The sequence below is a fragment of the Xyrauchen texanus genome, chromosome 24 (genome assembly GCF_025860055.1).
Source record: "Xyrauchen texanus isolate HMW12.3.18 chromosome 24, RBS_HiC_50CHRs, whole genome shotgun sequence".
In the NCBI taxonomy this organism is placed as follows: Eukaryota; Metazoa; Chordata; class Actinopteri; order Cypriniformes; family Catostomidae; genus Xyrauchen; species Xyrauchen texanus.
The window spans coordinates 32198985-32271073 of NC_068299.1; the positions used below are offsets into that span (position 1 = coordinate 32198985).

The following is a 72089-nucleotide window of genomic DNA, read 5'->3' on the forward strand; positions in this document are numbered from 1 at the left end:
TATACTTTGGATGAAGATATCCACTACGAGCCAGAGTTCCTCAACATGGCCGCTGCTGAGCCAGAGTTTCACGTCATGGCCACCAAGCCAGCTTCCCACTTCATTGCCAATGAGCCCATGCCTGCCATGGCCAACGAGTCAACGGCCATGTCTGCCACAGCCAACAAGCCAACGTTGCCAGCCTCGTCTGTCCCAGAGCCTGCACCACCAACTTCGGCCTCACGGAGGAGGAGGAGGGGAAGGGATTGTGTCTCTGAGTCTCAGTCCTTGCCCCCGACCACAGAGGTAAATCCAGTGTCTCTGTCTACACCAGAGTCAGCTCCAGGCCATGTCACATACACACCAGAGTCAGCTCCAGGCCATGTCACATACACACCAGAGTCAGCTCCAGGCCATGTCACATACACACCAGAGTCAGCTCCAGGCCATGTCATAGCCATGCTGAAGCCGCCCCTTAGAGGAAAGGATATGTCATGTTTATTCTGTTGGTTCCTGTTTTTCATGTCTTTTATTTTAAAAAGTTAGTCCTGTTCATGTCTTCAGATCCTTCATTTTGAAATTTGTTCACTTCCTTGTCTAGTCATGTGATTATCCTGTTTATCAACAGGGCCCTGATCCAACTGATTCTAGCGGCTCGAATGGAGGTCTCTGGAGGCCCGCGAGGACTACTGAGAGGTCCCTGGAGGGAAACAGGCTTGGCCAGGAGGGATTTAACCTCAGGCGTCTTTTAGGAATCTGATAATTATCAAATAATTTTTTTCTCATTGGTTCCTTTGTTTAATAGTCTTGTCTTGTTATTGGTTCATGTTTCATTGTCTTGATATATTGTTTTCAATCTTGTATTTTCATTGGTGGTCTTGTAACTTGTTACCCATGTCAATGTATTTTAGCCCTCATGTTTGCCATTGTCCTTTGTGGAATATTGTTAATGTAACTTTATTGTTGTTTTGTTTGAGCCAAGCCAAGCCAAGCCAAGATTTAGTCAAGTCATGTTTTGTTTGTGTCAAGTCTAGTTTAGTCATGTTTATGTTTCATGTTTCTAGTTAGGTTTTTGGATCTCACTTTTGTTTAATAAACTGCACTTGGGTTTGTTACTCCATCGTCATCGTCTTCATCCTTGCCAGCAACGTTACACCATTGCCTACTTGAATGAATTATTTATTTGTGGTGGTTCTTGTAAATTGAAACATGATTGTAAGTAACTTAATGATAAAAAAGTAAATTGATAACACAATATAACCGTTTACTTAATTAATGAAAATGTTTGCAACACTTAATTTAATGTAAATAAAGCATTTTCAAGATATTTGTAACTTTATAATTTTGAAAGCATTATCATTTATTTACACAGCAATAATAATAATAATAATGTCAACAATAATAATAGTACCAATAATACTAGGATGGTTAAAGCAACATTTTTCCCCCACCCCCAAAATAAAACCCAACAAATTTGATATTTAATAACCCAAAAAACTTGCTACTAATGCTTTGGGTTAAAATAACCCAACAATGGGTCAGTACTATATCAACCCACCATTGGTCTATGTGCTGGGTTATTTTTAACCCAACTGATTTTGATGAATAGGCTTCGCGTCATTATACACAGCAATAAAATATGTTTTTGATTTGTTTTTGTTTTGGATTTTTTTCCAATAAAAATATCTAAAACTAATTTAAAACAATGTACATTTATTTTAGGAACTATAATGCAGAAGAAAAAACTGTTATCTTAGAATGTAGAATATAATATTAAAAATACAAATATTTTAAAATATCTAAAATTCCCTTAAAAAAAGATGCATTCACCTGAGAAGCAGCATATAAGATACTTAGACTTGCTTTTAGAGAATAGATCTCAAATATAAGTATATTTTGTCTTTACTGCACTCACAGAAGTATAACCAAGTGAAAAATATCATGTATATACAAAATACACTTGTATTTATGATAAATCCTCTTAAAGCAAGTTTAAATATCTTATTAGTTGCTTTTCAAGTAAATGTATCTTGTTTTAAGTATTTTTAGATAATACATGGAAAACAAGACAAAAATACTTGATAGCAATAGGATTTTTTGCAGGGAATTTCTTTACTGAATTATACTTACTAAAAATTATATTTTCCCTTTAATACAGTGAATGTCATTTAGAGGTATTTTTAAAAGATGATGTTTTTTCCTCTTTATTGTTGGTAAGCACGTTTAATACAACCTTTTAATTTTAATCGTTGCAATAATCGTTGAAAAATCGTTCTAATAATTGTTAGATTAATCGATTATCAAAATAGTCTCTGAGGTTTCTCACACAAAACGCTATCAGTAGCACAAGAGGAAGAGGTAATCACATGTGAACAGATGCAAATCCTGTCTAATGGGGGATGACGCTTGCCAGTATTTGGCCAGAATGGGATTGATTTCAGGGCACAAGTGCTTTTGAAAGCATCATGTTGATTGTGCATGTGAACAAGTTGTATTAGTTGCATATTAAGGAAAATGCTGTTGTAGGCTTTGAGAAGGTACAATATGCCTTTCAAATGCATTTTAAAACGTTCATATCATGCTTTAGATTAAGAGAAATCTTTGCAAGGATGTTCTCTTGAAAAAACACATCCCAATTGCTGGGTGCCCTGAATGTCCATAAATCAAACACAGCACCTCCAATGACCACGTTTTATTCATGACATGTATCAAGTTGAGCACTTGGTCTAGAGCAGTGGTTCTCAACCGGTGGGGCGCGGACACTCTCCCGGGGGGGGTGCGAGTAGGCTACGATGGAAGGGAAAATAAACTGAAAAAAAAAAACATTTTTTGGGCACATTTTTTTTTATCACTAAACTACTGTCATAAAAAGTTATAGTTTTGTATATACATAACTCCTGAATAAAAATTTTAAAGTGTTTGGACTGATTTAAAAAAAAAAAGTTTTGAACAAATTTGATTGGTGTATTACGGAAGAGGATTAGGGCCAAGCAATAATAAAAAAAATAAAGCCATCTCGAGATTAAAGTCATTATAATGCGAGATTAAACTCATTATATTTCGAGATTAAACTCATTATAATGCGAGATTAAACTCGTTAAATTTCGAGAAAAAAGTCGAAATACAATCTTGAGAATAAACTCATTAAATATCGAGAATAAAGTCGTTGTGTTTCGAGAAAAAACTCGTTAAGTTTAATCTCGCATTATAATGACTTTATTCTCGATATTTAATGAGTTTATTCTCAAGATTGTATTTCGACTTTTTTCTCGAAATTTAACGAGTTTAATCTCGCATTATAATGACTTTATTCTCGATATTTAATGAGTTTATTCTCAAGATTGTATTTCTCGAACTTTTTTCTCGATAAATTTAATCTCGAAGTTTAATCTCAGATCGATTATAATGACTTTAATCTCGAGATGGTTTTATTTTTTTATTATTGCTTGGCCCTAATCCTCTTCCGTAGTTTGTCGATAGTGAGCGCAAATGCAGGTGATAAGCATAAGCGGTTTCATTAAGCGAGTCATTGAGTCGTTCATTCAAACGATTCGTTCAAACGGCCGATTCATCAAGAATGAGACAGATGTTTGTGAATGGGTCATTGAATCTTTGACTCAACCGATTCGTTCACAACACTGAATCATTCAAAACACGATTGAGTATTGCTGTGAGATGCGCTATGGCTATCTGTGATCTTTGTTTGGATTCATCGGATCTATTTTCGCTGCTAAAATAGACCAAAACAGTCATTATTTCGTCTAAAATGTAAGTGACTTAATATTATTAACTTGTTTGTTGAACTGTCATATGAAATCAGTGTCACATTTTCAATCGTGAGGTGATGGTAAATTAAGTGATGGTCAATTGTCAGCTCTCTTGGTCGTCAGGTCGTGTGATGTATGTTGCTGAACTGTATTCAAATGTTATAAATATAAAAACACCACATTTTGAAATTTAACTGCAGTATGTCAATTTAGTTTATTTGTGTGTGCTGCGCTCATAGACTTTAGAAAACGGCGCTCATTTGTTTGATTTCAACCTGTCTTTGCAAGGCCACGAAACTCATATTTTGCTCCTTGCAGACAAAGTGCACGCCTTCACACAAAAACTAGACCTCTGGCATGGCCGCATCAGTCGAGGGAACTGCGACATGTTCCCCAGCCTTGCAGACTTTATCACTGATGCAGGCACGTCACACGATTTCTCCGCCCTATTTCAATCAGCGTCTGAGCACCTGTCAGCAATGAGAAAACAATTTGCGACGTACTTTAAAGAGGATTATCGCTCTTTTGCGTGGGTTCGAGATCCGTTTGTGTGCACAGCAAACGAGCTATCAATTGATATGCAGGAACAGCTTATTGAGCTGAAGAGTGACAGTAGACTGAAGGAACTCTTTAGCTCCTGCCCTCTTTCGTCATTCTGGGCAGCATTGATGCAGGAATACCCTGAACTCTGTGACGTCGCCTTGAAGATTCTCCTTCCTTTCGCGTCGACATATTTGTGTGAGGCAGGATTCTCAAAAATGACTGCATTCAAAACGAAATACCACAATCGTGCACAAATCGAGGATGATTTGAGGCTATGTTTATCAAACATTGAGCCAAGAATTGAGGATCTTTGCAAGGCAAAGCAGGCTCAGGTCTCACATTAACATCACCTACCAGCAAGCTTCTGTAAAAAATGCAGTTGATGCCTACTATTAGGCCTAGCAATAATAACAATAATAAAGCATAAATTAATATCAGAGGTCTGGTGCCAATTCCCAATTATAGCAATAGCCTAGTAATGAAAATAGGCCTACTGATGATGATAATAATAATAATAATAATAATAATAACAACAATAAAGCATGTAACCTCATATAATTATATAGCAATAGCCTAGTAATGATGATAGGCCTACTACTACACATAATAATAATAATAATAATGCCTGCAAGCTCACATTAGAAGTCTGGTGCTACTGCCAATTATAATAATAATAATAATAATAATAACAACAATAAATCATGGGGCGGGGCGGGGGGCACTGGGGCCCCAACTGCAATGAACCAGCTTTGGGGGGGCCCAGCTTGCAAAAGGTTGAGAACCCCTGGTCTAGTGGATGTGGTCAGGAGGCTTTTGTTTATATGCTGGCTCTGGATGGGGTAGAGAGAGGAAGGAGGACACAAGGAAATTGCACAATACATTTTTATCGGTAAAGGGCCTCAGTGTACACAAGTATTAGCAAGTCATAAACATTCCACGTGACTTTTAGACAAAAAACAGCATATGAGGAATTTTCAGACAGAATGACCATGAATTTCAAATGACTTAAACACAGAAGCTAGGCTACAGGAATATAAATATTAGCAGTACATATCAGGAATGCCAAAGAGGCTATCTTTGTGACGGCTCAGTAAAGGCATTTGTGATCATTTATTTTTCTACTGTAAGAGTGCTCTGAATATCATCTAAACTTGGGGGAGTGTGAATGAGTTTCAGTTGGAGTTCTGTAAATCTCATCATTCTGTGAAGGAAATTAGTTCTTCTAAAATGTCAAATTCTGATGTAGTGTAGTAGTTTTTTTATTTATTTTTTCAGTTCCTCAGTAAAACGTCTAAGTTACGGATGTAACCTCCGTTCCCTGATGGAGGGAATGAGACGTTGTGTCAGAGAAGCGACACTAGGGGTCTCTCTTGAGCGCCGAATATGCCTCTGATCTATGAATAAAGGCCAATGAGAAGTTGGCAGATAGTATTTGCATACCCCGCCCCCAGACATATGGGTATAAAGGCGAGGAAATACTATGAGTTCATTCAGGATTTTTCTGAGGAGCCGGAAATGGTCCGGCCACTACAGTGGCTCGGCTCAGCGACGTGGCCGGGAGGACACAACGTCTCATTCCCTCCATCAGGGAACGGAGGTTACATCTGTAACCAAGACGTTCCCCATCTGTCGCTCTCTCGACGTTGTGTCGGAGAAGCGACACTAATGGTCCAATTTAAATCATGCCATGCGCTGAGCCGTGTACGTGTTCTGCTGACACAGGAGCGGGCAGGTATTTTACGTGCACAGGCGACCAGCTGTGTCAGACTGCACGTACCCTTCCCCAATGCCCCAAAGAAGTTGTCAGAATCCTTCTGGTTACCCTAGACAGGGGAACAAGGTGGCACTTGCCAATCTGGGAATGGGCCGAGCCTGGCTGGACCTCTTTTCTCTCTATGTTTCTTGCATAGAGCAATAAACAGCCGAGGCAATTACATGCATCAAGGGAAGAGGGTCTTACCCAGTTTTCTATTCTTTCAGGGGGAAAAGACCCTGCGGAGACCACACCTGCCCGGAAGGGGAGGTAAGAGTGGTGACTACGTTACATGGGTTTTTAGGCGGCATGTGGAAAGTGATGCGGTGGTAGATCCAGCCTCAAGGAGGGGGGAGTTGCTACAACACTGCAACCGGAGGGCAGCCGGGGACTGCCTAAGGAAAACACGGGTCCACTTTTGTAAGGGGACCGTACCGCGGATAATACTAACAGGGGGAGTCTGCGTAGGAGTCCTTAACCTGTGGAACACCTATTCCAGTATAGGGTAAATTAAGTACCTGCAGTGTATTGGGTCGGTGAGTTCCTCTGCTGAACTGTGGACCCACAAGGGCTAGGGAGGAATCATCCAGGGATCTGAGGAGGGGGATCTCCTGGGAGAAAAAAACACAATTTTACCTCAACCAAGGGAAAAGACGCAATATGCAAGCGATTCACCCGGCCAGCCCATCAGCGTGTTACCAAGTTCTACAGGCTTGGACCTGAGAAAACAAGGGATGATACTGACTCAACCCTGAGACTGTAAAATCTCGCAAAGGTATTGGGTGTTGCCCAACCCGCTGCTCTACATATGTCTGCCAGAGAGGTCCCCCTGGCCAGTCCCCACGTGGACACAACACTCCTTGTTGAGTGAGCTCGGACCCGCAAGGGGTGGGGGCACGGCCTGGGTGTGATAGGCCAATGAAATGGCGTCCACTACCCAGTGGGAAAGCCTCTGTTTGGAGACACCGTTCCCTTTCCGCTTTCCCCCAAAGCAGACAAATGCGTTGTGGTGGCCTGCGATAGCAGCAACATACACCTTCAAGGTGAAGGGGGACAGCCTCCCTTAAAACGCTCTCCTGCAGGAATGAAAGCCCTGCCCAAACTGCACATCTCTGCGGGTCTTCAAATCTGGAAGATTTGTGAACAGACGCCACTTGAGGGTGTAAAGCTGGTTTTTGAAAACATACTGAAAGCATAACATCACAACATACTGTAAACTACACATACATTGCTGCCTGTGGATATGTCTCTCTCTCTCCCTGGCGTCCCTGGCTCCACCTTTGTCTCTCTCGCTGATTGGGTAACTCAGCGCCGGGCATGCATCCTCATGGCCTGGCCATACCAGTTGGAACCACTGCCCATTCCCAAATGCCCTTGGTTGCACATTGCAATGTGTTTCCTCATGGACACCCCCTCTCAAGGTAACAGCTATTCTGGTGGTGGTGGATCGGTTTTCTCTAACGCTTGCCGCTTAATTCCCTTGACGAAACTGCCTTCCACCTTGGAGACTGATGAAACCATTTTTAATTATGCCCTTTGTTTGTGTGGATGACATTGTATCAGACTGAGGACCACAATTAATTTCCAGAGTGTGGAAAGCCTTTTGTTACCACCTAAACATTAATGTTAAATGTTAAAACCTTAGAGGTTACCAAAGCGCTTTACACTGTGTCCCATTCACCCATTCACACACACACACTCACATTTATACACCAATGGCACAAAGGTGCTAGCCTGCCATTGGGAGTAATTGGGGTTACAGTGCCTTTCATGTGGAGTTGTGTGGGCCAGGAATTGCTTGCTCTACCACCTGAGCCACAGCCACCTCGGCTATTCTAATGGGGCTTTTCCACTGCACGGTAAAACTCGACTTGACTCTGCTTGCTTTTTGGGGGTTTTCCACTGTGGATAGTACCTGGTAACTGGTACTTTTTTAGTACCACCTCAGTCGAGGTTCCAAGTGAGCTGAGCCAATACTAAATGTGATGTCAAAACCCTGCAGATCACTGATTGGTCAGAGAGAATCGTCACTACCAGTATCACTGGATTTTCGACACAAGACATCAACCCACTAGTTTTAAAGTTAGTAACAGCTATAGCAGTATTATTTGTCCATGCAAAAAGAAATGTCTGTGCACAAAACCACACCGTAGTCAATAAATCGTAGTCAATTTCTGTGCGATTTCTTCTTTTACTCAATATTCTACTGGTTGTGGATTATTTCTGCCTGTTGCCATGGAATTAGCTCTTGTCTCATGTATTGGATTTGTTTGCACTTCCTTTGGACTGTTGCTTGGTGTTATGACCATTTGCTCTGTATTTGGATTATGTCTCTGTCTTTAGATTTACTGTTTTGGTACTAAAATACTCTGCATATGGATCCAACCCCTTCACCTTCATTGTCTAACTTACACCTGACTAGCACCTTGTGTCTGAAGCATATCAAGTTTAAAGATTTCAAAAGATTTTCTGTTAGATAAGCAGTCGTTACAGTGAAATTGAGTTAAGAGATAAGGCAGTAAAGCCCTGCTCTGGAAAAGTTTGTATGCAGCTTAAATATACTTATATTTCAGCAGAACTTTCAAGTAACATTTGGTATTTTTAAAAACAATTATTTCTAATACACCCAAATCAACAGTGACTATCCAGAAGAAAATGAGTTGACCCGTGCATTCTTTTGGGAAATGTACATGTTCTGCAGTGTGACATGCAATACTCCATCTCAAACTATTTATTTTTTTTTTCTGTATATGATATATAGCAAACCAACAAAATCACAAGCAAAGAATACAAGGTGCCTTACTCTACAATTTATAATTGTAAAGCAGCAACTGTTCACCAAAAAAAAAAAAAGACCTGTTCAAACAGCCATGTTAGGCAGGTGTTTTACAAATGAAATTTGTGGTCAAAGAAAGAAAGCGTAAAACATTCCTGCCAATGTTTGGACAGTAAAGTGCATTGTGTTGATGACTGTGTCTTTGGCCTCTTCAATGTTCCTACAACTAGTTGGTATATGCTTCAACAGGACACACCGCAAGTGCAGCCAGAATAGGGTGATGACAGATTCTGCTGACTTTCCACTGACATGGGACTTGTATGGGCAAAGAACTGTTTTTTTTTTTGTTTGTTTTTTTTTAGAAATATGCCTGCAGTGCCTTACGTAGAGCTGTCTGTGTCTATTATCTAGATAACAGGGTAACAGGTTACTTATTGTCCTTGTTTGGTTTGATAGTCTAAAAAGAAGACACTGTACCCATCTGACAGTAAACATTCCAGAAATATTTGTAATAATGTAAATGTTGTATAAATGTGATATACATCTTAAAATTGTGTTAAAGGTGCACTAAGATATTAGCTGGCTCTTTCTCATCCCATCAGTCCCAATGATACTTGTGGTTTTGAACACTATACTGACACCCATCGTCCTGGGTACTGGAAGTTTGTTTACTAATTGCTGCCACTTTACACCAAATATGTTTGTTTATCTTCTTGTTTTGTTACTTTTTGTCTTTTTATCATCTCATAATACACAATCCATATAATGAAAATTATTGTATTAATTTAATCTGAATGAATATTTCTGGACTGTGACTGTGCCGCTTGTGAGTTCTCTGCTCCGGCTGAACAACTCCTTGTGCTCTTGCTTGCCGATTGATGTTGTGCCGCTGTGAGAACCGCAGGTAGTAGCCATTTGTTTTATGACCAGGGACCTCTTGTTTGGGCATTTTATCTTTAACTTTGCACTCATTCTGTTCGGACTGTCTGGTGGATCACATTCCTTTTAATCAATATCATACCATCACTCTGGACTATACTGTAGACTTGTGCTCTGTTGTTGTCTGAAGTAAGTACGTTTGTTGTCATATTGTTTGGTCTAATTGTTTTGTTTACATGTGCTTTTGTGTTTGAGAATTAGCTGAAAGTTGTTATTATTTGTCTGTATGTTATTATTAATGTCATTATTAGTGGTAGTAACTCTGTCAATTGCATGGAACAGGTTGTCATTTGCTGTCAACATGGCAGAGTCCATAAGGGGGCGACCCGCTCCATGTAAAATTAAACAGCTTTTATTAGGTTTCTGATATGACTGGATTCTTCAACTGTTGTGAGTGTACATCATTTTCAACATATTTAAAAAAATCTATTCATGTCTTCATGTGTAAAACCTTATTAAACAGCAAAAACGTATACATAAAGAATTACATATACTTAATACATAAACTTATTACATATTCTCATAATATTATTAGTATTGATAAGGGTTCTCACAACGTTAAAATTACTTTAAGAAACGTTAACTTTTTCAAAAACTTTTTTTCTCAAACACGATTTTTTTTAGACTGATCAAATAGTGGCTTTTGCTAGCACATCCACAATAGCCTTGTGTATGTTCACCATGCGTGACAGTTTAGCAATGGGTGCTTTGACATTGTTTATGTTTTTCATGAGGGCAGTATCCAAATATTAACACATTCATCAATGACAATAGTTGAAAAAACAGCAGAGGTGGCATATACATTGTTTGTTGCTGCTAGGGTTTACAACTGTCCCGTTTTGGTCAGTACGTTCCTTATTTGTGGCTGAAATTACGATATCCCATATGAGACGGCTACTGTATTGTCCTTGAAATGACCAAAATGTTCAAGCGTCCGGTATTCAAGTGAGGCATTCAATACATTATCGCGTTGTGGTGGCTCGTAGTCAGATTGTGTAACCGTACCATAGCATATCTCTTTGGGTGGGTAAAGCCAATGTCTGTATTTTTTAAAATACGTTTGCTCTGCTTTGGCTGCCCTATAACATGCATGACATATGTGTGCGTTACATTCAGAAGAAATCATCCTTAGGTCCTATTACCCTCTGAGACTTTACCTCCTATTGTGATCATGTTGGAGGGCAGAAAGGTGTAATAAAATTGTCATTTTTAATTCACTTTTTAAATAATTTTTATTGAAAAAAACTTTTAACAGACTGGCCATCATTTATGGGGCTGTTCAGCCATGACTTAAATTTGTTGGCAGACCCAGAAGACTAATTCTCCATGGGTTCACTCGAGAATTTCCTAGAGTTTTGGATTTATGAGTAAAATAAGGTCTGTGGTAAAAATTACATAAAGATACATAGACGTTTTGATTCACAACATAAATTACACACTTTCATACCTCATACTTATATTTTTAAGCCATCATGTGTTTTTGTAAAAAGTAGTATGCTTCAAAAAGTCTTCAAAATTCATGTTTGAGGTATGACTGTGTGTAATTTATGTTGTAGAACAAAACGTCCACATTCATAGACTGTATTTTACATACAGTATAAATCACAAACTGCCATTATAAAAACCAATTAACCAGGAAATTAGAGAGGGAACCCATGGCGAAAACTCTTCCGGGTTTGTGGACTACAACCAGAAAAGCACTATTGTCTTCCCTTCTAAGTGCCCTGCATAATTCATGCCAAAATGAGACATAACAACCCATCGTATACAAGGAATACTGGAGGAAAAACAAAAAAAATTAAAAATTAAAATAAAACATGAAATTCGATCTGACCGTTCAGACTAAGACACATTAACAAAAATCTGATTTTAATCATATTCCAAACCACCTACGAAAGTTGTTTAAATAAGACTTGTCAAAATCTGATTTTATGTGTTTTTGTCTTGTTCAGACTACAAACAACTCAACAGATTAGAGTCAGATTTTTTGAGCCCAAACAAATCAGATTTTTTTCTGCATGTGTTAACATAGCCTTAGATGAACATTGTTTAAACATCCTTTAAACATTTTATTTTTTAAGATGGTAGCAAAGAAGACTACTTACACTGGTCTGAGGGCTATGTTAAGGAAACATCATTGTAATTTTATTCTTCAAAATTTCCACAATAATCGTTCCTATTGTTCAAATAACGTGGATGTCATAGTCTAGAGCTGTGTCCCAAACGGCACACTATACACTATGCACTTACAAAATATACAGTGCACTCAGCCATGTAGTGTGTGCATTTTCAGTGTGGTATCATCCCAAATGGAACGCTTAACATTTTTTTAGTACATGGAAGCATTCACCATTTAACACGATGGAAGTTACGCTTCAAGCACACGTGATGTGTTGCCGCAAGCTCTAGCGCATTTGCCAAACTCAGTTCAACACACATCTTAAAAATGTACATATTCACACAGCTTGTGATGGTAAAGCATTCAACTCACATTTGTAAATTGCTGAATCCAGTGAAGTTTCACTAGCTGTTACATTCTCCATTATTTACAGCTCTTTTGTCAAACCAACAGTGCAGCCAGGTAACTCCGCCCCTTCCGCTATGTAAGCAAGTGTGCGTTGAGTACATGAAGGTTCCAACATTTCGCACTCCGTTTTGACAGCTGAAAAAGTGCATCATCCGGACAATTAAAGTATACTTCTTTTTGCTGCATTTTCAGTGTTAACATACTACTTGCACTACTTATACTACAAAATGGTGTAGAATAGTGCAGAGGTGTGCAGTTTGGGCAGGGACAGATTTTGACTTGGGGGGGGGGGGGGGGGTTGGGGGTTCGTTGTTCTTGCACAAAAGGGTTTTCATGCGGGGGGTCAGCAAACTTGATCATGCTGCCTTAAAGCCCAGGGCACCCCCTGGTAGTCAAGGCCCCCTGGGCACTGGCCCCATTGGCCCGGTCGGTAATCCGTCCCAGAGTCAGAGATGCACCTTAGGTATAGCAGTATACACATTTTAACCACACAATGAATATTAGAATATTAGAAATTAACGTTCCTAGACTGGTATGTTGTTAATCCAAATTACAGTCATTTAAGATGTTTCAATAATGTTCCACTTATACTAAGGCCATAGCCACGTTTGAAAATGCATTCATTTTGCTACATTTACACCTTTACAAAAATATCTAAACTAGACGCAAACTTGCCGCAAATTAGCTGCTCGTTATTGTCACATAAAAATTAGCTTGTGATTGCCAGACGTTTGCAGCTCTTCACCGGTAGTGGCGAACCTTCAGAAAACCTTTGATAATGATGGCCAATTTGCAGCAAGTTTGCAGTGAACTCTCAATTTTTCTAAGGGCCCTCATCCACACTAAAACAGCATTTTCCTCCACCGAAAACACTGTCCATTACCACGTACTTTGGAAAACAGAGTTTTCAAACAAAAAAAGGATTTGTGTGGATGTGGTCTAAGAAAACTGAACATTTACATGCACAACCAAAATGCAATGTTGGAGAAACATTTTTAGAACATAGGTTTGTTAGATGGGCAGTAATTCAACCTTTGATTTTCTGTGTTGCTTAAAATAAACTAGAACAGAAACTATTCTTTTATAATTGTTTATAATGGACATGAGTGTCATTAAGATCAAATGATCAGTGCTTTATTACATTAAATGTAACTTTTTCATGCCTAATAGCCTAAAAAAAATATATTTTATACAGTTGAATGACCTCTAATGAAGAACGATCTTTCTTCTGGTGTAAAAAAGTTCTGTTACAGCCCGTCCTGATAAACTGCAAAACTAAAATGCATGGAAAAAGCTCACCAGTGAATTGCATCCACTGCTCATTCCAGAGAGGGAGTTCATCACACTGACCAAGCTGTACGTCTCAATGTGATGTCTCCTCTGTGAAGCCAAAGTAATGCTGCTTTCCCTGTGTTGACCTTATTTTCAACTGATCTCATGCTAATTGTTTCTGGCCTCTAGCGCTGCTTAGTTGGCCACTAAAACAAAAGGAGGCTAAATCCCTCAATGTCATTAGGCATCAGCTCGGTTCTGTCCTTTCCAAGATAACAGTATGAATTATAGTAATTTCATTGTCATGATACCAAATCTGAGGTTGTGTGTGGGGAGTGTATATGTTTTCGCATGAGTGGGTGTGTGTTGATGGATGTGTGGCTGGGGGGAGTTAGTTAAAGAGAGGTTTATGGTCAACTGTCTGCGGCTGCCTCTCCAGACTAGATTTGCTGACTCATTCTCTCACGGGGGGTCTTATTTGATGCATATAGCAGGATCTCCTCTGAGCTGCACCTCAAGAAAGCTTGAGAGGCACTTACTCACTGGCACCAGTTGCGTTTGAATCTCATTATCTATTTCTCTAATCACAAATGCCCAAATCAGAGTTCAAATTGCATACCCAGTCAACTGAGTAAGAATCTTCCTACAGAAAGATGCTATTGCAACGTTGGTTCAACATTGCCTCTCTTAAGAAATCAGATCATATCTGGCTCAGAGCCCAGGTGTAGGCATTATGAATATGTTGTTGATTCTCTCCAACATAAATGTTATTGTCAGACCAAAGATCTTATCCATAATGTCAAGAACAAGTGTGGAATGAAGTAAATCTGACACATTTAACACCATTTGTCTTGACAACATCTTACCCAGAAAAGCCCCAGAGGGTAAAACAAAAATAAATAAATAAATAAATAGATTTGAGGGTAAATATTCTGATTCAGAGAAAAAAAAAAACTACCATGAAGTAAGGAATGAGGAAATGATAAACATTATTGGTCAAGTATTTAGACTTACAATGAAACTTGCAGTGTTTTCATGGTTAAAGTCACAGTTTCTCTAATGGTAAGAAAATATGATAAGATTTTTATAAAAAATGTAAATAATAAACTATCTGTAACTGATTTTGTGTTTGATAAGTCACAATGCATGTATGCATGGGAGTTCTTCATTTTCTGTTAACAGACTGCATATATAAATTGCCTAAAAACTTCAAGTTTTAAAATAATATGTAAACCAATATTCTTTAAAATGAAAAAAGGCAAAGAGTCCAAACATGCAATGACATGACTGATTTTAAATCACTGCTCTCAAATCTGATTTAGACTTTCAATACTGTAATTTACTTAAGTAAAATAATTAAAATAAATACACTTAAAAAAAAATATTTAATGACAGTTGGCTTATTATATGAAATCGTATTACAACATCCAGGAAAGCTAATGAGAGGGAAATTATGTTCATGTTCTAGCTGTATAACGCTGTAAAAAAAAAAAAAGGCCTTTAAGATTATCGTAGCGCGCCACCTGCTGTTAGTGGGAGGTACTGCAGTGAATTACACTGAACACCTAACATCACAATGCCTGTTTGGAAATCTATGGAAATGTTAGCAAATACGGAGGGGAACCCCGCACATACTACATAGTAAAAAGCCTTAATCTAGACTAGTTTATTCGTAATTTATTAAATTATAAGTATATAATATTATACAATTCTCATAAGCACAAGTGCAAATCATTTCACAATCATTAGACTCCCCACTTATTCATATTCCACTATATTACAGTACAAGTCAACAATAGTTGACCATTTTCACCTTGAAAATTGCCTTGACTCATTATTTTGCATCGGTTTGCAAAAACACTGCTCCAGGTGAGGCTCGAACTCACAACCTCGGCATTGCTCTGCATTGTACTGCTATATAAGTACCGCGCGCTAACCGATTGCGCCACTGGAGCTCCGCTCAGATTGGCTGCAGTTGGATATATCAACACAACACTTTATGTTAATGCATACACTAATATTAAATAGGTGTGTGCATTTTTATCTATAGAAATTATGTTTCAGAGCGATAACATCAGATCGTAACCTCGTCTCATGTATGCTGCGATCAGCTAGTGTCACTCAATCTACACCATGCTATTGTTTAGGCAGAACTATTCTTTTGACCACTAAAATAATAATAACAGATTTATCTCATATACTCAGAAAGCCTAAAAGTTTAGAAGAACTTGAAGTAATATCAGACAATATAAACACAATATTCTCTAGCACTCTTGATAGTGTCGCCACCCCTTCAATTAAAAAATAAAAAATAAAAAAAAAGCCCCGCACCATGGTACAATGATCACACTCATGCTCTCAAGAGAGCAGCTCGGAAAATGGAGTGCAATTGGAAGAATACGACATTAGAGGTATTTTGTGGCGCATGGAAGGATGGTGTCTGTAGCTACAAACAGGCACTCCTGCCGGGTCAGCATATTTTAGCAAATACATTAAAATAACCACAACAATATATCTTAATTCAGTACTGTGGCTAAATTGAATATGAATAAAGCCTCGACTGAACATGATATTTACTGATACCATTAAAATAATCAAAAATAAAATTGGATTTATTTTATTCAGCCTTTGTATTTGCTCAGTTATTGTAGAATATATATTTCTAATTATAATTATTAATGTAATTTCCTTATAGGTCCTTCTACTTCTGTGGTCATTGGGATCGATGTCCAATCTACCCCCTTAGCAACTTCCAGCCTACACCATGGATCAGCAGCTCCTCCAGTAGATCCAGCTGAGTGGTCATCTATCCTGTCCGACTCAGAAAGGACTGATCTGGTAAGCAGAGGACCACTGCCTATAAAGGAAAACTTCACATTCCCTGAAAAACCTGATGGCCGAAGGTTCCACTACCACTACATCTACAGAAAATAAATTAATGGGGAAATAATGTAAGTGGAGCTGGCTCACTTATTCAAAAAGAAATGATGCAGTCTACAGCTTCTGCTGCAAATTGTTCTCTAGGAAGTCCACAAAACTGGTTACAGAGGGATAACAAGATTGGGTAAATATAGGTGTGCTACTATTACAATTAAAACCGTAGAAGGGTAAAATCATGCCAGGCAGACATTGGTATGTTGTAAGCAACACAGCACAACTAATACAATTGATAAGGGGTGTGTTAGATTTATAGTGTGCGAATAATCAAGCATTGACAATATTCAATCATATTGGCGACACCGAGGGGCCCCCAAATCAAATTCTGCTTAGGCCCCATAAAGGCTTTGGCGGCCCTGATGTGGGGACACAATACTGTAAAAAAGGCACCGTCCTTCGGATTCGACATTAAACCGAGGTCCTGACTCTCTGTAGTCATTACAAATCCTAGAGCACTTTTCGTAATGAGAAGAGGTGTAACCCCGGTGTTAAAAAATAATTTAATATAAATTATCAAATTTGTATCTGTAATTAGCTACAATAGCAAGTTCTGTGGTTGTCGATGAACTAATACATTTTCACATTCATTAGAATTAAAATTTCGTGTCCTGGTGTTTATTATTAATATAACAGATTCATTTATTCATGGATTTTGATTCCAGTGGTGGCTGCATAGGATTGTTTCCAATTTGCAATAACTCCAGAGCGTTGTAAAGTCCAAAAGTCAACATGTTTTGAAAAAGGATAGATGTAATAATTTCCAAAATTCATAACATGTTTTTATCTAACGAAATATTCATCCAAGTTTGTTGGCGTTTAGACTTTCAAAACCATTTTCACTGTGGTGAAAAAACTTGCTGTACACAAAGCGAGGCACGCACCTTCCGGGGCAGTCTAGCAGCTAATATATAATATATATAGGCCAATGTATTTGTATAGTCTAGCACTATTATATATTACAAAAAAAGATCGAATTATGTTTAGCGCTCCATTTGATCCATATTATTCTATTTTATTCAATACATTTTTAGGGTGATGACGCCATAAAATATGACGACAGACATTAGAAGCTTCATTCTAAAACCTCAATAGAAGTTTCGAATGTAAATATGACATGACATTTGGTACAGTCTAGTATGAACGGTCAGAATGACCGCTATGGCCATTCTAGTAGTTATAGAATTCCGGTAGTTCTCGTGTTAAATGCAAGTACAAGTCTATTGCTTGATTAGTGTCCTTTGGAAGAACAAAGCGTGTCTCAGCCATGACAGTTTTACAAATGTCATAGACAGTAATGTCTTTGTATTGAAGGCCAAGTTTAAAATATATCTCTATAAATTCATGCACATCCATGCTCTCAGTATCTTTGAGTAAATGAATGATGGCAATGACGCAATCGGAAAAGAGCTATACACACACCGGAAACTGTAACGCGTGCGCACACGAAAGTATCTCGTGCGCACGCGATAGTTTCTTGTGCGCACGCGAAAGTCTCTTAGATTTAATTTTTTTTGCACAGGTCACTTCGGGGGCTCCATACTGATGTAACTACTGTGGGTCACTTTTAACAGACATTGACATATTCATATTATGTTAACCTGAATTGTTTCAAAAAACTTTTTTTATTAATGTCAAGAAATTACAGATTTAAAATTCTGAAGGGATTCTTGATATCTTAAATACTGTTGCCATGGCAATGCATTAAATGTCATCATTCCATTTTGTGCATATTCACATGTTTTGAGGTATTTGGCAAGCCTGGTTTTTAAAGTCTATTGTTAAAAAACATAAAAAAACACAAAGTCTTAATTTTTATATAAATAAAATCAACTGAAATGTAAAAATAATAGAAAACTATTTTATATTGTGTATATGTAATCAGTGGCAATTACAAGAAATGTCTAATAGAGGGTATCCAAGCTTCATGAATGATTCCCAAAATAAAAGATTTTTGGTGTCCTGTCTAAGGGATCCCTGTTTCGTACTGTATGTATAAACCCTTTTAGTGCCGATGTCACAATTACGTCACGGCATTAGCTGGAGGCACAACAAAGGTAAAACTGGAGGTGACCAATACAAACCAGCACAGTGTCGGCTACATTTGCAGCGCACACTTCATATCAGGTAAGGTTAAATAAACTATTGTCTTTTGTTGGTATGGATTATGGTTTGGATACGTGTCTAAAAACGTATCATGTAGGCCCACCTAATCAGAAATTGGGGAACAAGTTTTGTTTTCTCACGTAACGCTAACTGAAGTGTGTGTAACTACGTTCTTTAGATTATATTTCTTATTTCATGTGTTAAACATCCAGTTCTTGAGTTGGATTTTCGGTTTCTGATCTGTGTATGTTTTGATTACCGATCCGGTGCTGGAATGTGTTATTTTGAATGTATTTATTTTTAGCTGTTATCAATGTTGTTAAGTGTCAGCAGTTTTTTCTGCAGCTAGTACTCTTTTCCAGGAAATAGAAAAGAGAAATATGTCCCCATTGTGATTGCCTTCTCGGCTGTATTATTTGTGTATGTAGAGCGTGTGTTTTGTCTTTATCTCTCTCTCTCTCTTAACCCTCTGGGGTCGAGGGACGCGCCAGTGCATCCTGCTTTTTTCCTCATAACAGCGGAAACAGCTTAAAATACTCAGTCATTTTTGACATCATTAGAAACTATAAAGGGTCTACTTTTATTTGTATACACTCACAATAACAACAAAACCTTGTGCTTTTGTCAAATAAAGAAAATAAACAGGGTGGGCTTTAACCATCAAAAATGAACTGAAACTCAGCGAATACTTATCACACAAACATGAAACATATGTCTAAAGAAAGCTTAAAATATCTACTTTTTAAGCTAATTATCCCTAATGTGATCATATCTGCTATGCATACAGTAATTCTGCGATCAATGAAAATAATAAACACCAGAGGCAAGTTTTATATATATTAAAACACCATTTATTCCTGTGATGTAAAGCTGAATTTGTGAGTTGTGTACAATTTTTTTTCAGGATTCTTTGATGAATAGAAAATAACAGCATTTATGTGAAATAGAAAGCTTTTTGTGCTGAATACAGTATTATCAGACTTTAGCCATTAATATGTTTTTAAGCAACTGAAAAAAGCACAAATGTCAAGGCATGTCAAAACTTATCCATGTTAAAAAAATTGTAAATTACAGTTAAAAATCGATAGATAGATAGATAGATAGATAGATAGATAGATAGATAGATAGATAGATAGATAGATAGATAGATAGATAGATAGATAGATAGATAGATAGATAGATAGATAGACTGCATAGTGTGATTTAGATCAAAATAGAGTTGTATGTTTTTTCTTGGGGGTTAATCACATGGATGTGGCTATTGTGGGTCACTGTCATAGCACCACCAACTAGCAGCAGGAAGTGTGACACTTATAACAGACTGAAATAGTCTTTTTTTACTCAAATTGCTTCAAAATTGTTTAGACACTGCTAATGGAAACTTTTGAAGGGATGCTTGATAGCTTTAATAGTGTTGTCATGGCGGTGGATTAAATTACATTAAGTTGTAGTCAAACTGGAATGGTGGAATATATTGTATGTTTAGGGTCCAAGTTTACATTAATGTTGAGTTGTTGCTGTGTCCATCGTGTTTGTTTTCTGAAAGCCACCGAGTGGAAATGGACCCATGTTGCTTGGGCCCATTATCGCTGCTTGCAGCTATATTTCTATTTGTTTCCTTGTCTCAACATTTACATTTATGCATTTGGCAGACGCATTTATCCAAAGCGACTTACAGTGCACTTATTACAGGAACAATCCCCTTGGAGCAACCTGGAGTTAAGCGCCTTGCTCAATGACACAATGGTGGTGGCCGTGGGGATCGAACCAGCGACCTTCTGACGACATTGGGATTCATATACAAAATAACACTATCAAGCTTCAAAAGTTGGTGCCACTTCTTGTGGTTCTAGCAAATGTCTATCAGTTTTCATTTATGTGGTTTTAGGGCCTTTCTGCATGTACTTAGTTTTTAAAGTACCCCCATAGCCCCTTTGAGAGACTTAAGATCTAAGCATTGACATAGCTCTTCACAACTCTCCCTTTCTTGTTTAGGGATATTGTCTTCTTGTAAACTCCACTTGCATTTTTCTGTAAGTGACTGGCAAACTGAAAAGCCAATGTGTTCTCCTCAAGTGATCTTTGGTACAATCAGGAAATCACGTACCAGAGTGAAATGGGAACAACACACTTCCTTTTTGTATCTCATGTCATAACTTCACTTTTAGTCAGGTACGTTTTTTACATCACATATTATTTTGACACTGCTGTGCTAAGGAACATAATCTGTTAACACATTTATAATGTAATGTTTGCTTGTACTTATGAATATAAAATTGTGTATTTCAAGAATATAGTAAAAAGTAGGTAGCAACAAATCAAATTGTGTGATTGTATTTACAAAAGCTACTAAAATTCCTTTGTGTTTGCTTTGATTGTATTGAGTAAAATGTGTAATATTTAGTTTCTGTTTAAAATTTAAGTTTATTGTAAGGTAATGTTAGATTAGGGATGTTCTGGTGGTAAACATTAAGCTAAAATATTTCCTGCTCAGAGGTTTCACTTTCACCTTCATATGGTGGAATATGATCTTGCCTGATAACACGTGCATGTAAAATGGCTAGAAACAGCATTTTAGCTTAGCGTAACGCTGACAATTTTACAAGGTTTATTTCTATTTCTTCTGCTCCAGACTTACTTCAAACTTACTTATCTGCCTGCTTGTATGAATTTAAGACATAATAAGAAAGTGTTTCATCACTGTTCACATGCATTTTGGATCAATCTGACCATCTGCAAGTCAATGTTCTTTGTATTGAAATGCACGTTTTCTACTGCTGCGTAAACATGGATTTCAACCTCGTGTACACATACTTATGAGCGCCGCCCCATTGTTCATTAACTCACAGTCTGTCCCAAATTCAAGCACTAGTGGAAAAAAAACACAGAGCACAAAGTGGGTGCCAACACAGACAGATTATTTCATTAATTTTGCTGTATTCCTAGACTGAAACGAAAATGACCAACCAATCTCTTCATGTCAACATTGACAATTGGATTGAACAAAATGAAAGATCTTTTCTACCACCAGTGTGCAACAAATTAATGTAAGTGAGTTCAGGTTGTCTTTCATGATCAAAGAACAAAATATGCTGTCACATATTCACATTTACAACTCATAATTGACTTCATTACATGGTGTTGTTTAGGTTCTTTTATCAGTTGAATATTATGTATGTTGGTGGTCCAAACACGAGGAAGGATTATCACATTGAGGAGGGTGAAGAGGTGAGGAGCTATTCGTATGATTGAGAATAATGTACAAATTAATATGAGATACTTGCTAACTCCTTTTTTGATAAAGTGCACTTCTTTTGGGGAATCAGATTGTACCTAGCAGGCTAGCAGGTGATAAGACTGGAATTACCACTGAGCTTTACTAAAGGTCAATGGTTGAACTCTGAACAGCTGTGATAGTAGATTTCCCCAGGGAATGGAAATAAATGATTCACAGGTAATAACTAAAGATGATTTGACATTTACAGAACAATCTTGGCAGAGTTTTCAACAAATACTTCAGAACCCACCATTTGTTAATTATTACCAGTCGACATTTACAGTACACCACAGAACAAATTACTTTTATTGCATTACATACATTTGACCGCTTTAAACTGCAATAGTTTTACTAATACACTTTGTTATTTTTTTTTTCTGGTTAATTGGGACAAAGTTTCTGTGATGGTGCAATTGTCTAATGCTTACCTGGTGAATGTTTACATCAGATATATATTCAGTGCTCCTCACACTTTATTGACCTTCATGATTTTAGAATTATTTGCTATCATAACCAATAAGTTATTTATTTTGCCTAGATTCAAGACATCACAAGCATCATCATAAAGCTCAATCAAGTTTTAGAATGCCTTTACAGTGTAAATATACATTATGCATTATACATTATATACATTATCATCATGATTTGATAATTTGTCAATTAAAGTAAGTGTGACAACGTAAAGATAACGCCACCATAAATCCTAAACAAGTAAATGACAAATAATATCACAACACTAAGATCGTTTATCATCATTACAGTGTTGTAGTATGTCTCTGTGTAATAAAGTGACTATAACATTAAGGGGTGAATTCACTAAACAGGTATTTCAGTGCAAAAACTAGCATCTAATTCTGATCTCACCGGAAATTCGGCAAGAGTAGAGAAGGAGCTGAGTAGGTTGAAATTTCTTCATCTTAACTGGGTCTTAGGGATGGGCGGGTCGATCCTAAAAGTATTGATACTTCCGATACTGATGTTGTATCGAAAATATCGAACCTCACACAAAAATATCGATTCTAAATAATTTTGTATATATTTTGTTTTTAACTAGGGGTATTATTATTTGGTTACCACGAACAATTATCATAAGCATCAAAGTGAAATAAAATGGATTAGGCTATATTAGCAAATACTTGTGCAGGATAGGAACTGTTTCTTCTTCTGCTCATCTTAACATTCATAAATGCTGAAAGACACAAGCAGACAAGCGCTTGTGACGTCACAAGATTCGTTCAAACAAGAGGTATCAGCGCCTTGTAGAGGTAATGAAAGAAAATCAGAGAAACAGCTTCGGGTGTGTAGGCTAGGGCTTGTATGTCGTATGCCATTCTATCTGTTTTATTTTGCGTATGCCAACATTAAACAACTGATGACACGTGTGGCCGCCAGAACAACGAGCATTTGACCCGGAACGTTTTCAATCTAATAACGCAATGCCGCAGCACTGTTGAGTGAATTGTGTTTCATTATTATTTCGATTTTTTTTTTTTTCAGAGATTCTCTCGAAATGTGCAGGGGAAGCACTAGCAAGACAGACAGTTCGACTGAGCTGATCCACCAATCAGAACGTTTATTTCAGACGTGTTTGAATATTTGCCAACCAATCATATTTTCCGTTTCAGTAAGGGGCGGGACATTTCTAGGGTTTGACACGCAAGCATCCCTGGAAAAACTATAATTTGCGCTGCATATTTATTTCCATGCTAAACGTAAACATATGTATATAGCCTACATTTAAATGTAACTTATGCAATTAAACTTTGTGAAAATACTGCATGTTATTGCACCCATGACTTTTTTTTGCCCTTTGCTGCTGTCCGTGGTGCCTTTTTCTCGTGATATCAAATAATGTATATTTCTAAGTAGGAAAAAATTTTCACTCTACACAGAAAAGAACATCATATTACACAAATAATAATAATAAAAAAAACATAAATGTTTATGTAGGCTATATATGGTAATGCAAGATACGTTTTAACGTGAACATTACTAGGCCTACACTCATATTAATGCTTACCAGTTATTATGTATTATGAATTAGTTTATTAGTTCGAATAATAATCAAGTATTAACAATTTTCATAGTAGCATAATAAAAGGAACAATAATGACACCTATTAATTGAAATACATATTTAACATGAAGTTACTATACCATTGAACCCATTGATTTACTACAGTAATATTGTAGTAGTAACCATGGTTAATTGTGTGGTAACTATGGTTTAACTAAATACCAAGTATCGGTATTGGTATCGACGACATTGGACTTGAAAATATTGGTATCGGATTGAAAAGAAAATAAGTGGTCTCGCCACTGATCTATATCAGTGGGTATCACTCATCCCTACTAGGTCTGTGCTTCCGGAAATTCGAAGCACTGCCTCCAGTGGCCACAGAGAGAATTGTTTTTGACCAGAGGGGCACCTGTTTTGGTTGTAATGTCCACTCTGGAGCCCATAAAGCGAATTGTAAATTGCATTTAGTTGTAAATTATGTGATATGATACAGATACATTTGTTACAGCATGTCAACTTCCCATGCAATCATGTTGAACCACTTTCATTTTTGTTTAACCAGATGCTGTCTGCACTGAAATAGTGAGGCATCTTGGGTACTTAAAATTAGGGGGAGTATGACAACAAAGTGGTGATCCATAAAAATACAAATAAATCACTTAATAAAATTTCTGCATCAAACAATACTCAAACGATACTGAAAAAGTACTTCTTCCTCAGAGGTGCCTATTGTAGCAGCCTGTAAATCAGTCCCATCTCCTTAAAAGTTATTTGTCTTCATTGTAAAGTTTATTGTTTTACAAATATAACAAATGGGAGAGAGGGGGAAAAAAACAAATTTTAATTAAACCCATATCATAACAGATTTTATATAATTACATATCTTATTTATTTATTTATTAAATATTTATTTGACTTATTTAGCCAAAATGACAAATTTTCATCATTTTGGTTTGAGAATAACCAGACTTTAAAAAAAAAAATTTTTTTTTGAAGAAAAAACAATTATGAGTTTCTGAGACAAACGCTCACCACTCTCAAAGCTCATCATCTAGACGTCAAGCGTCCAGATACTCACAACCTTTCAGAGCAAAAATAATAATATCCCACATTTTATTGATCACCTCTCAGTTGCCCAATGCAATGCCCACCTTATCCCACCTGTAGACAGGGCCGTAGCTAGTGGGGTGAAAGTTGGTAATGATTTTAGGGGCCCACAGGTCCAGGGGGGCCCCATATCTAATTCTAAACTGAATTTTTTAATAGGAAAGGGGCCCAGAGCAAAATACAGTAATGGGGCCCTGAATACTTTGCTATTGCCCTGCCCATAGATACGGTCCTGTTTCCAAATAAAATGACAACAGCAAGTGCATAGAACTGAATCCGAGGAGCACATAATATTACAATGTTAAAAAAAAAAAAAAAAAAAAAAAGATGTAACATTCACCTCTTGTAAGTCAGTCAAAACTCTGTCAATATTTTCATTTTGGCCACTAGAGGTCAGTGCAAACCATACAGATGAATTAAGTTACGACTATTTGCTTGCTCTAGGTGTTCTACACAGTTGTTTTGAGTATGTTACGTAAGGTTGCTGTTGAGCGTAGTTGAAGTGTAAGCTTTGAATTTTTAACAGCAAAGGTATTACATCAGATAACGTTTATGGTTGGAAAGATTTTCTCAGCAGTCACAGATCACTCTGGCTATTGAAGTGAAGGTCCTGGTTTTTGCACACCATCTACCACAAAAGCCATTTCAAGGTCTGTAAAGTAAATCGCACTTGTAAAGTAAGAGCTTCTGTCACACTTGCACTACTTGTACTATATTTGTAATACAAGTCACAGACTGTTATTCAAAAACTAAACATTTCAAAGGTATAAAACAAAAGTTAAAAGACTTATTATCCATAGTTCACAAAACACGAGTTCTAACATTGTTCTCACTGACTTTCAAATGTCTTTGTGTTGCAGCTCTTTTACCAGGTCAGGGGTGACATGGTTCTGAAAGTGATAGAGAATGGCAAGCATAAAGATGTACATATCCGAGAAGGAGAGGTGAGAATCATGACAATGGTCTGGCTTAGCTGCCCTCTATTTGTGCTGTCATTAAAATGATGTGAATTGAAATTCACATTTGATCACAATATCTTTTTTCTAGCAGGACCTTTGAGATCAATTTGATTAATCTTGTTTTAGAAACAACCCAGCATATGATATTTAGGTATTCAGAGAATATATTTTTAACATGTGTATTTTTTCTTACTGTACTGGCAGAGTTTTTATAGTCAAAACAAGTGAAAAATCTACCAGTGCTGAAGAAGTAATCCAAAGTATTTAGAATATGTTACTGACCTTGAGTAATCTAACGGAATACATTACAAATGACATTTTACAGCATGTAATCTGTAGTGGAATTAATTTCAAAAGTAACCACCCAACCCTGCTAACCATATAGATATGTATACATAGGAGAGCAAAGTAAATAGGCTTATAACATTTTAAAGGTGCAATATGTAATACATTTACTGTTCTAAAGCATAACATTATCATAATATGTTATTAGAGATTTAGGAAACATTTCAAATTGAAAAATTGGCTTCTCTGAAAACATTTACATTTACATTTATTCATTTGGCAGACGCTTTTATCCAAAGCGACTTACAAAAGAGGAAGAACATCAGCAAATCATCTTAGGGAGACAGTGGTACAAAAAGTGCCATACTACAAAGTTTCACTATCATCATAATAGTATACAAAACAGATTTAAGTGCAACAAGAAATGTGTATATATATATATATATATATATATATATATATATATATATATATATATATATATATATATATATATATATATTTTTTTTTTTTTTTTTTTTTTTTTCTTTTTTTTTTGCTACAGCCAGTATATTCTACTTTGAAATGTCTGTTCCGGGCCAGAATTTCTGTTTATGTTTTGGCCTGTGTGATCTCACCCACTGCACATTTCACAATAGTATTTCGACACCCCGAGTTGCCTGAATTGAAACAAGCTGGCAAACACAGCATGCTACAGCCATTCAAGCCAGCAATACAGCTAGCTAACATTGACAGAGTTATAATAAAAATACTAATGAGATGGTTTTTAATTCGCAAACAATAAAAACATTGAAAACATATACATTAGCTGATCAACTTTCAGTGTAAGGCTCGTCACTTGCCATTGTGAGTTTATTCGTTCCTTTTGTGTGTCCTCAACCTGGTAACCTGCGTGATCTTCGAGTCTGGGGAGGAGGGGGCGGGGGAGACATCTAGGTTGCCACCCGTCACATTTTTTTTAAAAGCATATAGGAAAGGATACACAATTTTTATTAATAACACATATTAACTCAAAAAACTGTGGAGGATGTGGTTAGGGGCCATGATCAGAATATGACATTGAGTTCACCGGTTTGTTCTGTTTGTTTTTGTTTTTTCTCTCCCTCTTGTGTCTTGGTGCTGCCGGCATGCGTGATCTGTGTTTCCATGGGAACATTGATTGTTCCCATGGGAATGCTGATCATGCCACTAATTTGCATGTTGACAGCATATGTTCTCCATTGATTCTCTGCCTACTTAAACTCTTCGATGTGTCGTGATATTTGCTAGATTGTTGTTGTGTTTGAGGAACTCAACTCACTCTCTCTGCCCCGTCTCGTGTTTTCTGTGTTGGTTGCCAGTCTCTGCGTGTGTTTGGATACCATCCAGCCTGCATCTTCGCTCGCAATTTTCTCCACGGACTCTTCATGGAGGATCCCTCACGAATTTGCTCTCTACACTGCCATGACACATACACGGCTATGAATGCACTCTTCACGGAAGATTCCTCATGGATCTGCGCTCTACAATGCCACTACGCACACACTCCTATGAACACACCCATCGCATTCCTGCTTCAGTTTGCCAGCCCTGCTGTGCTTTTGAATTCCTGTTAATAAATTCTATAAACTGTTCCTATGCTCTTGGGTCTCTTGCTTGCCTTCAACAGAACAATCTAGCCAGGATGGACCCAGCAGAGGAATCCAGTCTTCTGGCCACCCTTTCTCAGTAGGGAGCTTTACTGGGACGTTAGCAGAATCAGATCTTCGCTTTTAACTGGGCTCTGATAATGATAATGGCAGGGAGACAGTGGTGGCAGTCATTAACCACATCTTTCGCATTCATGGCCTCCCTGTCGAGGCACCCAATTTGTGTCACGTTTTAGGGCACAATTCTGTCGACATGGGGGCTATTGTGAGTTTGTCCTCTGGGTTCCATCCCTAGACAAATGGGCAGGCGGAGCAGGCTAATCAAGAACTTGAGTAGACCCTGCGCTCTATGGGCTCCCGCAATCCGTCTTCTTGGAGCTCTCATTTAGTCTGGGTCGAGTATGCCCACAACTCTTTGCCGTCATCTTCTACAGGGTTATCACCCTTCCAGTGTAGCTTCAGTTACCAGCCCCCTTTGTTCTCCACCCAAGAGCCCGATGTTCATTCAAAAGTGCCGTCACACCTGGAAAACCGCCAGAGAAGCCCTCATATGTACTAGCGCCTGTGTTAAGAAGTTGGTGGACCGGCACCGGTCTAAGCCCCCAGCTTCCTCCAAGGATATTCCGCTCCGACTCTCCTCGCGTAAGCTGGGCCCCAAGTTATTGGGCCGTTTCTCATCATCAAGGTCATTACTCCTAACAAAGTTCCATCTCAAATTACGGGGGGATTCCTCATGGATCTGCGCTCTACACTGCCACGACTACAAACACACCCATCGCATTCTTGCTGCAGTCGGTGCCGGGTCCCTAACTTTTTGTCAGTTAATTCCTGATAATAAATTGTGTGAACTGTTTCTCTGCTCTTGGGCCTATTGCTTGCTTTCTGGAATGCTTTCTGCTAGAAAATAAGTTTTTCCTGTGCAAATTTGAAAAACTATAAATATAAAATATAATACTAAATATATAATATACTAAATATAAAATCTGGGTTCTGAATGAAAACCATTTGAGAACCATTGCAAAACATACTTAATTGTGTCAAATAGCCTCATATTTGCTTCCGTTTTCAGATGTTCCTGCTTCCAGCACGGATTCCACACTCCCCCCAGAGACAGGCGAACACAGTGGGGCTGGTGGTGGAGAGGAGGAGGCTTCACTCAGAGACGGATTGCCTGAGGTACTTGAGTTAACTCTCAGTCAAATACATCCTCCATTATTTCTACTGTTACCCAACCACACTCACAAGTCACTTCTCATCTCAAACACACATTGGAATCAATTTACTAGACTTGCCTGTATTTTATGACTTTAATAAGAGCCGTTTTGATTATAATCATAATTGTGACCTTTATCATCTGGTCCATGACACTATACCCTAAAATGTGTTGTTTATTTAGTGTCATATTGTTTCTCCCCAGTCTATATCATGAATGCCCCCGAATGCGTGATTCCAGCTGGATAGTTTGGTTTGTAGGGCTGTGTAGTTAATCAGTTAAAAGATGGTTTTTCCGTGTGGTTAAGATTTTAAGAATGTGGTTTTTGATAATGGACTGTGTGTATATAGGTTTGGGAAATTGGTATATATCTGATAAATGTGTGTATCCCCTTAAAATATGCTGCAGTTCTACCAAATGGAACACCGTTTGGAACACAAGATAAGAGAAATGCCTCTATGATATGTGGTTTTATTTTAAATGTAGGTACTTTGTGGATAATAGTACTGATGTCTTGTTTGAGCGTTGGTTCTACTGTGAGAATCTTGGAACCCAGCTTGTTCCCATCATCAAAGAGTAAGTCAATTGTGTTTTTGCTATTTACACAGTTCTATGTGCTTGCATTTGCATGTGTGCACAAGTAAATGGATTGCTTTTATGTGTGTCAGATTTATGGATTCCAAGCAGAAAAAAACAGGAAAACCAGACACAGGTATACGCATGCTCATGTTTGCTTTCCATTGTGCTCTTTGTAGTGAATCATGCATGATGAAACTAGGTGAAATACCTTTACATGTAACATGTCATCACTGTGTGGTATTTTGTATATCTCCTCTTCTTCCCTAACAGGAGTGTAAAATAACGAATTACAAATACTCACGTTACTGTAATAAACTACTTTTTTCCAAAACTTTACTTTGTTAAGTAGTTTAAAAATTGTATACATTTACTTTTACTTGAGTTTATTTTAAGTGTATACAATTGTGTACAATTTATTTTAAGTGTAACTACACTTATACTGCGCTATGTTCCCACCGTCTGTTTTCGCTACTTCCCTGTCCTGATTTTATTTTTATCTATCAACATGATTGGTTAGGGAGTCTCAAAGCACACTTAAAAAACTTGAATGGCAGCTACAGATCAGCACCAACTGTGGAGAATTCCTCAAGCATAGTTTACAGCTGAACATAACCGGCCACACCTGAAGTAGATTTTCGCAGTGAAAAAGGCCAATTGCTTGATCTTGTCATGTGACTTTAACTGCTCAAGATAAATAACTGCATTAATCCTGCCTCTAATTTGAAGAAACATATCGAGGTAACTGTCATATTTCTGCTTACTAGATTCTGTGTGTCTATAACGTAGCCTGTAATTTAACTATCACTGAGATTATTGGGCTGCTGTGAGAGATTAATGCAATGTTAGGGGTGGGCAATAAAATATATATATTTTTTATAAATGTTTATCGGAAAAAGTGAGATGTCCTTGATCAAACTTTTCAGTAGTTTTCTATATTTAGCCTATGATCTACATCTAGAACAGGGGTGTTGATTACATCACTCGAGATAGCAAGAGCACCACTGGTTGATTGATCTAGATGAAATATAAAAGATTGACTTTTTATTTCCTGACGTCTGTCCCTGCACGCTAGTTGATTGACAGGCGGCTAATGTTTGAGTGCTAATGCGGTTACACGCCTAAATGATCAAATACACTTTATAATTCTGCCAATGCCCATCTCGATGAGGCATTAATATAAACTCAGTCGTTTATGTCTAAAGTGAATTTAAACAGTGGGACAAAAAGTGTATTTGCATCAAAATGTGCAAATACATAGTGTACATGTAACAGAATTTAGCACTGTCTAGTATGCGGTGTCATATAAAGGCTATTAATTAAACAACAATAACAATGAAACGAGAAAACCACTCACTAATTTTGGCTGAATAACTTGATTAGCTTTAAAAATATTAATGTAATAGAATAAAACGTTTTTTTTTAAAATTTTTTATATTGTTTGGTTTTTATAATAATACTGACCCCTGATATAGAGAGTGTGTTGATTGGTATAATACATTTCCAGGAAATTAGAGATGATAAAATAATTTATAATTATGCTTAGCCTTTATAAATATATAAAAGTATCAACATTTGTAGAGCAATACTTCAGCAGAATATTCCACCAGTCACAAACTTCAGAAAATTGTGCATCATACATTAGAATGAGAACACAACTATGTTTGGGCTCAAAAGATACAATAACTTCTCATATCTCAAAATCTCAAAAGGAGGATAATGTGTCCCCCCACGTGCTACTTAAAGAAAACTTTTATTAAATTCTCTCATCATTTACTCACCCTCATGCAAATCTGTCTATGACTTACTTTCTTCAGAACACAAATAATTTTTTTTAAGAATATTATTGAAATGCAAAAAATGTTTAGTTTTTTTTTTTTAAGAAAATTAAGAATATTTCAGCTCTGTAGGTCCATTCAATGCAAGTGAAGGGGTGCCAAAATGTTGATGCTCCAAAAAGCACATAAAAGCAGCATACAAGTAATGCATACAACTCCAGTAGTTTAATCCATGACTTCAGAATTTATATGACAGGTGTGGATGAGAAACAGATCAATATTTAAGGAAATTTTTGCTAGAAATTCTTCTCTCTGCCCAGTAGGTGGCGATATGCATAAATAATGTGAATCGCCAAAAACACATGAAGAAAGTGAAAGTTAAAGAGATTGACTGGGCATGGAGGAGAATTAATTGCTAAAAAGGAATTATATATTGATCTGTTTCTCACTGTAAAGATCTCATCTTTGGGTTGCTGTTTCCCTCCTGACCAAAAGGGGATGCTTTCCTTGAGCCTTCTATGCCATGCTCCCTCAAGGCCTGCAGATGGCTCTTATACCTTGAGTTCTATCGGGAAGACACACAGACTTGAGTGAAGTTTAAGATGCCATTTATTTGATAAATGTAAAACAGAAAGTAATGTCTCTCTCTTTGGCGTAGGCCCCGTCCGGTGGTCCGAGGGAGTTGTACCCGGAACCGCTTCGTAAGAGTTTTGTTGTTGGCTGTAAAAGTGAACATGGGAGTCTCATGTACTCCCAGCATCAGAACCGCAGTGGACAGTTTTGTTTTTGAAGGAAATGTGCCCCAAAACATACAAAATGTGTGTATGTTTGTGCAAATCATTTTACACCGGATTGCTTTGTGAATGTGTGTCAATATAAATCTGGATCTTCAAAATGTGATTATCAAGCATGGATCAGTACCAACTGTTCGAGTCCCAGCTTTACGTCCTGAATATGCTAGTATCGCGCTTTAAATTTTGTGAATATTAGCAAATCTCCTTTCTGAATGTGCTTGATAGCTGATTCCACGGCTAATGCACTAAGGTTACCATTGTCTCTGACTGCATTCGTGGAGACCAGATATACATATATTTTTACATTTACATTCATATTTATGTATTTGGCAGACACTTTTATACAAAGCGAATTACAGAGCCCTTATTACAGGGACAATTCCCCCGGAGCAACCTGGAGTTAAGTGCCTTGCTCAAGGACACAATGGTGGTGGATGTGGGGATCAAACCAGCGAGCTTCTGATTACCAGATTACCAGTTATGTGCTTTAGACCACTACACCACCACCACTCCATATTCATACGTATATGGCTGAACTACGGTATTTACGCTGTCAATCATATTGGTTCTGATTTGTTGCTGCTGTAGTGTCTTATGCGGGGGCTGAAAAGGCACGGCCCTCTTCAGGAAAGGGGGCGGGGAGTGGCAGCTCATTTGCATTTAAAGAGACATGCACAAAATCAGCGTGTTTTGATTCCACCCTAAAGATACATTTATAACATGGTAAAGTAAATGATCCATGGGGTATTTTGAGCTGAGACTTTCCAGACGCATTCTGGAGACGTCTGGGACAGATTATATTAACGAGCTTGACTCGGCACAGGATTTATCCAGTGATTGACAGACCTACTTACCTGCTACTAAAATTGAATGTACCTGACCATGCGCATTAAAAGGGAACGGCTCATATCGAGATGCTTTTATGCTTAGAAGTAATTTAGTTGGGCTGACATGACTGTTAGACTCTGGGCTTTGAAATTTGGAACATGGATAAAGCCCCGAGTGCTTGAAGATCCCCGGTGTCAGAGGTTCGTTGTCGTACTTGCGATTAGAGCGCAGAAGCACGTATAGAGTAAGAAAATGCTGCGTTTTTGGAACAGCATTAATGTGCTCTTGGAGGCGCTCGGTGAACATCACTCGAAATGTTGTACCGAACGAAATAAGTGGTTTATTTCACCAAGGACCTTTACACAAGGCTTTGAACAAATGCGTATCAACAGGTTAATATAGCGTTCACCACACTCGGGAGTGACGTCACTCTGCTTACATTTAATATATAATTTACCATCTATACATGTAATTAATGTGAACCAATTATACATATTTTCAAAGGTCTGAGGGTTCAAACGTTGATATCGATCTCTGTTGCGTGTATGGAAATATTTCCATAGTATAAATTCATAGTTCTCCAACTTTAAAAAATAACAATATATATTAATTCTGAAACTTGGGAAATAGTGTCTTCTTTCAAATGATACTACAACTGTGTCCATCCTCCAAAGTATCCAGTAAATACAACCATTTAGGTTCAGGTATGTCATATTCATGGTTTGTACTGAAAAAGAGGGGGCGCACATCGACAGGTTAAACTGTGATGCCATGCTCCCTCGGAATGTCCACATCATGGGCTTGGTCTTTACTAGTAAGTAGGGCATAGGGATGATAAATTGTATTGGAAAGCACCCATTATGTGATTTGGGCAAAGGCGACCAGCAAAACGGGGATATCTTACTGAATGGAGTAATGGGACCCCGTACAATAAACACTGGCTGTACATGATGATGTGTATGCGCGGTTGACATGAAATACTGGCTTTTGATATTGATGCGGATGCGTTATGATGAACAGACAGCATTGCCACTTTATAATGAACAGGCAGCATGGCAATGGAAGGCCTAGACCATGAAAAAATCTGAATGCATTTGATGGATATGAAAATGACTTAGCTCATTTCTGATGGAAACCAGCTGCTGCCTGAGCCGATGAATTTGACGGACTTGGCGTGGAGCGCGCTCCTTCTGCGCCGGGTCGTGCAATCCGATTGAGAGAGATCTCCAAAATTAATGAGATATGGGTGAAGATAAGGTTTGCTGGTTGTTTACTCCCCATGGGTTTGTTGTTGGCAGAAGTTGAGATGAAGTGATGACGGCGTTGGAAAGGCTTCCAGAGATGTTCTGTGCACTGGATCTCCTGTGGCCTGGAGAGGTTGAAACGTGTCTATTTGTCGCGTTGGCACATTGAAACCGCAATGTGATAGATTGTGAGCAGACTTATAAAGCAATGGCTTACATGCGATTGGCTAGGAATTACCCTGCTAATGATGTGATTATGTACAGCTGCTAGTCTTCCCGCTTGAACTATGCTGCGCTTACATTTCTGTTCTCTCCACTCCTGAAGATGGCGCCAACGTCCCTAACCTTGTTCAGCACCCTGCTCGTTAACTCTCATTCCCTTCACCTGCGTCTAGACCTTTCTAAGTCTGTTTGACCTTTCCTTTGTGTTCAGTCTTGAGCCTATGTACTCTGTGAAAGTCATGTACATCCAGGATGGCATGAGGGTGAGTAAATGATGAGAGAATTAAAATTATTGGGTGAATTATTCCTTTTTATGCATGATATAGCCCCTGTACCAAACAACTTTTGCCATGCCTGCTCTACCTCCTCTATTGTGCAGGACATGACGTGCCAAATTATCCTGATTATTTAGCATTTTTTGCATTCTTTGCAAATGTTTAATGCTCACTAATAATGCTCTGTCGGAATTAAGGGAAATTTAGACCCAACACATAAACTGATTATAATGTAATTGTTTCATACATAATGATTTAAAATGGTGATCAGTGTATTGAAAATAACTTTTTAATATTTTCATTTCTGTTATCATGTCTTCCTTTTATTTTTTGGAATCAGATTCATGTTGTGTTTATCATAGATAACAATACTTCTACTTGAGTATGATTTTTCAGTACTCTTTCCATGTAATGTCAGTGGGATTTTTGACACATGGTGCCTTAGGCAAGATCAGATGTGAATGATATAAGAAAAAAGAAGTGTCATTTAGCGTATAGTGCCTAGAAAATTATAATGTGAAGGATAAGTAAATCTAGTTCAACTTACCATGGTTGAGGAGACACTACAAAGTCCTGTTACAGAATTATTTGTATTTTATAGCCTATTTTTAAGATTTATGCATTTCAATTTCAGTAACTGCAAGTTTAAATTTTTGCAGCTGAACCAATCACACCAGCTCCATACCCACTCAACACCATGAATGTGATGACACCATTCTGCTTCAGAGAGTGGGTGGAGAAGCAGAAGCCTGAGCTGTCTAATGGTCAGCCAATGGACATGTTTGGAGCACAGTTTGAGACTGAGGTGAGGAAGAGGCTTATAAACCAATAATTTCCTGTAGGAGTCAATCAGATGAGATCCTGGCCATAAATCACAGGTCTGGCTGTAAGCGAATCCCATCAGCAAAGTGTTGGCGTTGGCATGAGGTTGAGAGAAACAGCGCATGTTTGTCAAATACTGAGAGTTCATCGATCGTAACCCATTGTTGTATCCGTAAAGTAAAATACTTTTTTGCAAAGAAAAACTTATAAACTAGAGTCATTAGAGTTATAAAGAAAGTCAGACTGTGTGTAGACTCTTAGACTGTGATCTGTCCTGTGACTTATTCAGAAAAAAAAAATAGTGAGACTATTTTACAACCACAAGTTGCTGTACTGTTGTGTATTTTGGTGCCGATTGTTCAACAGATAAATCATACATCTTTCCAAATAATAATAACTTCAGAAAACACAGGTTTTGAACAACAGACATGCTAGAATCTTGAAATTGCACAACTTACTGTATGAAACAGACTGTATGTCTATCCTCCATCGCTATATTTTCATTCATATCAAATTAGATATGGTGTCTAGTATGACTGAGGGTCCATATCCGCCATATATTGAGAGTTGGTATTTCTTCCTTTCATTTATCAATACATGGCACGACTCCACTAATGCTGTCATTGAGGTATCATTTTGGAAATTACCCAAATAAAAAATGTGGATTTAGCAATAAAGGTAGTGAATTACAGGAAGTTGGTATCAATGTGATTCTGGCAATGGCAGTTATGCTTATGCTGATATTTATGTTCTGACTGTTAGACTGTGCTCTTTGGTCCTGGGACGTCTGAAACTTCAAGAAGACAGACCGATGGCTGGATCTGGCAGCTGGTAACTTTCTGACACATCACCAGGCACACACAAGATTTCCTCAGAATTGGAATCCCCCACCACTTTCAAGTGTTTTAGCAAATTTGATTTCAGTTGTAGGACTCTCAGCACCATTAAAAACAATTGGTCATTTTTAAATCCATTCAGCAGAATTACACTGGTCTGTACCCCAAATCTGTCCAGAAAACAAATCAGCAGATTTCATCAGGGCCTGTTCATCATTCATTATCAATCCAAACTTTACACCGTTAAACCTTTTCCTTATTCAGTTTTTTTTTTTTTTTTTTTTTTTTTAATGTTCTTAGTAACTAATACTTGTTTTTCCTTTCACTTTTTATTGGGTTTGATCTTCAGGAGGGTTCATCCAATGTATTCATGAATAACAAGGAATACAAACTCTCTGGAGGAGATTGTCTTCTGATTCTTGAAGAGACAGAGTGAGTGTGCTTTTAATCAGTGCTTGAATGCATGTTTGTGTTAATATTCTATGTCTTTGGACCAACAATTCAATGAATGGGAAATCACAGAATGGGAAATTGCAGTGACAAGAAACCTAATGCTGTTTTTACAAACAAGTATTCATGCCATTGTGAAAGATGACAGTTGTTTGGTTAACACCTCTGTATTTATCTGGCTTCTTTAGGTATCAGTGGAAACGATCACATGATTGTGTTGCTTTGTTTGTTGCTCAAGACCCAGAGCGGAAGAGACCTTTTTGAGACATATAAACACATTGTACAAAGTACAAACTTCTCAAAAAGTACAAAGTAACAATGTACAAATTCTTAAGTCTACACCAAAATATAATATTCATAATGACCTCATATTCACACATTGTTACTTAACAGGATAGAAGAGTAGTTAAGAAATGCTTTAAAAAATATTCACAATGTGCCAAGAAACTGTCCAGATTCATGCTTTTATCATTATAAGATGCTCTAAGCAGATAATAAACTCTCCACAAAGTGTATTTTCTTGTCAGATTATTTGTTCAGTCATAATTATAATCAGTAATTTTGTTTGACTGATCTCAGTCAAATCAGAAACAGTAGGTTGACTTTTTTAGCTAAAATTGGTCTGTGCTTGCCAAAATTCAAAACACTGCCACCAGTGGCCAAAGCGGTAAGTGTTGTTGGGGTATGGGCACATGTGAGTGCCATTTTCCAGGTGAAATGTCCACAGAAGGGCACCAAAAGAAAATAGTTTTATGTAATAGTGTGGAGGACACCAAACCTAAACCTAACCATTTGTGGAGAAAAATTTAAACTTAGAGGGAAAAATGGAATCTCCAAATCACTCTTGTCACTGATTATGCAAGTGCAATTACTTCCTGGTTTCAACACAGGATCTGATGCCAGCTCTCAAACACTGCTGATGCAATGCAATTCCAGTTGCATCACAGGGGAACATAAACCCACTGTAGCTGATGCACAAATGTCTGATAAAACATGGCGCTTGTTGGTGAGTCGGCATAACGTGGCTGATCTTTGGGTATTGGAACTCTCAGAAACAACATGCCTACATTCCAAAGTGTAAAATGTTAAATCCCTCTCGATCAATGTATAATATCTTTATTATTTCATCAATCCAATCTTAAAATCGTACATAAGAGCACTTGTAGTGTAAGGTTACGCAATATACCAATACGAAAAAGGTACAGGGATACATTACCATTTCACTAAATTCAGTACATGAGGACAATGTGTTCCATTTGAGCCCAGTGTTACATAAAGAGTAAAAGCCCAAGTAAAATTATTTAATAAGCACTATTTGGCATATTTCCCTGCAGCAAAGAGCAGATTTGACGAGCATGAATGTCCAGTCTGGTTTTTGTTGGTTTTATACTGCTCTAGCAGGTGGCATGATGCTTACAAATAGTTTTATATATAAATATATATATATATATATATATATATATATATATATATATATATATATATATATATATGAAATATGACATACTTTGCATAAAGAAGAAACAAAAAGATTTTCCTTTCACCACGGAGACTATTTATCTGTTTCCTGAAGGCAACAATACACTTCTACTGAAGAATGAACTGGTGTGATGCCATTTCAAACAAAATCCGCTGTTTTTGAGTATGTTGCGGTGGTTGTCTGCCCATTAACATCTGTCTGTACACCTTATGTGTATTTTTTTTCACAAAATGTATCTAGAAATATAATAATATAATATAATCGTGGGTAACCGGTGCATATTAATGCCATGCTTAACATGTTAGCATTAGCGGCTTTAATGCAGAATGTCATACTCTGCATATATCTTCTATATATCATCTAATGGTTAAAATATCTTCTTTTTCTGATCTCATGTGGATTGTTTTCAAAGAATGAGCCATGTAGTCACTGAAAACACATAAAAGTAAGATTTTTAATGTCACATTGATTTATATTTTACATGTCTGTTAACAGGACAGCATGCGTTTCATACTGTATTTAAATGCTTCTCTAAACACAGGCGGTGTCCAAATGTTCATAAATCGTATACCGTTGCTAGACTGTTTTGACCCTCTTTCTAGCACAGAGCGAAGAACGAAGAAAAACTTTGCAGTGAGTGTATCTGAGCCTTAAGATATCATTTTAGTGTCAATACAGAAGTACCAGAGCAGGTTTTAAAGCTAAATAGAGGTGATGTGGAACCTTGTGTAGTGTGTCCAGTGTTTCATATTTATAGTGTTAGTGGCAGTCTACATGCAAATTACACACACACACACATATATATATATATATATGTGTGTGTGTATATATATATATATATATATATATATATATTAGTAATTTGTTTAAGTTTAACATCCCAACTGAACAAATGTGCTTTCATCTACTATTGCAGCCTTTATCACATACCATAGCACATCTTATATAATTAAAACACAATCACAATACAAACACAAAATTATTATCATTTTTCAGTCCAATAGATGACTCTGTACATAGGCTGTGAGAGAATAGGTAATGTTATCTAACTATGTTCATAACTTATCTAGACGTATCTTCAAAGTGTTCCTGATAACATGTTTTTCAGCTATAAGTCCCGCCAGGGCCCAGGGAAGGGCATACTCAAGCGTTATCAGACCCATGAAGTTATACCTGAATTCTGAGTAGTCCCATGGACAGGCCCTGAACAGCCTCAATAGAAACCCCCAGCTAAACTCCCATAGGTAAATGAAGAGGGCATATACAATCAGCCTGACAGGTAGGGGGCAGTGTTTGTTCTGTAGCTTGGCACTTAGACCTTCCATGACGAATATGGCCGAGCTGTAGATAAGAAGTGCCCAAAGGCTCGTATGGCCTGCAAGTCTTTGGTCATGGGTGTAGTATAAGTCCCAGGCTGCTGTGAACACCACCTCACATAGACAGCCATGCAAGCCATAAATGTACAGTCGGGAAAGAGGTGAGAGGGAAGAGAGTGCATTCTGTTCTGAGAAATCAGCTGGGGCCTCTGCATCAACACCAGTGTCTGCTATAGGCAAACAAAAGAGTATTTTGTTAAAACAAGTGTACTTACCTTTCTATTTTTTGTTCTTTATTTTATATTTTTATTGATTTGACTTTGTAATATTAACCAGTAAGTAAATGTTTGATAAGCTTAAAGTTTAGAGGAGGTGCTCCTTTCTTTGGCAAGGCTGTAGAACATAAATTAATAAAGAACACTACTCTTATCTTCTCATTTACTGTATGCATCTATCAACTATGAGCAGTAGTTCCTTCACAATATCTTTACCATCTGTTACAGTAATTAATCATTAATCGAAGTTTTACTACATGTCCAAACCGTCTTAACAATACAGGAAAAACAAAACTATGGTAATAAAAGTACTGTAGTTATTAACAATACAATTAACCATGGTTCATTTGTGGTACATGTAACTGGTTAAAAAAACAAAAACATGGTTATTCACACAAATAAAATGGTTACTAAAATCATACTACAGGTTTACTACAGTAAAATCATGGTAATTTTTCATAAGGGCTTGATTTCTGGTGGAAACCATGATTTTAAGAATCATACTACCACAAATTAACCATGGTGTTATTAGGAAAACTCTTTTTAAAAAAATAATAATTTAGGGGTATTATTCCCATGGTTTTACCAAAAAATGTCATGGTTTAAATATGGTTACTGCAGTAAAACCACAGTAGATTTTGCGGTTACTATGGTTTTACTACAAACACCACAGTTGAACTATGGTTACTGTAGTAACACCATGGTTCATTTTCATAAGGACTGGATAAAGCTATTGCAAGGTAAACCAAATCAATTGCAAGGAAATGCAAATTTATTTGTGAAAGAATGCAAAACTATTTAAAAAACTAAATTCCCTCCCTGTCCTCTATGGGGTTCCATAATAATTGGGATATACTGTATAATATAGTTCTTATTATATAAATTTAATATTGCACAATTTCTTTGAGCTATTTATTTATTTATTTTATTTTTGCTTATTGCATTATTAGCTTAGCTACGTTCCATCTCGGTTAGAATTCTGCCTTTGTATATTGCATATCTCTCAGTGATTTAGAATAAGTCATCAAAACCTTGCTTCTCTGATCAACAGTTAACTAGTATAAAGATGCTCATTGACCCCCACCCATGGGTTTGACTTTACTTTGCTTAAATTATTTTACATTTACTATGCATGCATCAACAGTGTGAAAATCTTGTTAAGGGGAAAGCTTTTCTAACGTGTAAAAAAAAATAGTAGGCTACAGATAAAGCCTGAGATAACATGAGCACATACACATGCAAACAGGTCACATTCTGAGCAATAAACACATCTGCTCATCAACATAGCACATGAAAGGCAGATAAGAATCTTCAGTTTTCTGTATGAGTCTGCGGAGTCAGATAACTGTTAACAAGTAATGCACTCTTGCTTGTGTTTCTTACACTTGTTCCCCATACAGTATGTCATGTCAGATGTTATGCTAGCATCAGCAGTAGTACAGTGGCATTTTAGGCTATATCCAACAAACCCACTTATATTTTTCATATTACATGTCTCACTTGAATCTGATGTCAATCACAGCATTCTTTGGTCAGTTATTTATTTATTATTATTACTACATAGTAACTGTCGTCCCAGGCAAAATAAATTAATAAATTTGTATCCCTCCTCTGACTCTTTCTTCTCACATTATATTTTAATTAAAAAAAAATATTTCATGTCCATTCATTTTATTTATTTGTTAAATAGATGTATAATGAGCTGGATAATGTACAGTCAGTCGTAATCTTAAAATAAACCTCTTCACAGAGGTTGTGCTTGGAGTCCTGATTATTCTGTCATTGTAATAGTGACCATCTTAGTTGCATGTTTAATCTGTCTGTTTTATCAATGAACAATAACAAGACAGTTCTATCTATAATAAAATGTGTGTACATGGGTGCTAGGCCCATTTAAATAGACTAAGTTGCACATGTGCACTTCACATGTTACTGTCATTCTAATCACCTTGCCTATTATGCATTCAATCATCAGCCTTGCACATGTCTACTCAAAATAAATTGTTTATTGGAAACAATTAACCACCTTAACTCACCATTACTCTTAGGGCCCTGCCTTCTCACCAGCAACTTTTTAGACATCATATCCAGCTTGTCCAACTCAATAGCCACAGCAACTTCTATGCCATTTCCCTGTTAGTGCTTAAGTTCTCTAGACCTGATAGCGCAATGGCTAAATATTAAGCCAGTGCTATCAGTGACATCCCTACTTTGTACAGAAATAAAGAGGCTAAAGGGCGGGACACTAAGCATATTACTTCTTAGAGTATATGAAATAGAGACATAAAAAGACAAATTGTGTATTGATATTTGTGCATATTTTTGTGCCCAAGGGGTTTGCATTGGGCTGGAATGATCTGGAACAATTAAAAAAGATAAAAATCACATTTCAGCTTTTAAACCCTCAAAAAATGGCCCCATTCACTTCCATTGTAAGTGCCTCACTGTCACCTCATTTTTAGCTTTTTTTTAAGAAAAGGAGGGACAAGTCGTAACATTTGTTTATGCGGTAATCAATATAATGCCATAAATGCTGATGATTGAGCTTGACTTGTATTGATCCTTGAATATTCCTTTAAAAATATGGCCTCTGGCTTCCTCGCCAGCATACCACCATGTTGCATTAACCTCATAGGCTTACCTTGGTAGAAGGGCTCTGGCCAAACTTCATTGAAATTAATTTGTTTGTCATGTTTTCTGTTCCCTTCACTTGAGGAGTGCCTTTTATATGCTCTATGGTCGCTGCCTATGCAGAGCATGTTAAATGCACTTATGAGGTTCCATTTCAATTGAGATAGTAAAGCAACTGTCTATGTTGGCAGTAGACAGCAAAGCTGCTCACTAAGTTTTGGAAGTTCTCATCTCCATACTACATACTTTTCTTTTTTTTTTATCCTGTCAAAATTCCATATAAACAATTTTGTGTGATGGGCTAATGATACAAAGTAGCTTTTACCCAAAATAGGATGCAGTCAAGGACATCAGTATGAAAAACAGCTTTGGATTCATGGAGGGGAAGGCACTTTCCTCCAAGACAAACAAAAGCTGTCATGGCGCCATTATTAAATCTATCATGTTTACTTTTCTCTACATAGTAATAAAAAGTCAAATGACTGATCTGTGGGGAACAGAGTCCAGTGGAAAATATTTCTGGCTCTTGCACATGCAATCACAAAAACAGAATTAAAAAAGTGGTAGGGGAGTAATTAAACTTAACACATTCTGAAAGGTGTGAATAACCACACAGTCATGCCATTCAGCTTGAAACTACATATATTGTGTTTTTACATTAGTCTCACAGAAAGTTTGTTATTGTTGTACTTCTTTAGCAGCAGACTTCCTGACTTCTTAAGAAGTCACACTTTTGTTCACGTTATTCTAGTTATAGATTCTTTCTTAAAAGCAATTGATGGTGGTGCACTATGCAATACATGATATGGCATGATCAGACAGTTTAAATCCCTATAAATGTTTCTGGTTAATTCTATGGAATGCTCAGTGTTGGTAAAGATTGTACAGTACAGTTAAGAAAGACATTTAGAAAGAAAGAAATAAATTAAAGCTGCAAGCAGCGATGAATGAGCCCTCGCACCCTGGTGCACATTGGGGCTGCTGTGCCAAGGGAATGTCACTAATTTTTTAACACTTAAATGTTGTTAAGAGTGTATCACAGTGTAAAACATGTCATTTCCTGCTGCCAGTACGTGGCGCTATGACTATAACTGAATATTGGCATATAGGAGTGTTGAGGCCGGGACTATTATCAAACTGGGGAAGATTGGACTTTGTATGTATGAGATATAACAACTTCCTGTTTCATGGCAAAACATTGAACTTTGTCAGATCGTCATGGCCACACCGTGCAGTGAAAACTCAAAAGCTTTACAATTTAGCATTGCAGAGGCCTTTAGATTAGAATAACCAAATATGAAGTATATCTCTGGGAGGATTTAGTTAAAGTACGAGGCCTGGAGCAAAAACTGAGCAAAAATTAAAGAGAAAAATCTAAAATACTTTTAGACATGGGTCCAAGATACATTTTTGTAGGTATTGGCATGTTACACTTGTACCGATTTTCATACGTGTAGATGAAATGTAGCATAAAGCGCACAGTTGAAAGTTTGTAGGTGGCGCTATCAAGCCATTTTGCTACACCTAATTCTGAAACCCACATCAGATTATTTTTTCCACCTCTGAAGCGTGCAAAGTTTCATGTGTTTTCAAGTATGTTTAGGCCCTCAAAAATGCGATTAGGTAAAAGAATACGGAATAATAATAAATGGAACAGATACAATAGGGTCATCGCACCTCGGTGCTTGGGCCCTAATAAATGAAGGACTGGAGAAAGAAATAAAGAACCCACTGTGTCAAAACACTTACAGCTTGGTCTGTTCCTCAAATGTGACAGTCAGCACTCAAAATCGTGCTGCTACAGCCAAATTGTTTTGCATACTTATAATCAATGATAACTATTGTCCCACATGGTCTGAAGATCATTTGAACTAAATTTGGTGACAGCTAGACAACATCTGGAGGACACATTATCGATGATGCCTGCCAGATTTAGTTTCAGTCCACCATAGTGTAGTGGTTGTTCCTCTGCGTTGTGTTATTTTTATTCTATGATATGTTTAGTAAACAATTTTCCACACAAATCTGGTCGTGCCTAAGGTGATTTAATTATAGCACCTGTGTGATAAAACACAAACAGACATTCATCGTTATCTGCAACATATTCTCTTGCCTCTCCTCTCTAATAGCTTTGCAGGAAAGAGCGTACAAAATGCACACACTTTACAAAATAATAGTAATATGCATTCAAACATCTCAATCTCATATACAAATAATTCAGCATTACAGTGTTTCTTAGATACCAATTAACATACCTGTGTGATAAAACACATACAGACATTCATCATTATCTACAACATATTCTCCTGCCTGTTAACCACAAAATACATTTTGATTACACCAGATAGTCAATTACAAAACACACAATGAATGCAATAAACATTATATTAATAAACTAGAGTATATATTTAGCGTTCGTACAAAATAACAAAATATATATAATTATACACATATTTTATATATATATATATATAATTTATCAATTTATATTTATCTATATATCTATCTATCTCTCTCTCTCTCTCTATATATATAGAGAGAGAGATAGATACATAGATATATATATATATATATAAAATTTATATCTATCTATATATATTTATTAATTAACCGAAATGTTAGCCGTTTAGCCACAAACACGACTCGTGTAACACACACCACGCCGTCATCTCACACAGTACACTATTCACCCGTTTACAGCACTCAAATAAACTTTAACAAATTGACAACGCGAACTAACGGTTAACTACAACATCACATGGAATACTTTTTCACATTTGCTCATTTTAACATGAAATCAACGGCTATAAAACAATTTAACATGCGAAGAAGGGAGCTCAAGAAATCGTACCTCTCCTCTCTAATAGCTTTGCAGGAAAGAGGACGAACTCTGATTTCGCTGCTATTTTAAACTCTCACCTACGTATGACGTCAGCCGACGTGCATACAGAGATCATTACCTTTCATAAGAGCACGCAAAAGTCTTTCAAAATAAAACACACCAAATTAAATAATAATAATTAAAAAAGAATAACAAAATAAAATAACAAAAATAGGCTAATTTATAATCTGGTGTAACAACATATCCCTGCTACATCCACCCCCACTGTTTTACACCAGATTATGAAGTACATACAAAGTCATAGCAAATTAACAATGTCACCATTTCTGAAATCACTTTAGATCCCTTCAGTTCTAAACTATCTCTTTTGAGATTAAGGTATCCCAGGGGTAGCGAATCCCCAAAATACCCATAGAAAACTATGCCTTTTACATAGTTCTACTTATGACATCAACAATGTACCTGTAAATTACATCACTCACAAAACGTGATTAGGAAAAACAAAAAAAAAAAACAAAGAAATAAATTGTTAATCCACCCTTTAACCAACCTTTTTGTTCTTTCTAATTTAACGGTTTAAATGTCATGAATTACATATACTCTCTGTGTAGACATTGTCTGTATAAGTCTGTTAACTGGCTTGATGAGTCTCCCAAATCTTGACCTAAAACCATTTTGTATACCAGAGACTCTTTCATTCCTCTGATCTTGCACACTTGACATTGTCATAGGAGTTTCTGCAACACTTGAAGTACACTTATCAGCTTCAAAATCACACTTATCACTTAGAACTGCTGATACAGAAAAATCATCAGAAACCAATGAACATACAGACAAAGTAGAGCCGGGTAAGTTGTCTGAATTGGTCTTACACACAGGCATTCCGTCTGTCTCAGTGTCACATTCCACAAGCATGTCACCAACTGCATCACTCTGATCAGCATTAGAGCACTCCACAGACTTTATTTTTGTTACGTCTGTCGCAGCATTAAGATCAGACACCCAGCGAGAGATTCGATCATCGCTCTTGAGTTTGATCATCTCCGTCACATGATACACAGACGGTGGAATCTTCAACATCATCAACATCACTACCATCATTCCAAGCTGGTACCGGTAGGAAATTGACAGGCATCAATAGATTACTGTGTACCATCTTGGTACGACCTGTCCCAGGATTCCTTATCTGGTAAGTGTTCAGTGTGCCCCTTTTTCCCACAACAACATACACCACATTTTCCCATCGGTCCGCTAACTTCTTTTTCCCGCGTTCACCCTTATTCGCAAGGAGTACTCGGTCACCCAACTCAAGAGAATGCCCTTTACCCTTTCGATCATAATACTCTGCTTGTTTGGCTTGCCGTCGTTTTGCATGTTCTTGTGTGATTACCATTGCTTCCCTCAAGTCTTTCTCAAGAGACTGAACATACTTGTGAACATTAATGGTCTCACTATTCAACAAAACATTTTCAAACAGAATATCCACAGGTAATCTTGGTGTTCGGCCGAACATCAAGAAAAATGGTGAAAACCCAGTGGTCTCATGTCTTGTACAATTGTACGCCAAGTTAAGTGTGTTTAACATCTGCGGCCACTTGACTTTAGATCTTGGAGGCAGCGAACGAATCATATCACCCAGTGTACGATTGAATCTCTCAGTTTGTCCGTTACCCATGGGATGATATGGGGTTGTGTGTGATTTTCCCACACCCGACAATTTCAACAGCTCACCGATAAGGGAGCTCTCAAAGTTTGCACCCCTGTCAGAATGTATTCGACCCGGAAACCCATAAATACAGAAAAACTTGTTCCACAAGACACGTGCAACAGCTTCCGCAGTCTGGTTTAGACACATATAAGCACAAGCAAGCTTTGTGAAATGGTCAGTGACCACTAACACATCTATCGTTTTGTTGTTGGAATCCTCCGCTGACCAAAAGTCAATACACACCATTTCAAGAGGGGCACTTGTTTGAATCGATACGAGCGGAGCCCTTGCCTCTGGATCAGGCCTCTTACTCAAAATACACCTCTTACACTCATTGACATATGTCTTTATATCCACCTCCATAGATTCCCAGAAAAACCGCTGCCTAGCCAACCATAGTGTGCGATGCTGACCCTGATGACCAGCATTATCATGCACCCCCTTCAGAACAGTACCTCGAAGAGCTGTTGGCACCACAAACTGGTAATTCTTTTTCTTAGACACAGGATTCTTAGAAACTCTGTACAAAACACCCAACCTTAAGGTAAGTTTACCCCATTGGCGTAGTATTTTCACCGTTCTTTTAGACTCAAACACTTTTTCTCTGCGAGACGGACGTCTTCCTCGCTCCACAAAGACCTTTACCAAGCACAGGATCCTGACTCTGCTTTTCCAGCAATTCATCATGGGTAAGGCTACAGAGCTCACTCTGCTCTATGTCCGTCAAACTCTTTAAGTGCTGAACATACAACATACTTCTAATGGCTGCACCATGTTCCCAGTTATGGTGAGAATGAAGAACAGCAGACAAATCTTGGTGAGAGACTTTCCCAGAAAGGTAAGTGGACCCAACATATACATTTGTACCTACATTAGTAGGCTCTGATAGCCCATCCACCGCTTTGCCATCAGGACGTTCACACGAAAGATGGAACATGTCCTGCACCTGCTCAACAGCAACGGACTCGGCCTCATGCAGCAAAATATCATAAGGTGTCCTCGTCAGTCTGTGCAAAATTCTCGAAGTCGCAAATGGTTCCCTGCTTAATGCATCTGCCACAACATTTTTCGGCCCAGGGATATACTGAATATCAAAATCATAAGGCGCCAGCTTCGCTACCCACCCTTGTTCACATGCATCCAGCTTGGGCTTTGTGAGAATGTACTTAAGTTGGTTATTATCAGTCCACACAGTAAACCTGTGTCCCCGCAGCCAGTGGCTGAATTTATCACAAATAGCCCACTTCATCGACAAAAGCTCAAGTCTGTGTGCTGGGTATTTCGACTGCGCATGATTTAAAGACTTTGACGCGAAGGCAATAGGTCTTGCCACAGTACATCCCTCCTGAACCTGCGACAAAACGGCTCCAAGCCCTCTAGTGGAGGCATCCACAGACAACAGAAACGGCTTCGAAAAATCTGGGTGTGCAAGCAAAACCCGATTCACCAAAGCAGACTTTAAACTCTCCAGAGCCGCTCTGCAGTCATCAGTCCAATCCGTTGGAGAAAATGTACGACTTCTCTTCAGTCGTTTCACACCTCTCCCCAGTCTAGGTCTTTTCTGTCCTGTCAAAAGCTGAAACAGGGGTTTAGCCACCATAGAACAATTTTCTATGAAATGTTGGTAGTACACCACCATACCTAGAAAGGACCTGATTTTACTTGCTGATGGAGTAACACAATCACTCTCCATCAACTCTCTCTCAGACATGCTCACAATGGTATCAATTTTTGCTGGATCACTGGCCACCCCCTCTTCAGACACAATATGACCTAAAAATTTTACAGACTTCCTCAAAATCCTACATTTTGAGGGAGACAATTTCAAATTGTGGCCTTTAAGACGCTGAAACACCATCTCAAGCCTGTCCAAGCTCTCTTCTTCAGTCTTCCCGAAAACCAATAAATCATCTAAATAACAAAGAAGGCTCAAGAAGTTCTGGTCACCAAACACAGTCAGCATCATTCTCATAAATGTTGCTGGGCTGTTGCACAGTCCCTGGGGTAATCGGTTATATTCATGGAGCCCCAGTGGTGAACAGAACGCTGTGAACTTCCTGTCATCTTCGTGCAATGGGATGTTATAGTACCCAGAAGTCAGATCCATGGTACTAAAGTATGCATTCCCACCCATTGCTGCAAGCACATCCGCTTGGTGAGGAAGAGGATGAGCATCCTTCACTGTGCGTGCATTCAACCATCGGAAATCAGTGCATACTCTTAAGTCACCATTTTTCTTCCACACTAAAACCAATGGTGACGCAAACTCACTGCTTGACTTCTTTATAATTTCCTTGTCCTCCATTTCATCTAAAGTCTCTTTCAACTTCAAGTAATGGGCAGGAGAGAGACGGCGGTATGGGAGACGAAAGGGTCTGTCATCTGTAACTCCGATACGATGACAAAATCCCTTTGCTTCGCCACAGTCCAAACTGTGCCTGGAAAACACAAACTCATATTTTTCAACTAGGTCAACAAGCTTGTTTTGCCAAAAGGGAGACACTTCACAATCCCTGACATTCAGATTGCTCAGCCCCAGGTCATCCAACCTGCTGTCACCTACCGAACTTGCCCCAGATGTAGAGTCTCTCACAGTTAGGCTACCACACGACCTGTCAATGTACTGCACCTGCATTTTGACAAACCACCCTGTCCGTTGTTTGTTCAAGGTCCTCCAAAGCCACGCAAGGATACACATCCGCCACCTTCACATTTTTCCTCAACACAATTTCTGCGTTTGTCGGGTTGATCATCTTTACTGGCAGCCAACCATCGCCCCACAAAGGTGAAACAACACTCCCAACTAGCACATTCCGATGCACGCAACGTGAAGTACTTGGTTCGATGACTACTGTGCTCCCTACAGACAATATTGACCCTAGAGGCAAACGACCCCAAACCAGTGTTCACTCATAGGCTGAAGTGTCACAGCTGACCTCAGTCTCAGAGTACCCACCCTGTCAGGAATCGAATCACCCCTCCATCTCTCTATACTCGAAAGCATGTGTAAAAATTGGCTATTTTCAGATTGTATAGCAGAGTCAGGTCTATTTAACACCCTCCAAACTTGGTCTTTATGCTTCATCTGACTTATTAGAGGTTTCAGGACATTCGTGCCGAGTATGATTGGGTCCTTTTGACCCCTCACAATCAAAACTGGAACATTAAAACTGACCCCGTAAACTTCAAGTTTCAGATTGCATACACCATCCGGAGTAGTTTGTTTTCCACCGCAACCCACCAAGACAATATCTGAAGAACTCAGGATATCCTGATCCAGTACCCCAGCATCTCTGAGTTGAGGAATTATGTCCGCGCTCAGAGTGGTTGCCATGGAACCACTGTCCAACATCCCCTGAAGCTCAACATTGTCCTGTAGTAACACACTTGCATAAAACAAACTGTTACTTTGCTTAACTTGCATGGTGTTCTGAAAAATTACCGTTTTTGTTTTGCCAATACTCACAGAAAAAGGAATAAACTGACTCAAGATCAGTCTCAGAGGAATTACTACACAGCCCCACCTCGTCCTCTGCCCGAAGGGAGCTGTTTAGTTTCCCTGAAACATTACGTTGTCTTGCTGACCGAAGCCCACCCTGGATGTAGTTCTGTTACTATCACAGTTGTAGCTCACGTGTCCAGCTGCAAAACACTTGAAACACAAGTTATACATTTTACAATGAGCAGTCGTGCTGTGCTCACTGCTTTGACACACTCTGCATTTGCCCGTTTGTTTAGGCCAGGGGCCCCGCATAGACGGAGTGTTGCACACTAATGCTTTCTCCAACAAATACAATACTTTGTCTAATGCATTCTCTTCAGTTACGCCTGCACTCTGTTCAGACTTAGGTGAGATAGTCACATCAACTTCTGGCTCTGCGACAGCAGCGGTAAATTGTTTGACAGCTTGTTTTTATAACTTCCGTTCTCTTAACAACTCATCAAGCTGCTCTTGTACCTCAGATGCAGCCCATGACTGTACAGGTTTACTCTTGAAAACAAAAGCTAACTCTTTGTCAGGACAGTAGCGAATGAACATAACTGCTACCTCTTTGCTCCTGTAATCCAGAGTTCTACCTTCCAGTCTTAAACTTTACTCAGCTACATCTGCTGCCTTGTTTAGTCTTATCCAATAATCCCAAGCGCTTTCTCTGGGATATGGTCTCACAGAATAGAAGTCAGCCAACGGAATACCCGAACTGCTCTGGTCCCCGAAGTGCTGCTTCAAAACAGAAAATACAGAGTCAACAGTAGGAGTTGTTGAACCATTGCGCAGCCATACTCTCATGACATCCTTGGCCCGCCCCATAACTGTTCATTATCTCCTCAACCATTTCACAATCGGTCACCTCTAGTTTGTTCAAATACACCCTCATCATATCTTCCCATTCCATGATTGAGTATTTGTCTGAACTATCTCCTCTAAAGTGTGGTGGTGCCGCCACCTCAGCTTTCAGGATCAAGTTCATTTTTGATGCATCAATCACAGTAGTATTCAACTGATCAGTCACATGACCACTGACACCTTCTTGGAACTTCTTAGCTTTAGAAATGTTTGGAAATTCAGGCCTCATCATGCTTTCTCTAATTGATTGGCCAATCTCAATACCAATTTGTTTAATGAGGTTATTCATTTGACCAGACATTTCTGACTCCTGAGGAGCATACTCATAGTTACTGGCTGCAGCGATTGGACTACCACACATTTGAACTCTGTCATCGGCGGAAAGACCAACTGTTCTACCCCGGCCTGTACTACAGTACTCAAGATCCTCAAACATCTTTGTTTTGTCAGGCATATTCAAAAAACTGCCCCGCCCTCTACCAGCTATAAATGTATTGTCCCTCCCCAAATTGCTTTAAGCAGCCATTTTCCCTCAGGTGTCAGAATACACTCAAAACACAAAAATATCAACAAACCAAATCAATGTTAAACAACCAGTATTTTAACTCCGAAAAGGAAAAAAAAATTATTGTCCTTAAACCTCATATAAAGATGCAGTTCACTTTTGTCTCAGTCTTTTGATGATGCTAAGTACCTTCACCCACACAGTTCAGTCAAATCAGGTCAGTTGGTGACATTCCTCGATGATCCACCAAGCTGCTTGCTTGATCCCACTTGGCAACAACTCACCAGTCTAACAGTCTGTACATCTATTGCCCACCTGCGTCTTCAGTGTTGAACTCGCACACCACAATTCCTCAGCAGTCACTTCCTAGGAACAGGTCAAACTGTCAGACATCCGAACGCCACCAAAGAACCAGCAAAAGATGACTTAAAATCCCGTCTCTCCTCCAGCTCCCTTCTGCGCCAGTCAAACTCCAAGTCAGCAATCCCGGCGGTCAACAACGATCAACCATTCGATGGGTCACAGCACCAGTTTTGTAGTGGTTGTTCCTCTGCGTTGTTATTTTTATTCTATGATATGTTTAGTAAACAATTTTCCACACAAATCTGGTCGTGCCAAAGGTGATTTAATTATAGCACCTGTGTGATAAAACACATAAACAGACATTCATCGTTATCTGCAACATATTCTCTTGCCTCTCCTTTCTAATAGCTTTGCAGGAAAGAGCGTACAAAATGCACACACTTTACAACACACATGTACAATATATGTAATAATAGTAGTAGTATATAAAAAAATAATAGTAATATGCATTCAAACATCTCAATCTCATATACAAATAATTCAGCATTACAGTGTTTCTTAGATGCTAATTAACATACCTGTGTGATAAAACACATAAACAGACATTCATCGTTATCTGCAACATATTCTCTTGCCTCTCCTCTCTAATAGCTTTGCAGGAAAGAGCGTACAAAATGCACACACTTTACAACACACATGTACAATATATGTAATAATAGTAGTAGTATATAAAAAAATAATAGTAATATGCATTCAAACATCTCAATCTCATATACAAATAATTCAGCATTACAGCGTTTCTTAGATGCCAATTAACGTACCTGTGTGATAAAACACATAAACAGACATTCATCGTTATCTGCAACATATTCTCTTGCCTGTTAACCACAAAATACATTTTGATTACACCAGATAGTCAATTACAAAACACACATATGATATGCAATAAACATTATATTAATAAACTAGAGTATATATTTAGTGTATGTACAAAATATACAAAATATATATATATATATACATATATATATATATATGTATATATATATATATGTATATGTATATGTGTATATATATATATATATATATATATATATATATATATATATATATATATATATATGTGTATATGTATATATGTATATATGTATATATATATATATATATATATATATATATATATATATATATATATATATATATATATATATACATACATACACATATATGTAAATAATTTATCAATTTATATATATCAATTTATTTATCAATTTATTTATATATATCAATTTATTTATATATATAAATTGAATTTACTGAATTTACAAATAAATTAACATTTCGGTTAATTAATATATATATATATATATATATATATATATATATATATATATATATATATATATATATATATATATATATATATATATATATATATATATTAATTAACCGAAATGTGAGCCGCTTAGCCACAAACACGTGTTACACACACACCACGCCGTCATCTCACACAGTACACTATTCACCCGTTAACAGCACTCAAATAAACTTTAACAAATTGACAACGCGAACTAACGGTTAACTACAACATCACATGGAATACTTTTTCACATTTGCTCATTTTAACATGAAATGAACGGCTATAAAACAATTTAACATGCGATGAAGGGAGCTCTAAAAAATCGTACCTCTCCTCTCTAATAGCTTTGCAGAAAAAAGGACGAACTCTGATTTCGCTGCCATTTTAATCTCTCACCTACGTATGACGTCAGCCGACATGCATACAGAGATCATTACCTTTCATAAGAGCACGCAAAAGTCTTTCAAAATAAAAGACCCCAAAACAAATAATAATAATTAAAAAAGAATAACAAAATAAAATAACTAAAATAATTTATAATCTGGTGTAACAACATATCCCTGCTACATCAGCATTGCGAAGATTTACAATAATAGTTACAATTATTGATAGCCAATATAGCCAACCTTGAAGAAATTAGTATTGTTGTATTCTGCATGACACCATGACCTGGAAATTACAAGGTTACAAAATACGTTTTCTTCCTTTCTGAATAGTAGATGGTGCTGTCACCAAACTTAGCACAAATGCTTGGATCATAATTTCATTATGTCATACCATGTTTTATGTCAATTGGACAAAGCGTTTTACGATTTATCCAGTGTTTGTGTAGAAAGTCATATTCACTGTTCAGGCACACAATACGAGAGAGAGCGAAAGTGAGAGAGAGATATACATTAATGAATTGGCAAAACTACTAGAAGATGATCTACAGCTGAACTATATTAACCTTAACAAAACTAAAATACTAACGTTCTATAAAAGAGCCATATGTCAGGGAAAGAGACCCAATTTCACCCTTTGTTTGACCAAAGTTGAACATGCCACAAAATGCAGTTATCTCGGGTTGAAATTAAGTGCAACTGGAAACCTCAGTTTGACCATCTATACAATTGAAATACCAATTAGAATCTGGCTCAAAATATTCCAATCAGTTACAAAACCCATTGCATTAAAGTCCCCGTGAACCGGAAGTTGCAAACGACTTTTCTCCATTGTTGTGACGTATTTCTGAGAGAAACGGAATACTAAATGAGGCAAAATAGTGGGCGTGGCTTTTTTTTCCAACTAGCACCTGATTGGATCTAAAAAAGTAGGTGTTTCATTCAGAAATGGAGGCAGATCTTAACGCAAGTTTACAATCGGTTGTTGAGGATTACTCGCCGCCTGAAACACCGCCAGCAGTCCCCTTCCTGCAGCAGGAGGAGGAAGATGAAGAAGAACAGGAACACACGGAGGATAATTTCGATCACGGGGGAATCAGACCTTACATGTTTGAGCCGTTACATGCGGAGGGTTCGAATGGTAAAAAGTGTTCCATGAGTGTCACAACCAAAAATGCACCTCCTCGCCATCTCTCCTTTCACACGCTGTCAATGCTCGCAAACACACAGGCAGCCTGTCTACTGTCAGTTGGAGGGCGTGGTTACGGATGTTAAGGAGACACCTAAACCGTCAAACCTACGTCATCAGGCAAGGTCCTCCAATGCAGAGGGGCGGGAATTTTCAGATTTTGATTAAAGATTAGGAAGCCAAATTTTTTTTGTGTGTGGATTGACTTGCATGGATGAATTGTTCACCACAAAACGATCAATTTAGGCAAACAAAGTAAGAATGGTCAATTTTGAATTCATGGGGACTTTAAATGTTGGGTCCTCTTCTGAATCATGAATTTGACAAATGAGCACCCACATTTTGTAAACATCTAAAAAAGAGCTACCCCAACTCATCATTTTAAAGCCCTTAAAAACCATGAATATAATATTGAAAAAGCCTCCTCACTCAGATAGTCATGAGACACACACACACACACACACATACTATTCTACATTATACAGTGTTAATTTATCTTTTATTTAGTCACTTTATAACTTGTTCTCATCCATTCAAGATTCATTGAATTCATTGCAAAGACTTTGGCAATGCATTGTAACATTTGTCATGCCAATAAAGGAATGAAAATGTTTCAGAACTGGCTAAAACTCGTTCCCCTTATGACATCATTGTGATGAAAGAGGAAGCTTGCTTTGAGGCAATTTCTGGGCAGATGTATTTTTCAGACCAGAACGTTGAGCTGAGGCAACTTTCTTCACACTCTGTATGAGCTCGAATCACCAGTAGGCAACTCTGGTAAGTCAAGAGAAAGTTTTGTTATAGAGATATCTTGAAAAATGTGATGCTTGCTGTATAGAAAACCTTGGTTGGTGTGTATGCTAAACATTAGCACCTTTACATATTTTATAATTATGTTTTTGCCATAATTGCTTAAAAACTTTGCATCCTGCTTATCTATTCCCCAATCTACTAATAGAGCACACATCTACAAGTACAAAATCTAAAGTTGGTCTTATTTTGCTTAAAGTGTTGATGTTCTTTGAGGTTAACTCTACTAAATTTATGTTTAGATTGACAGAGACCCAATGATGCATGAGTACAAATAAAATTTGAAATTAGATTTGTAATGAAATTATTTTAATGTAAATATACTTTTTTCATAAATGTCACTGGTATAATTCTAGAAAGTATATAGTGGAGGAAGAAATGGATGTAGATAAATACAGTGCAATAATAGAAATTAAAATAATGTTTGACGTTAATCAAGTGTGAAACCAGCAAAAACTGTTAGCCAAGAAGCCTCTTTTTTATGCTGTACTTTATAGTCTGGTAAAGTCACATTATAAAGAAACTCAGCTAAAAATATTTCCTGTCCATTGTCAATATGTGGCTTCAGTACATAAAAAGTAGTACAAAGTGGTCACTCCCAAACAAGCAACATCCTATTGGTCAATGCTACAAACTTGAACTCCCACTGGAAAATTAATGTTGGAACTATTCTTTGTACACCGAGGCAAATGATTCCATCGGACAATTGAGATGACTGTATTTCAGCCACCGAATTTTGCAGTGCATTGGTTAATGTGAGATAAGAGCATTGAGTGGGTCTGTTTAATTGCAGAACCCAATGGGAAAATGCAGCACAGACTAGTTTTGGCCACACTGTAAATACTTAAGTAAAAACTCAAAACTGGTGCAACCCAACTGAGAATTCTCTGTTTGAAGCATATGGGAAGCGCTATTCAGCAGATTATGCAGAAATATGTTTAGTTGGATACTGCTGTTACTCTTTTGAAGTTTTTGTCTTTCCATAATTCGCTCAGCAAAACTAGATGGAAAGCAAGGTAAATTTTTCCTTAGTAGGTACTTTAGCCCTTTATTACAGTTTAAATGGTCATTAACGGCCGTGCAGATTCCTATTGAGATTGAGATTGCAGCATTTCCCCATGAAATGGTTGTAACTGAGCCTTTAGCGCTATTCAGCAGGTTGTGAAAACATTTGGTCCATTCTGTTCAGTTTAGTTGGGTACTGGAGTTATATTTGTCATGTCCAAATAAGATTAATCGTATCCTTCATAGCAACTTTAACCCTTTGACCATTTAAACTTGTCGAAATCACTGAATGTCCACTGTAGTGGATGTCAAGCATCAGCAGGTTAAAATGCCTGATCACTTTGGTGTAGATTATGCTCCCTAAATTCCCGATGCTGATGAAATCCTATTACTACTTCAACAAGTTGAAATTACTGTTAGCTAGAAATTGTTACTTCAACAATTTCCACTGAAAAGTAAGAGTGCTACCTTATATAATGAAGAAATTATTGCACATCAACTGTTGTTGCTGCAAATGGTATTTCTGTTTGCCACTTTTCTTTCTGCTGCAGAAAAAAAGAGGAAACAGCAATTGGGTGTTAACACTGAACTCTTATCTGTGTTTTCAGAAACTGCGCAGCAGCTTTGACTGATCTACTATGACACACAATAACACCCATCACTGCGGTGCCTCAACCCAGAGCATGGTGGCCTCTGTCCTTACTCCTGTGCTCATCATCCAGCTGTTACTCGGTCTGCCAGGTAATATCATGGCACTAACTATCTTTTGCCAAAAATTGCAGTCTTGGAGAGCCAACGTCACATTCCTCTTCAACCTGGTTTTATCAGACTTTTTGCTTCTCTTGAGCCTACCCTTCCGTATCGACAACTTTGTGCGCGGTGAGATGTGGATATTTGGAGATGCATGGTGTCGGATCAACCTATTCATGCTGGCAGTAAACCGTTCTGCTAGCATTGCCTTTATGACCGCTGTGGCTGTGGACCGCTACTTTAAAGTGGTCCATCCACATCACAAAATCAATCACATGCGCTCAAAACAAGCAGTTTGGATCGCCTGCCTCATCTGGGTAGTTGTGATATCTCTGAGGATGCCTTTGCTGTCCAACAATCTTCTGAGCATGAAGGGCAACATCTCCCTTTGTAGGAGTTTCAGCAACTATGAGAATCCACCACTAGGAATCCGCCTGCATTATGCAGTTTTTACATTAGAGTTCTTTTTTCCTTTGGTGCTCCTGGTCTTCTGCTCCATGCGAATTGCCTGTATCCTACGTTCTCGCCAGATTGACAAGGACAGGAGAGGGCAAAGGGCTATTCGGACCGTCCTAGTGATAGTTGGGGTTTTTGTCCTCTGTTTCTTTCCTGGAGTTTTCACTGGGTTGATTGCACTCTATTTCAAATCACTTGGAATTCAGTACTGCAAAGCTTACACTCTGACCAGTCAGTTATTCGCAATGTCCATAGGCTTCACCTATCTGAACAGTGCTCTGGATCCAGTCATCTACTGCTTCTCCAGTTCTATATTCCGCAATTATTTGAAACAAGTGCTAAACAGAACTGGAATCATGGAGCTACAGCTCAGTCGACGGGGCAGCATGAACAGTGGAAGTGACTGAGAAAGGATTGGGAATTGGACAGAAGAGAAATTAACTATTAAGTGTACAGTGCACACTTCTTAAAAGTGAAGAGTGTAATTTTTTTCTATGCTAAAATACAGTTTCCTATCCCAGCTTAATGTGCATAATGAGCATCCTGACCAGCCTGACATAGCAACACTGGCTCAACCAATGGCATGAGTTTGAGGCAGGAATATCTATTTGTCTGATGGCAGAGTCTTTATTTTTGCAATTCCATTTGGTAATACTAGTGGCACATATATTGCACACTTCACCTTTCATTTACATTTACTTTATTCATTGTTTTGTTTGTCAAGTTTTTGGTAAATATAAATAAAATATTTTTATTTTGTATTTCTGATGCATATAAAGTAATATTTTTTTTAATAAGTACAGAATTTCAAATACATTGTCTGCATTTATTGTTATAAATGATAAAATGTGAATAAACACAATAATGCCACATAAGAATAAATATGAAAAAAAGAATTTTATGTATATTGTGATTAAAAATATATATATTTAAGGAACATTTTAAAGAATAAAGAATTTATTAGCAAGTGCACACAATGTTTTATTAAACATGGGGAAAATGTATTTCATGTCTCAACATACAGTATATTTTAACATAATCAATGTAGCTGGACCACAATTTACCATCTGCTTGAACATTTTTAATCCCAATTTCCATTTCTTTGCAACAACAATGATGACAACATTAAGATATCGCAATAACTCCTTTACACCTCTATGAGAATCCACCACTAGGAATCCGCCTGCATTATGCAGTTTTTACATTAGAGTTCTTTTTTCCTTTGGTGCTCCTGGTCTTCTGCTCCATGCGAATTGCCTGTATCCTACGTTCTCGCCAGATTGACAAGGACAGGAGAGGGCAAAGGGCTATTCGGACCGTCCTAGTGATCGTTGGGGTTTTTGTCCTCTGTTTCTTTCCTGGAGTTTTCACTGGGTTGATTGCACTCTATTTCAAATCACTTGGAATTCAGTACTGCAAAGCTTACACTCTGACCAGTCAGTTATTCGCAATGTCCATAGGCTTCACCTATCTGAACAGTGCTCTGGATCCAGTCATCTACTGCTTCTCCAGTTCTATATTCCGCAATTATTTGAAACAAGTGCTAAACAGAACTGGAATCATGGAGCTACAGCTCAGTCGACGGGGCAGCATGAACAGTGGAAGTGACTGAGAAAGGATTGGGAATTGGACAGAAGAGAAATTAACTATTAAGTGTACAGTGCACACTTCTTAAAAGTGAAGAGTGTAATTTTTTTCTATGCTAAAATACAGTTTCCTATCCCAGCTTAATGTGCATAATGAGCATCCTGACCAGCCTGACATAGCAACACTGGCTCAACCAATGGCATGAGTTTGAGGCAGGAATATCTATTTGTCTGATGGCAGAGTCTTTATTTTTGCAATTCCATTTGGTAATACTAGTGGCACATATATTGCACACTTCACCTTTCATTTACATTTACTTTATTCATTGTTTTGTTTGTCAAGTTTTTGGTAAATATAAATAAAATATTTTTATTTTGTATTTCTGATGCATATAAAGTAATATTTTTTTTAATAAGTACAGAATTTCAAATACATTGTCTGCATTTATTGTTATAAATGATAAAATGTGAATAAACACAATAATGCCACATAAGAATAAATATGAAAAAAAGAATTTTATGTATATTGTGATTAAAAATATATATTTAAGGAACATTTTAAAGAATAAAGAATTTATTAGCAAGTGCACACAATGTTTTATTAAACATGGGGAAAATGTATTTCATGTCTCAACATACAGTATATTTTAACATAATCAATGTAGCTGGACCACAATTTACCATCTGCTTGAACATTTTTAATCCCAATTTCCATTTCTTTGCAACAACAATGATGACAACATTAAGATATCGCAATAACTCCTTTACACCTCTTAGTGTGCTGTACTCAAAATAAATCACTCTTAAGGTGTGGTCAGTGTAACGGTTACCCTGTCTTGTTTCACTGTTGCCCTCTTGTTTTCCATCTTGTCACTTTTGCACTTCTTAGTTTTCACTTTAGTCCCTTATGTAACTCCATAGTCCTCTGTTAGCGTTCGTGTTCCCTGTCATTGTTTTCACCTGCCCTCATTAGTTTGCCGTTTGCTTCTGTTATTCACCTTATTATCTTGTTTGAGTTCTGTTCGTTCATTGGCCCCTTTCCCCCTTGTTTATGTATTTATACCCTGTGTCTTTGTTCAGTCTCCGTCGATCGTTGTTTGATGTCAACCCGGTGTGTGTTTCCTCCTCGAGTCCCCTGTTTTGCTCACGTCGTGTGTAGTTTACTATTTTATGTTTAATTTCCCCATCGTGGGTTGTTCCTTTGTGTTTTCCTGTTTTGGTTCGTCTAATAAAGTTCAAGCTGCATTTGGATCCGCATTTCCTCGTCTGCCTCGTTACTCAAGCATAACAGAACGATCGACCCACCCATGGATCCAGCAGTCCAACTTGCGAACTACCATCTGCTCTGCTTAAAGCAAGAGGACCGCCCCATTGAAGACCACATCCACGATTTCCTGAACCTGGCGAGTGTCTCAGACTTCCCGGACTCAGCCTTGGTGGCCTTCTTTCGGGGCAATCTGAACGCGGCGCTGAGGGAGCGGTTGCCACAGGCAACGCACGGCTGGACGCTCTGCGACTTCCTGGAGGCGACCCTACTAGTTTGCGGCTCACAGCTCACCGTGGGCGTCGTGGAGGAGGACCCTACCCCTCCACCCACTGTGGAGACCCTTCAGCTGTCCGGGGCCCCCCCTGTCACACCTACCCCGGTCTGCGAGCCAGAGCCCACGCCTGCCCCGGTCTGCGAGCCAGAGCCCACGCCTGCCCCGGTCTGCAAGCCAGGGCCCACGCCTGTCACAGTGAGCGAGCCAGCGGCCACGCATGTCACAGTGAGCGAGCCAGCGGCCACGTATGTCACAGCGAGCGAGCCAGCGGCCACGTATGTCACAGTGAGCGAACCAGCGCCTACGGCCTCTACCATCAGCAAGCCTGAGTCGTCGTCAACCACGGCCAGCGAGCCTGAACCCACGCTGACCAGGAACAGCATCCCAGCCACGCCAGTCGCATCAGCCCGGAGGAAGAGGAGAAAGGGAGTGGTCTCTGTGCTCCAGCCTCCGCCTGCCGCAGCCCCATGCCCTAAACCCCCCTTGACTCTGCCCTCAGCGCCCGGCGAACCTAAGCCGGCACATACCACGGTAACCCAGCCAGAGCCTGTAGCCTCAGACGTCAGTGAGCCAGTGCCGTTAGCCTCAAACGTCAATGAGCCAGTGCCGATAGCCTCAAACGTCAATGAGCCAGCGCCTGTAGCCTCGACCGTCCCTGAGCCAGCGCCTGTAGCCTCGACCGTCCCTGAGCCAGCGCCTGTAGCCTCGACCGTCCCTGAGCCAGCGCCTGTAGCCTCGACCGTCCCTGAGCCAGCGCCTGTAGCCTCGACCGTCCCTGAGCCAGCGCCTGTAGCCTCGACCGTCCCTGAGCCAGCGCCTGTAGCCTCGACCGTCCCTGAGCCAGCGCCAGTAGCCGTGACCGTCCCTGAGCCAGTGCCAGTAGCCGTGACCGTCCCTGAGCCAGTGCCAGTAGCCGTGACCGTCCCTGAGCCAGTACCAGAAGCCTCGATCGTCCAAGAGCCAGAGCCTGAAGCCATGACCGTCCAAGAGCCAGTGCCAGTAGTCATGACCGTCAAAGAGCCAGTGCCAGTAACCGTGACCGTCCAAGAGTCAGCGCCAGTGGTCGTGCTCATCCTAGAGCCAGCACCTCCTGAGCCTTCCAGGGCTCCTCCTCTCGAGCCTACCAGGGCTCCGCCTCCCAAGTCTCTCAAGTCTCTCGAGTCTTCCAGGGCTCCTCCTCCCGAGCTTTCCAGAGCTCCGCCATCCGAGTTTCCCGAGCTTTCCAGAGCTCCGCCATCCGAGTTTCCCGAGCTTTCCAGAGCTCCGCCATCCGAGTTTCCCGAGCTTTCCAGAGCTCCGCCATCCGAGCTTTCCAGAGCCCCGCCTTCCGAGTTTCCTGAGCTTTCCAGAGCTCCGCCATCCGAGTTTTCCGAGCTTCCCAGAGCTCCACCTCTCAAGCTTCTCGAGCCTTCTAGGGCTCCGCCTCCCAAGCCTCTCGAGCCTACCAGGGCTCCGCCCCTCAAGCCCCTCGAGCCTTCCAGGGCTCCGCCTCTCAAGTCTGTCGAGTCTTTCAGGGCTCCGCCTCTCAAGCCTCCCAAGCTTTCCAGAGCTCTGCCCTCCGATCTTACCAGGGCTCCGCCCCTCAAGCCCCTCGAGTCTTCCAAGGCTCCATCTCTCAAGCCTCCCAAGCTTCCCAGAGCTCCGCCTCTCGAGCTTCCCAGAGCTCCGCCTCTCGAGCCTGCCAGGGCTCCGCCTCTCGAGCCTGCCAGGGCTCCGCCCCTCAAGCCTCCCGAGCCTCCTACGGCTCCGCCACTCGAGCCACTCAAGCCTTCGACAGCTCCACCCTCAGAGCCTCTCGAGCCTCCTGCAGCTCCGCCTCTCGAGCCTCCTGCAGCTCCGCCCCCGGGGCCTCCTGCAGCTCCGCCTCCAGAGCCTCCTATGGCTCCGCCTCTCGATCCACTCAAGCCTTCGACGGCTCCGCCCTCAGAGCCTCCCGAGCCTCCTACGGCTCCGCCACTCGAGCCACTCAAGCCTTTGACGGCACCGCCTCCCGAGCCTCCTACGGCTCCGCCGCTCGAGCCACTCAAGCCTTCGACGGCTCCGCCCTCAGAGCCTCCCGAGCCTCCTATGGCTCCGCCTCCCGAGCCGCCTCCGCACCGCCACTCAAGCCTTCGGCGGCTCCACCCTCAGAGCCTCCTATGGCTCCGCCTCCCGAGCCGCCTCCGCACCGCCACTCAAGCCTTTGGCGGCTCCACCCTCAGAGCCTCCTACGTCTCTGCCCCCAGAGACTCCAGAGTCTTCCTGGTCTCCGCTCCTAGAGCCTCCCACGGCGCAGCCTACCCCGGCTCCGCCTCCTGAGCCTCTTTCAGCTCCACCTCCTGAGCCTCCCTCAGCCCCGCCTTCTGGGCCTTCTGAGCCATCACCTCCCTCGGCTCCGCCTCAGAGGTCCTCCTTGGCTCCGCCTCACGCAGCGCCGCCGGCCTCCCCTGTGGCCACTCCACCTCCTAGGCCACCAAAACCGGCCTCTGTTCCGTGGTCACCTCCCAGGTCCCCTGAACCGGCCCTTGGCCCACGACCACCTCCCAGGCCACCAAAGCCGGCCTCTATCCTGTGGCCTCCTCCCAGGCCTCCTGACCCGGTCCCTGTCTTGTGGCCACCTCCCAGGGCTTCTGACCCTGTTCCCGTCCTGTGGCCTCTTCCCAGGCCCCCTGATCCAGTCCCTGTCCTGTGGCCTCCACCCAGGCCTCCTGACCCTGTTCCCGTCCTGAGTCCCCCCTCCTGGCCTCCTGACCCAGTCCCCGTCCAGTGGCCTCCTCCCAGGCTCCCCAAACCTGTCCTTGCCCGATGGCCCGCTCCCAGACCATCAAAACCTGTCCCTGCCCGGTCGATACCTCCCTGGGCCCCTAACCCTCATCTCCACTTGTGCCCCCGTGGACTGTCTCACCTTCGTTCGTGCCCTCGTGGACTGACTCATTTCCCCCCCGGACTTCCTGTCTGCCCCTGGCACCTCCCGGACCTGCCTGTCTTGCCCTCTGTGCCCCCCGGACTTCCTGCCTGCCCAGTGTGCCCCCCTGGTCTGCCTGTCTGCCCATGTGCCCACTTGTACTGTCTGTTTGCCCCTGGTGCCCTCATGTTGTCCTTGTGGATTTTTGTCTTTTGTTGTTTGTTGTCAAGGATCGTCTGGTAACCGATCCTTGGGGGGGGGGCTATGTAAGGGTTACCCTGTCTTGTTTCACTGTTGCCCTCTTGTTTTCCATCTTGTCACTTTTGCACTACTTAGTTTTCACTTTAGTCCCTTATGTAACTCCATAGTCCTCTGTTAGCGTTCGTGTTCCCTGTCATTGTTTTCACCTGCCCTCATTAGTTTGCCGTTTGCTTCTGTTAATCACCTTATTATCTTGTTTGAGTTCTGTTCGTTCATTGGCCCCTTTCCCCCTTGTTTATGTATTTATACCCTGTGTCTTTGTTCAGTCTCCGTCGATCGTTGTTTGATGTCAACCCGGTGTGTGTTTCCTCCTCGAGTCCCCTGTTTTGCTCACGTCGTGTGTAGTTTACTATTTTATGTTTAATTTCCCCATCGTGGGTTGTTCCTTTTGTGTTTTCCTGTTTTGGTTCGTCTAATAAAGTTCAAGCTGCGTTTGGATCCGCATTTCCTCGTCTGCCTCGTTACTCAAGCATAACAGTCAGACTACACTTCTCACTCCATTCACTTCCAGTCAAATGCATCTGAATGTGGGAGACAAGAAACGCAAGCTCATGTGAAGACATTTTGCATTCCGCTGCGGACAAAAGTTCAAGTTTGGTAAACTCTGAACTGCGAATTCAGATAATAAGAAAAGATGTGACCAATAGAAGTTCAAAATGCCAAACACTAACCTCTTGGCTCATTACAAAGAATACATATTCCAAAGTTATATTGCTGTAGAAAAGTGAGAAGACGGTATTTTTAAATATTTTGAATATAACAGTATTTGTTATTTGTGATACATTATTTATTAAAACCAGAGGCCATTGTATGACATCATACCCTGTTTTTTGCACTGTCCAAAATAATTTTGCATGTTTAAAACCAAGTTAGGAGGCCCCTTTATACCAGCTGGACTACTATTAACCTAAAATTGAATAAACTCTGACTGAATGTTGGATAAGCTTGAAATGTAACATCTAGGTTACTGTTGTAACCCCTATTCCCTGATGGAGGGAATGAGATATTGTATCGATTGTAGTGACACTAGGGATCTCTCTTGAGAGCCTCGGTTGCCTCTGAACTTGAGAAAAGGCCAATGAAAAATTTACGAACAGAATTTGACTGCCCCTTCCCTGGACATACGGGTATAAAGGAGGGCGCAGTATGGCTGTTCATTCAGGTTTTGCACTGAGGAGCCGAGAATAAGGTTTGGCTGTTACAGCGGTTGGTACAGTGTTGTGGCAAGAGGGACACAACGACTCATTCCCTCAATTAGGGAACGGGGGTTACAACAGTAACCTAGACGTTCCCCTTCTGTCACTCACTCGACATTGTGTCGAATGTAGCGACACTAGGGATCCCTATCCAATAACTCCACGACACTGAACTGTGTTATGTGAACTGCAGATGCAGGTGCAAGCAAGCTGTTGCGTGCCAAAGGAGCAAAGGGCAAAGTCCTCGACGGTGTCACTGAATAGGCCGACCTTGACCATGAGACGGGGGCATTGAGAAAGCGGGCTTTATCGGTGTCCCACCTCTCGACCAGGTTCAGCCACAAATGTAGTTCCTGGACCATGAGGGTGGCCATCGCCTGTCTGAGTGCCGCGCTGTAACCTTCGCATCTTTAAAAAGACTTTCAACGCCAATGTGTATGCTCTTTTAGAGAAAATACTCTTTTAGAGGTTATTGCTCTTTTAGAAGCACTGTCGAAGCACCCACGGGCGTAGATTGCACTGGCATGCAGAGAAGAGAAAAGCCGCTGGCAATGCGCAGTAAGATCCAACAGCAAACCTCTGCAGAGGTGAGTGGAACCGTAGTTAAAGATCAGCTTGCATCTGAATGAACACCCATATTGCACCCTCCTTTATACCCGTATGTCCGGGGAGGGGCATGCAAATTCTGTTCGGCAATTTTTCATTGGCCTTTTCTCAAAATCAGAGGCAACCAAGGGCCTCGAGAGACCCCTAGTGTCACTACAATCGACACAACGTCGAGTGAGTGAGAGAAGGGGAACAACGAGGTCACTGGCTCTTTCCCTGTAATTAAGTCTCTTGGGCTTTGCAAGCTATATGAACAGAATCTTATACACAGGGCTCAATTATCAATTAGAAATATCAATATAACCCAAGTAGCACACTAGCAACATTTGACATTTTCTTGTTGTTTATGCATAATTCACAACCTCTGCAACTGCAGACACTAATGGTCATATTACATAACCAAAAACTGTGTTATTTGACTTAAGCAATAGTCAGTTGTCACATAGTGTATGCTGCATACAGTACACATAAATACAGGCACACATGAAAACATACTGGTTTTTAGAAACACAGAAACAATTTGGCTCCAATCACATTGCCATAGCTGTAACAGAAGGATTGAGTGTTAGCAGAAAAGGTTCTCTTAACTGCAGTTGGGGAAGATTGCACTTCAAAGGCTCCCACACACTCTCAAGCAGGCATGACACTCTTTCACTCTCAGCTATAACACTGCAAGCTACTAGATTTTGTGAAAACTACAAGAGTTTAGGTATTTTTGGAAAATTTTAATGTCAGAATGTTGCCCAATAAAAGCACTCTTTCCCCCAAATGTTGAACCAACTCATAATACAAACATTATTTTATGTTATGAAAGCTTGATTCTGTGACCATGAATTTCAGTTTTTAAAAGTGAGTTAAGGTTTTACACACGCACACACACACACACACACACACACACACACACACTTTATTGCACACTTTTTACACCTAATAAATATCAGGGTTAGCCATTTTAGCGAGTACTGACATTCTTGGTTATAGTCTTGATGTAATTACAAAACAAGAGATTACTGAAAAATGGGTTGTGACCGAATGTGATTGCATAATTCTTAAAAAGAACATTTTAAAAGAAAATTCTTATTTCCTCAAACTGCTACATTGCAACCAAATGGCTTTTAATTCTTCATCAAGTCATACTTGATGATACTTGTTATGATTAACCATTCTGCTCTTCTGATCACCAATTTGCTCCAAATAAAGGCACTCCAATTGTTCAGGTCTACATCCTATACTGATATGAACTCCAATAATGTTCAGACTCTCCAGCAACATTGCCTCAAGACACATTAGCTTAGGAGACTTTCACACTGGCATTTAATATCAAAACAGAGCACTGTTTCCATAAATTATTTTTTATATAAAAGCTGTTTTGCTTACTTGCAACTTTCCCTTCTCCTGTTCTGGAAGAAGATTCAGTCCAGTAGACATTATTCTTTATGCTTGGCTGCCACATTTGCACCAACTGACAGTCCTTGACTTTGGCAATCTGGTCCAATTTTTTGGACAAACCTGCCAAATACAAATTGAAAGGTATGAAATGCAATGGTTGCAAAAAAAAAACCTGTTAATTACAAGTGAACAATGGGAGTACAATTACAAGGAAAAGTTATATCAAGTAAAAAGTGAAATGTTAAATTTCTCCAGATGCCAAACATCGTAGAACTGTGTGATGTTATGTCCCTTTAAAAATTTCTGGATCTGTGGGCGACGGTCTCTGATAATGCAGTCCAACTTCACTCCATGGGCGTCCAAAAAATCAAGGCTTCTTTTTAATCCTTCCTTCTCCATATGGTAAATACCACCAACCTCATTGCTCTACAGAGAAAGCAATAAATAATTCCAGTTAGACGCAATCACCACAATAGCAAAGTGATACCTGTATAACTGACAATAGTCCTCATAAACCATGATCACCATTTCACACGTGCACGCGCACACGCACACACACACACCAATATTTCTAAATAATTAAAATATTTTTCCTAAATAAAATTCCTATTTTTCCTAACTTTGCTCCTGAAATGAGGTACCAAAGGACAGCCCACGGTTCTATGACTTTGTAGGTCTGTTTGGCAGACTACATCTTTCATAGAGGGACACTGAATTGACACACTCTGAAAGCAAGATGAAAGTAAAACAATGACAACATGCTACGGGCAATTATTGAAAGCTGTATGCAACAAGATATGCAGGGCATGCATTTAAACTAAGACATGAGTCTAAAATCACTAAGATCAAATCAAATACTCAGTACACATCTAACAGTCTGTAACATACAAAGCAAAACAATTAACTTGGAAACTCATACTTGTTTGGTACTACATCACTGTCGGGCCCAATAGAGTTGGCACTGCATCAACTTTTAATTTAAGTCTCTCTGAAAGGATGCTTTGAAATGTGTCTTGTTTGTAAAAGAATCAATGGTAAAATGAAGCGAGTAAACAAACACGTTCTTACCGACGAGTGAACAATGTTTAATTGAAAATGTAAAAATGCAGAAAGTTTTCTGTGAGTGTTAGGTTTAGGGGTTGTGTTAAGTTTAGGGGATAGAATCTATAGTTTGTACAGTATAAAAATCATTATGTCTATGGAATTCCTCATAATGATAGGTAGACCAACATGTGTGCGAGTGTGAGTGTGTGTGAGTGTGTGTGTGTGTGTGTGCTTGCATCTCAGCAATGTCAGTGTTGGCTTGTTAATGAAAAATATGTGTTTTACGCTGTCAGATTGGTCGAGCTCTAACAGACTGCATTGGAACGGGAAAGTTTATTGAGGATGAGGGAATGCTTTTGTGTGGTTGTATATATATATATATATATATTTATATATATATACAGTATACTCTATCTCAAAGCTACTCAAAACATGGCCCTCAAACTGTTTTTTTGTGACCCATGTGATGTTGTCGTCATTAGGGTAATCGTGAAAGCAGTTATCATTAACAAATCTTAGCAGGGCTGGGCACTGTGATGGTATGCCAAGTGGCGGTTTTACCACAGTAATGCCTTAGCATGAATATCCAACCAAGCAGAAAACAGAGCTTCCAATCCAGATAGCTGAATTTATTTGAAAGGGAGCAAGTTACTTTTAAAGTGTCACAGTGCGTCTTTCGTGTCTGGTGTAAACACATTGTAACCAGTGTTGGTTTTGAAATTAATTACTGTTAATTAAATTTTCAGCACAAAATGTAGGGTAATGTATTATATTATAAATTATTATAATTAGATTACAGTTACTTTAAAGTACATTACTTGGGCTACACATACAGTATTTATTTAATAATATTTATGTTAAATACATAAAAAAAAAGAAGAAATTTGTTTATATGTACACTGCCGGACAAAATTTTGGAATAATGTACAGATTTTGGTGTTTTGGAAGGAAATTGGTACTTTAATTCACCAAAGTGGCATTCAACTGATCACAATGTATAGTCAGGACATTACTGATGTAAAAAACAGCACCATCACTATTTGAAAAAAGAAAAATCGCTTGCCATTATATCAAATACAGTTGAAAGCTATTTGGTTCGTTAAATGAAGCTTAAAATTGTCTTTGTGTTTGTTTTTGAGTTACCAGAGTATGCAATAGACTGGCATGTCTTAAGGTCAATATTGGGTCAAAAATGGCAAAAAAGAAACAGCTTTCTGTAGAAACGCATCAGTCAATCATATGCTATACAATGCAAGAAATTGCCAAAAAAATTAAAGCTTTCGGTAACACTTTAGATTACAGCCCACAATTTACAGCTTATGTACACTGAATTTACAGCGTACCTTTTTGTAATAATAGTGTACCTATAAATTACTTACATGTAGGTATAAGGGAACAATATGCAAAGTTTGTGGAATTTAGGGGGTAACAAACTGGAAAATTACAAATAATTTATACTGTAAGTATTTTATAACTAAGGGGTAATTATTCTAATATTATGTGGTATGTATGACCTACTATGCTAAATAACAATCTTACGTTTGCCAGCAATTTAGCAAGAACAAAGCCAACTAGGGAAAACGTATCGGTTACCTAACGTAACCTCGGTTCTCTCTAGATGAGGGAACGAGTATTGCGTAAGCTAGCTTATGCTACGGGAAAGATTAATCTTTTCTGAGATATTGAAGCCAAAAAAATTATCCTTAATTTTTGTATCCATTGTCAACGGAGTGCGGCAGCTGCAGACCTTGAGCGGGCTATCTAGCGAGCTCATAGGTTGCTCTGCGGCAACTGCTGCAGCCTATAGACGAGCTTGGGCGAACTCGCATCCAATGAGAGACGTCCGCGCGCTCACTGCATCAAAGCCCGCCAAAATGGGTGTGACTAGAGTGCATATAAGCGTAGTTTGTAGGCTGGAACCCTGGTTTTCATTGACTGAAGCGAAAAGTCGCTCGTGGCGCGAGCACGGCCGGCTACGCAATACTCGTTCCCTCATCTAGAGAGAACCGAGGTTACGTTAGGTAACCGATACGTTCTCTTACGAGAGATTCTCTCGTATTGCGTAAGCTAGCTTACGCACGGGAACCCATTGTCAACGCCGTGCGCGCCAAGCATCCACTGTACGAGCCCCAGGGAATTAAGGGGGGACCCGGGGGAGCCCTTATGAGTGGGGAAATAATATTTGGCCGGCAAGAATGCGGGTCATTGATTGTGTAATACATAAGCACATAGTGGGAAGAGAACGACAGAGCGGCGGTGCCGGTCTGTGTGGAATGTGACCCATCAGTCAGCTCACCAGGGGAGCTGTGGCGTATTAAACCGCTAGTAGTTTTGCCTGCAGAGCGGGTACTTCCATATTGTAAAATCTGACAAAGGTGGAGGGGGAAGTCCATCCCGCTGCCACACATATGTCGTGAATGGAAATCCCGCTGGACCATGCCCACGAGGATGCCATGCCTCTAGTGGAGTGAGCCCTAATGCCCAACGGGCATGGCAGGTCTTTTGACGCGTATGTAGCAGCAATAGCGTCCACTATCCATCTAGATAGTGTCTGTTTCGAGCGGCGAGACCTTTGGTGCGCCCTCGAGCGAAACAAAATGCTGCTCAGAGCGTCTGAAGCGGCGAGCGCGCAGTATACAATCTCAGTGCTCTGACCGGGCAAAGGAGATTGGCGTCGCGTTCGCTATCGGTGCTGGCAGCGCCGATAGGAAATGACCTGTGCTCTGAAAAGAGTACCGATCACCTTGGGAACATAGCCATGTCTAAGCTTTAAAATGACCTTGGAGTCACTTGGTCCAAACTCAAGACACGCAGCGCTGACAGACAGCGTGAAGGTCTCCCACACGTTTGACTGATGACAGGGCAGTCAGAAAAGCGGTTTTGAGTGAAAGGTATTTCAAATCCACGGATTGAAGTGGTTCGAAAGGGGGCTTTCATAGTTTCGAGAACTATAGAAAGATCCCAGATAGGAACCGATGGGGACGCGGGGGTTCATCCTTCTAGCTCCCCTGAGGAAGCAGATGACCAGCTCGTTTTTACCCCATGACTGGCCGTGCAGGGGTTCAGCGAGCGCCGCAGCGGCCGCCACTACACTTTGGCGTGGATGGGGATCTGCCCTTATCCAGCAGCTCTTGTAGGAATACGAGCAGCGACGACACCCCACATGTCCAGGTCTCTGTCGGTGCACCATTTTGAGAACACAGACCATTTTGACGCATAGAGTCTTCTCGTGGAAGGGGCTCTAGCGTGTATGATGGTGTTTATTACTCCTTCTGGCAGAGGAGTAATAAACTCCTTCTGACGGGTAGTCGTTGA

The 72089-nt window shown here is 39.3% G+C and overlaps 3 protein-coding genes and 1 non-coding gene across 6 annotated transcripts; 2 read left to right on the forward strand and 2 right to left on the reverse strand.

The window, feature by feature from the left end:
* Window positions 1–15417: 15417 nt before the first annotated feature.
* trnai-uau (transfer RNA isoleucine (anticodon UAU)) lies at window positions 15418–15511 on the reverse strand. The gene is made up of 2 exons: window positions 15474–15511; window positions 15418–15453 (listed from the first exon to the last, which is right to left on the reverse strand). It is a non-coding gene; the product is annotated as a tRNA-Ile (tRNA).
* A 5177-nt stretch (window positions 15512–20688) lies between these two features.
* Window positions 20689–37424, forward strand: LOC127618224 (3-hydroxyanthranilate 3,4-dioxygenase-like). 2 transcript variants are annotated; one of them, XM_052090565.1, is made up of 11 exons: window positions 20689–20768; window positions 21543–21643; window positions 21746–21824; window positions 25860–25943; window positions 28941–29047; window positions 29571–29660; window positions 29753–29796; window positions 35461–35606; window positions 36386–36454; window positions 36809–36891; window positions 37098–37424. In XM_052090565.1, exons 2-11 carry the CDS (start codon window positions 21555–21557, stop codon window positions 37171–37173), a joined length of 867 nt encoding a protein of 288 aa, XP_051946525.1. In that variant the 5' UTR covers window positions 20689–20768; window positions 21543–21554; the 3' UTR covers window positions 37174–37424. The 2 variants fall into 2 exon arrangements, with proteins under 2 accessions (XP_051946525.1, XP_051946524.1); XM_052090564.1 differs by lacking the exon at window positions 20689–20768 and having other exon boundaries at window positions 21444–21643.
* A 1024-nt stretch (window positions 37425–38448) lies between these two features.
* On the reverse strand, window positions 38449–42134 carry LOC127618227 (transmembrane protein 229B-like). 2 transcript variants are annotated; one of them, XM_052090569.1, is made up of 2 exons: window positions 42017–42134; window positions 38449–39935 (listed from the first exon to the last, which is right to left on the reverse strand). In XM_052090569.1, the coding sequence occupies exons 1-2, from the start codon at window positions 42063–42065 to the stop codon at window positions 39445–39447; spliced, it is 540 nt and encodes a 179-aa protein (XP_051946529.1). In that variant the 5' UTR covers window positions 42066–42134; the 3' UTR covers window positions 38449–39444. The 2 variants fall into 2 exon arrangements, with proteins under 2 accessions (XP_051946529.1, XP_051946530.1); XM_052090570.1 differs by having other exon boundaries at window positions 38449–39932; window positions 42017–42128.
* Window positions 42135–55909: 13775 nt separating this feature from the next.
* On the forward strand, window positions 55910–61030 carry LOC127618222 (hydroxycarboxylic acid receptor 2-like). Its single transcript, XM_052090560.1, has 2 exons — window positions 55910–56023; window positions 57670–61030. The coding sequence occupies exon 2, from the start codon at window positions 57700–57702 to the stop codon at window positions 58672–58674; it is 975 nt and encodes a 324-aa protein (XP_051946520.1). The 5' UTR covers window positions 55910–56023; window positions 57670–57699; the 3' UTR covers window positions 58675–61030.
* The last annotated feature ends 11059 nt before the right edge of the window (window positions 61031–72089 follow it).

Coding starts and splice junctions, on each gene's coding strand:
- LOC127618224 (XM_052090565.1), top strand. CDS start 21,555: ATGACCAACCAATCTCTTCATGTCAACATTGACAATTGGATTGAACAA. Junction 21,825..25,859: donor ACATTGAGGAGGGTGAAGAG/GTGAGGAGCTAT, acceptor TTTGTGTTGCAG/CTCTTTTACCAGGTCAGGGG. Junction 25,944..28,940: donor TACATATCCGAGAAGGAGAG/GTGAGAATCATG, acceptor TTCCGTTTTCAG/ATGTTCCTGCTTCCAGCACG.
- LOC127618227 (XM_052090569.1), bottom strand. CDS start 42,065: ATGATGTCTAAAAAGTTGCTGGTGAGAAGGCAGGGCCCTAAGAGTAAT. Junction 39,936..42,016: donor GCAGGGCCCTAAGAGTAATG/GTGAGTTAAGGT, acceptor GTTTGCCTATAG/CAGACACTGGTGTTGATGCA.
- LOC127618222 (XM_052090560.1), top strand. CDS start 57,700: ATGACACACAATAACACCCATCACTGCGGTGCCTCAACCCAGAGCATG.